Consider the following 72,089-nt stretch of genomic DNA (forward strand, 5'->3'; position numbering starts at 1 on the left):
GCGTCGATGATCAACCTTGTGCATCGGGCATGTTGCCACCTCCAGCGTCCCTCCGGCCTCCGAAGCCCTCAAGAGTTCTTCGCCGACCACAACGAATTTGGGGCGTCTTATTTCCCGCGATCGCCACCACCGATGGTTGCTTTCGGCCACAACAAGGAGTTGCTCACACAGGGAATTTGTTGTTTCTCCACCGCCGCTAGCTTTGCCGATGCCAGTCATCGACAATAACTGCCTAACTACAGGAAAGCAACCTTGACAACCTGGAGTTCCCTCACATCTACTTTTCATCATTTTCGTTAGAGTCAATTATTTATTTTCAATGTCAGATACTCAACGATATCAAGGTTTAGACCGATGTCAAATTTGTCACATCGTTGGTCATACTGGTATTCATTGTTCTAGAAGATTTGATTGGTCTTATAATCGGAGAAGATATCAAATTTGTCTCAGAGTTGGACATATTGGTATTCAATGTCCTAAAAGATTTGACTCAAATTTTGCTGGTGGTCCTGTAGCATTGGGACAACCAACTATATCACAAGGAGAGCATGCATCTTCAAATCGATCACCATATTCTTGGCATTCTACAGCTCGGTCATCTCATTCATCGACTCTTGAGAACCCAGGATGGCATTTGGATTCTAGAGCAACTCATCATGTTACATCGAAATATAATATTCTTACAGAAACTTCGCCTTATGATAGACCTGATATGGTACAAATAGGTAATGGCTCATGTTTACAAATTATTCACATTGGAAACACATCTTTTCACTCATGTGACCGAACTTTTCGTATGCACAACACTCTTCATGTTCCTTCTATCATCAAAAATTTACTTTCGCTGCGTCAATTTGCTCTTGATAATAATGCGTTCTTTGAATTTCATCCTCATCATTGTCTTGTGAAGGATCCCATAATAGGAAATATTCTACTCCAAGGAAATATTAAAGATGGTCTTTATCATCTTCAACCCACCTATACTAATACGTTTATTGGAGAACGCACTGATAAATTCTCTTGGTATGCACGTCTTGGTCATCCGTCTCTACATGTTGTTCAGAATATCATTAACCAGTATAGCTTACCAATTTCTTTAGTCTCCTCTTCTCATTTATGTGAAGCTTGCATGAAAGCAAAATCTCATAAATTACCTTTTGTGTCTTCTTCTCGCACTTCTAGTTTTCCTTTAAAAATTATTCACTCTGATGGGTGAGGTCCTGCTCCTATTCTATCTAATTAAGCTTTTCTTTATTATGTTATTTTATTGACAATTTTAGCAAGTTTACTTAGATTTTTCCTATAAAAAGAAAGTATGATCTCTTTGATATTTTTTGTTGCTTTCAAAAACAAGTTGAGCGTTATTTTGATCGTAAAATCCTCTCCCTTAATTCTAATTGGGGTGGAGAGTATCAAGCGCTTCATCGTCATCTTACTTCCTCTAGCATCATCCATCGAGTTTTTTGTCTCCACACTCCTGAACAAAATGGATCCACTGAGAGAAAACATCGTTATATGGTTGAAATTGCCTTAGTTCTTCTTAATCATACCTCGATTCCACTTAAATTTTGGGATGATGTCGTGCAAACCGTAATCTATCTTATTAATCATTTACTCACTCTACTACTTCAAAATAAGTGTTTCTTGGAAAGACTTTATAATTGTCTTCCAGATTACTCCTTCTTTCGTATCTTTGGTTGCGCATATTATCCTTGGCTACGACCTTACTTTAAACACAAGTTAAACCCTCGCTCTTTACAATGTGTTTTCCTTGGTTATAGTAATTTGCATCATGAGTACCGTTGCCTCCATATTTCAACGGGTCGAATATATATTTCTCGACATGTTACTTTTGATGAATCTCTATTTCCGTTTGCAGTTACTATCTCAGATCCTCCTTCAGATAATCAAGGCAACTATCTAATATCACCAAGCAATATACTAGAAGCCCCACATATTGATTCATCATGACATATTAAAAGTACAAGGGGGGATGATATCTTGGGTCCTGCTCCATCTCCACAAGTTCCTATAGACTCAGCGGCTAGTGGTGATCCACTCTCTAGTTCTGATTCTCATCCGTCTAACCACTCATCTCCGAGTAGCTATGATGATGATATTTCTCGGCAGATGCTTCCTCTAAGCAATATTTATGCACGATGTCAACCAGTTTCCACTCGCTATGCTCTTCCACGTGCTCTTATTGCTTCTTCAAATTTTGTTGAACCTTCTAGTTTTACACAGGCAGTCAAAGATCCAAATTGGCGTACTGCCTATAGAATTTGATGTTTTTCTTCATAATGCAACCTGGAGCTTAGTCCCTCGTACCCCATCTATGAATATTGTGGTCTCTAAATGAGTTTACCAAATTAAGTATCGTGTAGATGGTTCTATTGAATGTTACAAAGCTCACCTTGTTGCTTAAGGTTTTAATCAACAGGCAGGTATTGACTTCAATGATATTTTTAGTCTAGTCGTCAAAATTACAACTATCAGATTGCTATTATCTATAACTGTAAGCTCCAATTGGCCAATACGTCAATTAGATGTTTCCAATACTTTCCTTCATGGACACCTTGAAGAAACTGTTTATATGAAGCAACCTCCTGGATTTATCCACCCGCAACTTTCAACACATGTGTGTCAACTTCAGAAGTCTACATATGGTCTTCGACAAGCACCTCGTGCATGGTTTCATTGTCTATCTACCTGGCTTCATACTTAGGAATTTTTTGGCTCAAAAATAGACTATTCCCTATTCTACAAATGTAATAAGGAATTTTCAATATTTATTCTGATTTATGTGGATGATATATTAATAACTAGTAGTGATCAAAACGACATTATTACTTTACTACATCTTCTTCGTCAAGAGTTTTCTATTCGAGATCTTGGCAATGCTTATTTTTTCCTTGGTATAGAGTTTCTCTCACATTCTGAAGGTTGTCTTCTCTCTTAGAGCAAATACATTACTAGGCTCTTACAACGAGCTAAAATGGATGGTGCACATCCTATCTCCACACCAATCATTGAGGATGGTTTCACTACACCTTCATCCCCCTCTTCGATGTCTGACCCCAGATCTACCGTAGTATTGTTGGTGCCCTACAATATGTCACAATTACATGATCCGATATTACTTTCGCTGTGAGTCGTGCCTGTCAATTTATGCATGCTCCTACTAAACATCATTGGGAGGTGTTAAGAGAATTCTTCGATATCTCAAAGGTACTATTCTAGACGATCTTCTTTTATATCGCCAGTCTTCACGAGAGTTGAATGCCTACAGTAATGTAAATTGGGCTGGATCTCTCGAAGATAGACGTTCTACTAGTGGATATGCTATATTTCTTGGGCGAAATCTTATTTCCTGGCTTTCAAAGAAGCAACCTACCGTCTCTTGCTCGAGTACTGAAGCTGAATATAAAGTTATTGCTAACGTAACGCAGAAATTATTTGGCTACAATCTCTTCTTTTAGAATTACACTTTTTCCCAACTGCTATGCCTAAAATATAGTGTGATAATATTGGAGCAACTTGTCTTGTGACAAATCCTGTTTTTCATTCTCGTATCAAGCATGTAGAGATTGATTTTCATTTTGTTCGTGAGCGTGTGGCGACTCGACAACTTTCGATTTCTTATATCTCTACGGAAGATCAAATTGTTGATATATTTACTAAGTCATTATCTATTCAACGTTTCACCAAGTTAGCACTCAAACTCAACGTTCAGGCACTCCCGTTGAGTTTGTCGCCGGGTAATGACAATAATGGAAATAATTTTTAATTAATTTCAATCAATTGAGATTTATTATAGTGGACACACAATCAAGATTGACATGAATCAAATAGGAAAAATAATATTTCCAAGTCTATTATATTACTATGTTTATAATTATTATGATTGTATGCCTTATTTAATCTTTCCATTATTATTTTGAATAATTTGTATAAATAAGTCTATTGGCTTTAGTAATAAGATTATCAAAAAACTTTATATTATTTCTTTCCTCTATCTATTAATTTCTTCACAACCCCTCTTTACTTCTGACAGTCCTCTTCCACTCTCCTCTTTGGATTATTTTGTGTTTATTGTTGGTTGGTTAGCGTTGATTATGATGTTGAATGCTCCTATCAAATTGACCTCCCAAATTTCAAATTGCATGCGTTTGTTTCACTTTGATTTATCTTAGAATGTGTTTGATGAATTATCTCCTCCATTGAATAGATTTAGTTGATACAATTTCTTTAGTTTAATTTTTGCAATGCTTTGTTAGTAAGTTTTATGTTTTCATGATATTTATTCTTCGTTTGAATGTAATTAGATTAGGGTTTGTTAATTGTTTTAGATTTGTTTACATGCTTAGTTGTTTAATGCTTTTGCGTTGTCTTTAATTCCTTTACAATTATAGTTTAAGTTTTCATTACATGTATTACTATTTTAATTCGTAGTTTTAACACTCAAATTCACACTCCTTCATTTTCATGTCAAAAATCCAAAGCAACAATCAATCCTAAGAACTATTATACATCGTTACATTCGTTGAGAGATGATCCGAATCATCCTTATTCTACGTAGAGATGTTTAATAATTTAATTGTAATTTGATACACCCAAGTCTTCTCTATTCTACACGTGTGCTTGTATCAATAATCCAAATAAAAATATTTTTTTCTTCTATTTTTCTATAATTTTTTATTTTTATTTCAATAATTTATTATTATCATATTAGTCTTAATATTGATATAAAAAAACATATTAATTTTTAAAATAAAATTTTATTTAATTTTAAAAAATCTACTAAATCCTAAATTGTCCTAACATAACCTAAATACTTCCCAAATAAACTCAAAAACTCCTAATCTGAACTCAATATTTTTCGAATGGACTCGAATCAGATTGGCGGATCGATGTTGGAGACCCCTACCTCAAACGACCCAATATCGTTGGCTCCGCAGTAAAATATAGACAAATAAATCAAGTACACAGCAAGCCCCCAAAGGAGGGTATTTCATGGTTGTCAACCCCACAATTCGAACCCATGCCCAAGGAAACAATTTTACCTCCTGGGAACCAGCTGCACTACGCCCTAGGGGCTCCCTCTAGTACACCTAAGATCCAATAGTTGATGACTCTAATTAACTTGAATTTCTCACCCCCAATTATCATCTTCAACTCTCTTCCTCTCTTGCGAGCAAGTTTTGCCCTAGCAAACTTCCGCAAATTATTTTTGCTCTTAAATACTCTAACCATTCAATTTAATAGTGTTAACTACTAAACAAGTCCAGCTATTAGCTCTATCCGGAGCTCATTCTTGAATTAAGGTCGCATCAACTGTCTAAATACTTTGTGACCTCTCCTCAATCAGTTCTGCCCAGTTCCCTGCTCCAGCCTTTGTTGAAGCACTCGCCGATCGACTTCCCGTTCTTCACCCTTGTTCATCACATTGAAACCCTTGCCTATTGATTTGAGATTACATCTAGCAAATGCTTTCTTCCAAATGCTGGAGCAAAGATCCTGCAACAAGCTCCTTAGTACAGTTCAATAAGTGGTAATTAACCCAAGTATCAAACAACAATCAAACATATGCACATGACAAGTAGTTCCAATGCACCATATCTCTAAATGATAGAAAAACAAAATCATCTTGTTTCTAAAATTCACCGCTCAAAAAGGCAAGGCACGCAATAGGCTATTGCGACAAGTACGCGATATCACAACTTATCATGATTAGTAACACATCATAAATATTACATCTCATCAGAACTCTGAAATGGAGCATTGAGAAACAAACACAGAATTTGGTGCTAGAGCACTCTCTAGCTTGACATCATCACTGAATCACAAGACTGAAGTGCTTGGTTGGCAAAATACCTCACATCGACGTCTGGGTCCTCGCTAAGTTCAACAAGACATGGGCGGACAGTCTGCTCCACCACCTGTGATAAGTTACCAGAATTGACTGATCAAAACATATTGAGAGATAACTGATACAGAAGCTCAGCTGACATTCTATTAATGCTTACAGAGTAGTCAAATATAGGTATGAGCAACTGGAGGATCTTCGCCACATTGAATTTAACGTTTGGAACCCTGGATTCGCCAAGGAATGACACAAGTGATGATCAGTAAATTTTGAAAAATAAGAAATAAGCTACTTTATTTGTTAGTTTACCCGTCCTTTGAGGCAGTAATGATTACAGGCAAAAGCTTTTGCCAAGTTATACTAGAACCCAAGACAGGAGCTAGAAGAGAGATTGCTTGTAGGATGGTCATGCGATGCAGATAATGTTGGTTGTTTATTTTATCCAGCAACTAGTAAAAGCGACAGAATGTTAGATTCTTGAATAAATAAAATAATCAAATAAGAGCAACCAACCTTGAATTTTATATGAAAGTACTGTGTAAGATATTATTAATCATGAAATTAATTTGCATGACAAGTACCAACAACTTTTAGGGTAGAGAGAATGCCGAAGAGAAAAATCTCATCCCTTAAGAGGGCAAATTGATCAAAATGGTTAGTGTTGATACACCAAGATGAAATAGGGAAATGATACATAGGCATAGTGGTAAAATAGAATTGGGGATAGTGTTAAATTTTAGTGCTCACTAAACAAATCGCATAGGGAAATGGAAACGGTGCCAGGAGCATACTGTAGATACCAATTCTATGGTTCTTTTGCAGATTTACAGAAGACTGTAAATTCTATGGTGCCAGGAGAACTGGCAATTTTTTTGTGAGAAATAAGAGATGCCAGAAAAATAGGATGCAAATCTTGAACAAAGTTTTGTAGTTGGTTCATGGAAAAGCAAAAAGATTTAAGCAATTTAACAAGAGGGCAGAGAACTGATATGGAACAAGAAATTGGAGTAAATGATGGACACAAAGGAAGGACCAGCTGATAAACCTTTTTTCTGCCAGTACCAACATGTTGGACTAAATGCCAGGCATCGACATAGAGCAGCTTATACTAAATGCCAGGCATCGACAAACAGCAGCTTATAAGCCTTCTACTGCCACACTATTGCATGCTACCCACAGCAGGAATGATAATTAACTATGCATTTTTTTTTCCTTCCCACAGGTTCAGAAGGACTAGAGATGGTACTAAAACAAAAGATGTGATTTGACAAGGATATTTTACAATTGCATGCACAAGGCATGAAGACGGCATAAATCTGGCAGCTCACGGCATTTATACACCCATCTTAGTTGTGTTGTCCAATGGATTGCCACTAGAACAAATTGATAAACCCTTGTCATATATACCAGTGCAACAAGGCCTCTACTGAACCAGTAGGATATAGTATGTCAATGTTTAAATTGTAAAAATAAACACTTACTATGTGAACCTCTAAAAAATGCAAAAGCAGTGTACTTAACAAAATCTGTTAGGTTATATGCAGCAAATTGGTCAATGCTGCTATTTTACCATTATAGCCAAATTTGAACTGACCAACTCCTCTATGAGTCACCAAGCTTGACAATCAGGAAGAAATTTATGATTGCACAGCTATAAGAATTGAGTTTACAGATTAGTTTAGAACAGATAACAGCAGCAATCATACACTTGGATAGGCGGAAGACAACAGAAACATGGAAGGAGGAAATGTATTGTGTAATTAAATACCTGTGGCACTATGTGTTGCATCGCCCATTCTGGGCCAAATTCCTCAGCGAGTCGCTTTAAGTTATTAGCAGCTGCCTCTCGAATAGAGAAGACCTGTGAGAATTTAATGAAGTTACGAGGTGATTAAACAGAAGTCTATGAACGCATGATGGCTCATCTGATACAAAAAAGAGGCATCGATAGATGATCTTCCATAGCACTTCTGTTCATTTTATTCCACAGTTTACAGGTTAAGTGTCACAGCAATCCATTTCCTTGATTAAGTAGGCAATCAAGTGTCTTGTGAGAAAAAAAGATTGCTTATTTTTCCTGTAGTGCCTTGGTAAACAAGCATAAAGATAGTGGAACTCGAGATTGCAAGAGGTACCAAGACAAACCATACTCTGTGTAATGTTGAAAGCACACAGACTTGCAAATCAAATTCAGACGTATGCACAACACTTTAAACCCAATAAAAATAGACAGATAGATCAATTTGAAAAGTTAATTTAAATTACATGCACGCTTCAACTTTATGAACATTTTGAAATTAATAAAACAAGAACGTCAACCCTACAAGCAAAAAAGGCAGTTTAGGATTTCATATCAGCAACTTATAACCAAAATCTTTTATAGACATCAAATATGCAAAAATATCACATGCATATTATCATCAAGTCATGTTTATGCGAATAATTTGGGATGAGTCTTGTCCCTCCATTGGACTCTACAAGGCTAAATCACCATTAAGTGATCACATGCACATTTATCTATGGGATGGAATGTAGGAGCTCAGGGGCAATAGTGACAATGAAACAATGGGAAACATGGCAATTTTCAAACAAGGGTATTTAGTCAAAACAAGAATAAAATCATTCCTGCAAATAGACATGATACTGCCCATCGCCAGAAACAAAAGCAGAGAGTCAAAGGCCCAATGGAATTTGAGTCAAGCAGTGACATAAAATAGGATACCTTATCCTCAAGCCACTGCATGCAAAGAGCACCAAGTTTATCATTGAAAAAACCAATTCCCAACTGACTCGCCAACAGAGGGATATACTCAATTATGGCAAGCCGAACTCGCCAGTGTCTATCTTCTGCAAGCTCAACAATAGCTGGCAGCAAAGACTGGGAAAGCAGATCAATTCCAATTACCTGCATAACATACCTACCTAGTGGTCAGATGAAGTTTTCAGAAACAATTTTTTCAGCATTAAACAGCCAAGCAATAGATACAGCATTTTCAAGCATAACAAGAAAGTAGTAAAAACTATCTTAACAATCATTTTAGTGGTTCAAATATAATAATCGTCCCATGGACCCGTGGTTTATGTTAAATACATGGAATAATAGCCCCTTTGCCAACCAAAACTCATTGCTAGATGAACTCCAAACTAGGGGGAAAAGCCAGTCTAACAACTACAATAAAGAAAAAAGTGCACCAGATGGAATAGATTGAGTAGAGCGCTGTGCATTGAAGGAGCAACAAGTGCTGGTTAAGATCCAGCAACAACAGATGTAGGTCACAGAAGAGGACCTTATCTAAAAGATGATCCTGCAATTTGATTTGAGGAGACAAAATATCTAATAACTAATTAGGTGGAACTCAAATTTTACCCAACCCAAACAGCATCTGGACAAGTTTACATAGTATGAGTTGATAAATAATCCAAAGGTTTTGTTATCGCATAACTGCCTATGCTAGAACAGCAAATTCCACTTATTCACAAGTGTTGGACCAACTCTTTCCAAGCTTTTTTTCTTAAACACCATGAAGCAAGAAGCAATTCACACAGGATATCCACAAAAGCATGCAAACAATTCTGCAACTTGAAACAAGAAGAAACATAGAAGAAAAAATTTCCCAAAAGATTATTTTGGGTTGAAAAATCTGAAGAGATTAGCATTGCAGAAACATAGAAGAAAAAATTTCCCAAAAGATTATTTTGGGTTGAAAAATCTGAAGAGATTAGCATTGCAGAAACATAGAAGAAAAAATTTCCCAAAGATTATTTTGGGTTGAAAAATCTGAAGGAAGAGATTAGCATTGAAGCCTAGATATCCTCAACAAAAACAATAAAGCAATACAAATTAATTATCACATAGAAATTAATCAATTAATTATAAAGGGCAGCCGGTACACCAAGCTCTCATTAGTGCAGTCCCGGGGAAGGATCGGACCACATTGAATAAATTGTACACAACCTTACCTTGCATTTTGCAAGAGACTGTTTTTGTGACTCGAACCCGTGACCTCAAGGTCACATGACAACAACTTTATCGTTGTGTCAAGACTCCCCTTCAAACAATCAATTAATTATCAATTTAATTAAGTTAAAAGTCCTAAAAATTGTAACTTGATAACTTTAGTACATTATATTTACAAGTCAAAAAAATTATAATTTAATAATTCATAAATTATAATTTAATCAAATAATAATATAACTAATAAAGTCAAGATTTTCAAATCCTGTATAAAAGAAAAGCTCAATGTTGTCTAAGTCATTCAATTTTTTATAGACAATTTTATTTCTTAGAAAATCGTTGGAATTTTTTTAAAAGTTGTTTAATTTTTAGAAAAATTTAATAAGAGGTTTTATTCTGATGTTTTCTTTTATGAAGAATAAGTCTTAGTCAATCTATAAAGAGTTTAGGATTCCATATAGGAAGACAAATTTAGAATTAATAAATTCTGCTTTTGATTCTCTTGATGAGAGTTTTTCCTCTGCGTCTCTGGGTGAAATTTTATTTCTCTTCATGTTATGGGTGATTTAAGGGTTTAAATTTAGGTGGCGTTTGGTTCTCTCCTAGGAATCAGAATGAAAATGGGTATCATAGTATAGTGGAATGAGAATGGGTATGAGCTTGGGTATCATTCTTAAAAATAATGTTTGATTAGTTGAATATTTTCAATCAGAATAAATCTAAATTTCCTTTTTTACCCATAGAGGAAAATAAGAGAAAAATTAGATGGAAGAGAAAGTTGAATGTGAGAGAAATATATGATGAGAGAGAATAATGAGAGAGAAAGTGTGATGGGAAAAAATGAAGAGAGAGTGTGTGATGAGAGAAAATGAGGAGAGAGAATGTGGTAGAAGAGATTGAGAAGAGAAAAAGTATGATGAGAGAGAAAGTGTGTTGAGAGAGAAAGAGTGATAGGAAAAAATGAAGAAAGAGAAAGTGTGATGAGAGAAAATGAGAGATTGAGAGAAAGTATGATGAGAAATGTGATGAGAGAGAAAGTGTGATGGGAAAAAATGAAGAGAGGGAAAGTGTGATGAGAGAAAATGAGGAGAGAGAGTGTGATGGAAGAGAATGAAGAGAGAGAAAGTGTGATGAGAGAAAATATGGAGAGAGAGTATGGTAATAGAGATTGAGGAGAGAGAAAGTATGATGAAAAAATAAGGAGAGAATGAAGAGAGAGAAAATAATGAGAGAGTGTATGATGAGAGAGAGTACAGAGAGAAAATGGTAGAGAATCTGTGATGAGAGAAAATGAGGAGAGAGAGAGTGATGGAAGAGAAAGAAGAGAGAGAAAGTGTGATGAGAGGAAATATGGAGAGAGAGTATGGTAAGAAAGATTGAGAAGAGAGAAAATATGATGAGAGAGAAAGTATGATGAGAAAATGAGGAGAGAATGAAGAGAGAAAATACTGAGAGAGTGAGTGATGAGAGAGAATATAAAGAAAAAATAATAGAGAATGCGTGATGAGAGAGAATAAGGAGAGAGAAAGTATGATGAGAGAGAACAAGGAGAGAGAGTGAAATGAAAGAAAAATTGAACAAATATACTAAGGGTATTTTCGTCCAAACTTAATTCTTATTTCCATTCCATCAAAACTCAAGGGAGAAAACTTGTATTATTTCATAGACTCCAAGAGCAATGTAAAGCAATCTCTTTTTAGGCTTTTACAATAGGCTTTTGGGCATAATATATTGTGTACTAAGAATAGAAACAAAATAAAATTGTGTTACATACCAATGAAGAAATTTATTTTTAAAAAGGTCATTTTGTTTATGCCATCCCATTCTCCACAGGTAAACTACCTTGAGGTATAAAACAGCCTATATATTTTGTCCTAATGAAGTCTTCGTGTTAAAAATGATTTCTCTAATCTAATAAAACCTCCTCTTTGTATGAATTTGTCTTTTATATGCAGATCCACATAGTATATATGCAGATAAGAATACAAAATGGTAATGTGGAATACTATTGTTCCGATAGGAAATTCCATGCAGTAGTGAGGACTTCTTGCAAAGGGAATGCATATAAAACAGGAGGAAAGAATGTCAACCAAAATGTTCGCCCACCTGATTAACTTGCTCAAGTTTGCTAATGATATGGAGTCGAACATCTGGGAATTCGTCTTTGAGCATAGACAGAAAAATAGGAAGAAGTTGTTCAATAGTAGCATCCTACACAAATGCATCAAATGTTAGATATCTGAAACAATCATATTACAAGAACATATGACAAATGACACTAACACATAAATATCAAGTAAAAAAAGGAAACCATGAAATCATTCAACTGGCGCTATTCAAATTTTACATGATAACCATCATATGAAAGTGTATATTGGTAGATATAGAGGTATGGAAGGCACAATTGGGCAAAAATACCAACATGAAGAGAAAAAGTTGGTCAAGAAATAGTTTGACAGAAGACTTATTCTACAGATGATGACAATTGAGCTTAATGTATTTGGTTATCATCAAACAAAAAGTTTGTCAGACAAAAGACAATCTACTATAAATGAGATTAAATTGTTAATTGATATATTCGTATTAAAACATGCCAAAAGCCAGCAAGAAGAAGAAATAATAATCCCATCATTAAAACCTACATCTGGAAGGCAACAATGTGCACCATACGTGGAAAGCCTTGACCAAATTAACAATTCAATCCATTCAATTTCACAAATTTAAGCATAAGAGAAAAGACAAACATTTAAATATAGATTAACAATTCAATCCATTTGGGTTTACAAACATAGGCAGAACAGAAAGCCAAACACTTAATGATAAATCAACAACCATTTGATTACACAAACTTAAAGAGCAGAAGAAAAGCCCAACACTTAGTTATGACTATATAAATGTGGTACTGAATCATAAAAGTAACATGAAACAAATTAAGACAAAGTACCAATCATGAAATAGCAAACACATGCATTCGAAAGGCTATTTGTGGCCTTCTTCAATTTAAACAAATAGTATCAATACCTTCCCCAAGACTGGAGCCATTCCCATAATAACCGAAGCCAAAGCCGAGCGTACATGCTGGGAAGAATCAGATGATAATTCCTGCAGAAGGCACACAGAAAGCTTACAAAACATAGCCAGCCGAACAAACAATAGTTTCTAGGCAGGTAACCATGGAACCTCACATAGATCAAATGAATCCACCATGCTAGGCATACCTTCACACAAGGGAGAATATGCTGGATTGCAAGTTGAGAGTTCAAGATCCAGCAAAGTTTAGTCACATTTCCAGCAGCAGCTATACGCACTTCAGCCTCATTATCTCGAAGAAGCCGTACATAAGCAGGCACCAAATCAGAGCTTCAATAGATAAGATATAATCTCAGATGGAGCATAAAAAAAAGGTAATCTTTTGATATACAAAATTCCCTTTACCTTGTAGGTTCAGATCCAACAGCTTCACAAAGTTCATATAACTGATTAGCAACCATATAGCGCACACGCCATGATTTATCCTATTCAAAAGGTGTACTTATTACAGTATCTGGAAATGTGCTAAAAAATAGCTAAGAACTATGCAAAGAACATGCAATAAGAACAAGAACCACAAACCAAAACAGTCACCAAATTGCATAAGTTATAAAATGAAGCATATGTATAGGCATGCAACCATATGGCATATATCTTATCTATTTCGAGTTGGTTAAAAGGAATATCTACCTGGGAGAAATTAACAATGACTGGAAGAATGTGCGCAACACAATCTTGTGGTTCCAATAACTTCCCAAGGGCAGCACAGCCCTCAACAGCCAACAAGCGGACTGAATCTTGATCTGACACAAAATGTACTCAACAAGCATTATACATACATGACATACAAGAAAAAGGAAACCAACAGCACCAGGTAACATTAGTATGGTTTCCATTAAAGAAATTGGCCAATACTAAAGATAGCCACCAGAATCATGCAATTTACAAATAATCAACGAGGAGGGGTGTAAAAATCCAAGGCGCGGAGAGAAATCAACACCCAAAATCACAGGAACAGTGTCATAAATAAGCCTTCATTCTATCAAAGTTGAAGTTACTTTGTGATAAGCAAATAAGATACACTAGGTTTACATTGCAAAGCATTAGGGAATAAGAAATCAGTTAGGATTACTTAATTATGTCAGACCTTATTTAAAAGATATTGGTAAAATCAGTGGCCCTTTATATAATAAAACATCTTAAACAAGGCAGAGATATTTTAACCAACAAAATATAGGTCTAGTTAAACAAATCAAGAATATGGTCCAATACTTACCTATGTTAACACTCCCTCTAGACTCAGACTATTTAGTCATAGAAACTGATGGCTGTGAAATAGGATGGGGTGGAGCATTTTATTTAACCAATCTTCTAAGTACAACCCAAAAACTTCAGAATCTCTTTGTAGATATGCTTTTGGCAAATATAAGGAAAAGGGGCATCTTACTTCTTTACATTATGAAATTCTAGCAGTAATCTATTGTCTAGAAGTTTTTATGCTATTCATCTATAGTAAACCTGAGATTACACTTAGAACAGACTGTGAAGCTATAGTAAAATATAGCCCGCAAACTAAAGAAACTCGAAAAGGACTTGGCTCTAAAAGATGGATAAAATTTACAGATGTTATTCTCAATAAAGGGTTAAAAATTAAATGGGAACGTATAAAAGGAACTAATAATTCCTTAGCTTATACTTTATCCCGCTTGTTAACTTGATGTGTTTCATTTCAGGAATGGACAAACAAAAGAAAGTTCAAACTTATGGTTTTAAAACCATGAAATTTGGTATACATGAACTTCCTCAATACTCCAGAAAAGAAGATACTTTTCAGTTCTCCATAAGAACTCAACTTGATCCAGTACAACAATGTCTGGAACATACTAACTTCTCCAGGAATAGCTAATCAGAAAATAGCTATTAGTAATGTCCTTTCTAATTACTTCTTTACTATCTTACAAAAACCTTTGGGCAAAAAATTTTCTTGTTATGCTATTCTTTCAAGTCCTTATGCCGGACTGTATGCCAACTGGGATGAAGTTAAGGTACTTTTACCTGAAGAAAATAAGCCTTCATATAAAGGCTTCTACTCAGTCAATGAAGCCTATGACTTACTGAGAACTACTTTGGGCCTAAACTTTACCATTAGCCCATTACTGTAGACCGATGGAAAGATACAAGAAGATAAGTCTTACTTAATGGCAACAACACTTCCTACCCCTACCCGACTTGGTACTGATTTATTATCGGTTCCACAAAAACCGATAATTTATCAATCACTTAAAATACTTCAAGCCAACAAAGGAAGAAAAGATACTTTATTTTCTGTCAATACTTTGCCAGAAGATATACGTACTTACATCCAAAGTATGGGCAATACTTCTACTTTCAAACACTTCCTAGAATCGGAAGAAGCACTTAACTGGTTCCATCAAAATCCTCCTCCAGGAATCACTATTACTTACGGGAAAGAATATACTTACAAAATTACTTGTACCAAGGCTTTCCCTCAATGTTCTAAACCAGACATGACAGACTTTGGATTGTAGATGCCTTTCAGAAAAGCTAATATCCATTATGAACAATTTAAATAGAAGAATTATAGAGGAAGACTTATTACTCCCTTTACTTTAATGACCTATAAACTTCTACAACAACTTTGGGTTCACGATTTGGACTCCATACAAATTTTTCCTAAACTACTTGGGAGAATTGTTCAACATATACTTAAAGAAAAAGAAACTCTAGTTTTGTATACTTTTGATAGTTCTCCTGAATGGAGAAACTTACAAACTAAACCAGCTAGACATTTAATGAAACTTGATGAACAAGGACTTAATATTCAATTACTGCCATTTGAAAGAGAATGGACTTCTCCAAAAGCACTTAAGAACAACTTAAGCATTAGAGAGCTTCTATTCAAGGAAGTTCTTAGCTCTGGGATCCTTATCAAGATCTATTGGAGTATACTTTGGCCGGAGAAACCTTCTTGGAAAAAATTTATTGGCCTAAAAACTTCAGCACGTTGTTTTTTTCGTTTGACTACTCCACTCAACATTCAATCCTTTGCCAATTTTACCAGAAGAAAAATACGGCATGGTTCGAAAAATAAAAAACAAAAACACCATCAACTACAATTTCTACATCTACATTACCACCCTCCATGGGCTCTATTGAAGAAGTCAATCTAATCACTATGATGGAATTATGACGACATACAATAAACGTAAAATGTAAACCATGACAATCAAAAGCACTCCTAACCAGCATGAGTCAGCATCCAGAACCTTCTCATTCTCTCTATAAAAGCCCCTTTCTCCTCTCCTCCAAGCAAGCAAGAGACACATGAGAAGCAGACACACCTCCAAAGCAAACTCTCTCCTCTCGTCTATGTAAGCTTGTAATGCCCCACTAAACCTGTAAGTCTTCATAGAATTTTCTTTCTGCAATCTATACATTATGCTCGTATATTAGTATTGTATTTTCATGGCTGAGTAAAAATACTGTCTCTAAGCCTTAGGGCTTTGCTTTCTTCATCTCTAAGTCAAAAGTCCTCAGTCCTTATCGGAGTATATCTTTGTAGAAATGTAACTAGCTAAGAGAGACGACGGAATTATAGCCCTTCAGTTTTGTAAATCTTGTGCTGGCTAGGTAAGGCAATCAGCAAAGTGCTACCGTAAGACCTGAAGATAGCCAGGTAAGAAACCAAAGGACTGCTAACCATTCTAGAGGCTCTCTACTAGGTGAGGTTGACTAGTGAGATTTAGAGAGAAGAAGCAAAAAAAAACTAAGATTTAGAGCCATTACACAAAAAAAACTAAGATTTAGAGCCATTACACAGTCAAGAAAAACCCAATAGCATCCCACAAAAACCACAAAATTGAAGCCTAGCCAAAACCCAAATTGAAGCTTTAAACTTGGTACCAGAGCAACAAGAACTTGGACTGTCAATAGTAGACCAGACTTTGTATGGATACAATTTCAAGTTAGACTATCTAGATCTTGCCTTAAAATACTGGTGCATACTTTACATTTTGATAAGGCACACTTAAACTCGTTCGCTTAAACTCGTTAATTGATTTACTTTTAAGTCTAGGATTGTCTTTAGAAACTCATTGTCAACTTTTAGAACAAAAGGTGGAAAACTTGGTTGTACACCAACTTCAACAACAAAAACTTTTATCAGAAGTATTAAGAAATCTTGATTACTTAAAAGTATCTCAAAATTTAGTAACACCAATAGTACAAACGAAACTATCTCCTTTACATAAGGAAACCCAAAACTTAGATACAGACTCGAAACAACTATTACTTCAATCAAAAGATTTGATTGTAAGCAACAAAATTCAACTTTATGAAAAACTCGATACTTTACAACATTTACTAGAATAAATCAAATATAAATGAACAAATTGAAATATGAAAATTCAAATTATGATGAAGTTGTAGACTACACAAACCAATTTTCTACTATAGTGTTATTTTGTTGTATTTGTATTTGATCCCCTTTTCCAGTAAGTTCTATTTGGCAATAACTGTCTTCCTTGGTAGTAGAAAATTGTGTTGTGTAGTTTACAGCTTCATCATAATGTGAATTTTCATATTTCAATTTGTTCATTTATATTTGATTTCTTCTAGTAAATGATGTAAAGTTTCGAGTTTTTCATAAAGTTGAATTTTGTTGCTTACAATCAAATCTTTTGATTGAAGTAATAGTTGTTTTGAGTCTGTATCTATGTTTTGGGTTTTCTTATGTAAAGGAGATAGTTTCGTTTGTACCGTTTGTGTTACTAAATTTTGAGATACTTTAAAAGTAATCAAGATTTCTTAATACTTCTGATAAAAGTTTTTGTTGTTGAAGTTGGTGTACAACTAGGTTTTCCACCTTTTGTTCTAAAAGTTGACAACGAGTTTATAAAGACAGTCCTAGACTTAAAAGTAAATTAGTTAACCAGTTTAAGTGTGCCTAATCAGAATGTAAAGTATGCACCAGTATTTTAAGGCAAGATCTAGATAGTCTAACTTCCTTGAAATTGTATTCGTACAAAGTCTGGTTTACTACTGACAGTCCAAGTTCTTGTTGCTCTGATACCAAGTTTAAAGCTTCAATTTAGGTTTCGGCTAGAAAAGTTTAAGGCTTCAATTTGGGTTTCGGCTAGGTTTCAATTTTGTGGTTTTTGTGGTTTGCTATTGGATGTTTCTTGACTGTGTAATGGCTCTAAACCTTAGTTTTTTTTTTTTGGCTTCTTCTCACTAAATCTCACCAGTGAGCCTCACCTAGTAGAGAGCCTCTAGAATGGTTAGTAGTCCTTTGGTTTCTTACCACGGCTATCTTCAAGTCTTACAGTAGCACTCTGCTAATTGCCTTAGCCAACGCAGGATTTACAAAATTGAAGGGTTACAATTTCGTTTTCTCTCTTAGCTAGTTACGTTTCTATAAAGGTATACTCCGATAAGGACCGAGGGCTCTTGACTTAGAGATGAAGAAAGCAAAGCCCTAAGGCTTAGAGACAATATTTTACTCGGCCATGAAAATACAATACTGATATACAAGCATAATGTACAGATTGCGAAAAGAAAACTATATGAAGACTTACAGGTTTAGTAGGGCATTACAAGGTTAGAGAGAGTAGTGAGGAGAGGAGAGGAAAGAAGAGGAGAGAGTTTGCTTTGGAGGTGGTTCTGCTTCTCTTGTGTCTCTTGCTTGCTTGGAGGAGAGGAGAAAGGGGCTTTTATAGAGAGGATGAGAGGGTTTTGGATGCTAACTCATGCTGGTTAGGAGTGCTTTTGATCGTCATGGCTGACGTTTCCAAAGCATAAGTGCTGATTGACGTCACTGCTTACGTTTATTGTATGTCGCCATGGCTGTCGTCATAATTCCATCATATTGATTAGATTGGCTTCTTCAACAGAGCCCATGGAGGGTGGTAATGTAGATGTAGAAATTGTAGTTGATGGTGTTTTTGTTTTTTATTTTTCGAACCATGCCGTATTTTTCTTCTGGTAAAATTGGCAAAGGATTAAATGTTGAGTGGAGTAGTCAAATGAAAAAAACAACGTGCTGAAGTTTTTAGGCCAATAAATTTTTTCCGTGAAGGTTTCTCCGGCCAAAGTATACTCCAATAGATCTTGATAAGGATCCCAGAGTCAAGAACTTCCTTGAATAGAAGCTCTCCAATGCTTAAGTTGTTCTTCAAGTGCTTTTGGAGAAGTCCATTCTCTTTCAAATGGCAGTAATTGAATATTAAGTCCTTGTACATCAAGTTTCATTAAATGTCTAGCTAGCTCAGTTTGTAAGTCTCCATTCAGGCGGAGAACTATCAAAAGTGCACAAAACTAGAGCTTCTTTTTCTTCAAGTATATGTTGAACAATTCTCCCGAGTAGTTTAGGAAAAGTTTGTATGGAGTCCAAATCTTGAATCCAAAGTTGTTGTAGAAGTCCATAGTTCATTAAAGTAAAGGGAGTAATAAGTCTTCCTTTATGATTCTTCTGTTTAAATTGTTCATAATGGATATTAGCTTTTATGAAAGAGTAAAGTAACTGACATTTACAGCCCAAGTCTGTCATGTCTGGTTTAGAACATTGAGGGAAAGCCTTGGTACAAGTAATTTTGTAAGTATATTTTTCCCCATAAGTAATAGTGATTCCTGATGTAGGATTTAGTTAAGTGCTTCTTCCAGTTCTAGGAAGTGGTATCACACATACTTTGGATGTAAGTACGTATATCTTCTAGCAAAGTATTGATAGAAAATAAAGTATCTTTTCTTCCTTTGTTGGCTTGAAGTATTTAAAGTGATTGCTAAGTTATCGGTTTTTGTGGAACCGATAATAAATCAGTATTAAGTCTGACAGGAGTAGGAAGTGTTGCTGCCATTAAGTAAGACTTATCTTCTTACATCTTTCCATCGGTCTGTAGTAATGGGCTAATGATAAAGTTTGAGCCTAAAGTAGTTCTCAGTAAGTTATAGGCTTCATCTATTGAGTAGAAGCCTTTATATGAAGGTTTATTTTCTTCAGGTAAAAGTACCTTAACTTCCTCCCAGTTGGTATATAGTCCGGCATAAGGACCTGACAGAATAGCATAACAAGACAACTTTTTGCCCAAAGGTTTTTGTAAGATAGTCAAGAAGTAATTAGAAAGGGCATTAATAATAGCTATTTTCTGATTAGCTATTCCTGGAGAAGTTGGTATATTCCAGACATTGTCAATCAGACATTAATATACTGGATCAAGTTGAGCTCTTATGGAGAACTGAAAAGTATCTTCTTTTCTGGAGTATTGAGAAAGTTCATGTATACCAAATTTCATGATTTTAAAACCATAAGTTCGAACTTTCTTTTGTTTGTCCATTCCTGAAATGAAACACATCAAGTTAAGAAGTGGGATAAAGTATCAGCTAAGAAATTATTAGTTCCTTTAATATGTTCCCATTTAATTTTAACTCTTTATTGAGAATAGCATCTAAATTTTATCCATCTTTTAGAGCCAAGTCCTTTTCGAGTTTCTTTAGTTTACTGGCTATATTTTACTATAGCTTCACAGTCTGTTCTAAGTGTAATCTCAGGTTTACTACATATGAATAGTACAAAAGCTTCTAGACAATAGATTACTACTAGAATTTTATAATCTAAAGAAGTAAGATGCTCCTTTTCCTTATATTTGCCAAAAGCATATCTACAAAGAGATTTTGAAGTTTTTAGGTCGTACTTAGAAGGTTTGCTAAATAATGCTCTACTCCATCCGGTTTCACAGTCATCAGTTTCTATGACTAAATAGTCTAAGTCTAGGGGGTGTGTTAACATAAGTAAGTGTTGGACCATATTCTTGATTTGTTTAACTAGATATATATCTTGTTGGTTACAATATCTCTACCCTGTTTGAGATGTTTTATTATATAAAGGGCCACTGATTTTACCAATATCTTTTAAATAAGGTCTGGCATAATTAAGTAATCCTAAAAAGGATCTAAGTGTTTTAATGTATTCCATTTTATCTGGAAGAGTTAAGAGTTTACTAGTTATGTGAGCTTGGAGTGTTATTTTTCCTTGTCCAATAATGCTTCCTAAGAATTCAATGTGTGTGATGGCTAATTTCATTTTCTTTCTAGAAACAATTAAGACATGTTTTTCAAACAAGTTGAAAACTCTGTGTAAATGAGCATAATGTTCCTCTTTTGTTTTAGAGAAAACCAGAATATCATCTATATATACACAAGTGAAAGTCGTTACTTCCCAAAAAAATATCATCCATTTTTCTTTGAAAAACCTGGGGAGCTATTTTTAGGCCAAATGACATAACTAGTCATTTAAAGTGTCCTTCAGGAAAGGAGAATGCAGTCCAACGAATAGAGTCGGGGTGCATTTTGACTTGTCAAAATTCAGATTTCATGTCAAATTTAGAATACCATTTTCACCTCTGAATTTTATTAAGTAGTTGCTCCTTATCAGAAATTTTGTATTCGTCTTCATGACAATTGTCATTGAGACGTTTATAGTTAAACACCATTCGAGATTGTCCTCGTTTTTGTTTTGCTCCTTTGTTTACAATAAAAGCAGGACTTCTATATCTAGAATTTGATCTTTGTATAGCTTTTAGTGTTAGGAGTTGAGTAATATGCATTTTACATTCTTCAACTTCCCAATTGGTGTATTTTAAGTCTTGTGCCTTAATGATTAAGTCGAGATTGATAATATTTAATTTACAATATATTTTATCTTTTTCCCCGTATTTGATAGGATTTTCTCTTATGATTTATATTTTCTCAAGCCTAGAGATAACAGTGTCTAGATTGCCTTGTTGGCTTAGTAAAGTATATAAGTACGAAGGCTTGAAACAATCTTGATAATAAGTATCTGTGTCGGAGTCAAGATTTCTAAAGTACTGAGTAACCAAGTCATCTAGTTCTTCAGGTCTGTTATCGCCAAGTATACTTAGTTTTCCTGTAAAGAAATATTAACGGTGGGTTTCTTTTTACGATTGTTGGGTAAAAGACAAGGGCAAGAATCGGAAGATGTAAGATTGCAAGTTTCAGCAGGAGGGGTGTCACCACGCTTACTAGCGCTAACTTTTGATGGATAGGCGGATAGGATAGGTGAGAGAATAGGGGTGGACAAGTAAACAATATAGTCCTTGATCTATAAGAGGGCGCGATCGGGTGAAATAAGAAAATTAAGACCAAGAATGAGAGGAATAGATTTGTGAGGCATAGGACGAGTCCACGGTTGAGAAAGTGAAGGAGGGCTAAAAACACCACAATTTGTATAAAACTGGATGTGGACATTTTTCACAAATTTACTACAACTCAGTTGTTGTCCATCAAATTGTGTACTCAACAGGGGAGTATAAGTAGTTTTAATAAGAGAAGTAGGGATAAAAGACGTGAGCAATGTTTTATCAATAGTGGAAGTAGTTGCACCACTATCCAAGAATGCATGTAAAGTAAGTTCATGACCCTGAATATTCAAGGTGCACTGTACTCTAATATCAATAGTAAGACCAGTATTACAAATGCTCGGAATTTGAATAAAAACAAAGTCAGTGTCTGCTGGGTCTTCAGAAATAACAAGGTGTTTGCCTTTATCATGAGTAATATCTTGAGTAAAAGAGGATGGACTAGGTTGAGTAAAAGACCGGGGAGTCCCTTCCCTAAGCATAGCAAGTTCGGTTTCTAATAAGTTCAGGCAGGTTTCTAGGATAGAAACTTGAGATTCCAATAAAGTATTTTGAGTATTACGTTTAACAGTATGGGTTTGTGGAATGGTAATTTGGAAGAGTGCATCAAGACATAAATTATAACATTGGCATTTACAGAGTTTACAAATACCACGATTAATAATAGAAGAATAATAGCCACAAGTAAAACAAGGAATATTGTCCGAACCATCCTTTAAGATCCAGTCATGTGGACAAGTTCGTTGATCAGAACATAAATCTGTTAAATTTTGAGGGATAAACTGATGATACATTAAAGTCAAATGCTGAAAGTCATTTAGTGGGTCATCAAAAATAGGATCAGTCAGTGGATCTTTGTCATAAAGATCATCATAAGAAGGATCAAGAGGATTCTTGATCAAATGGAGTTGAATTGTCAAATTTCCAAGTGAATTTATAAAAAACATGTAAAAGCCATAAAGTTTCCAAGTGAATAAGATCCATATAGTCATTCCTAAAAGTGGAATTGAATTAGGCTTTGACAGCCAGTGTAAAAACCTATTAGTATAATTATTAATCATATCAAGGGATGAAACGCAAGTAGCCAACCAAAACAATTAAGACTAACTCGAGTTGATTACAATGATGATGAAGCAGTATGATTTACAAAGTTAAAGCAAACTTATCTACACCAAACACAGACATGGAAGGCATATAACTTCCTGCTGAATTAAACAACAGGGAGGGATCTGGGTTTCTCACGTCAGAAGGTATTGCATAAGCATAAAACATGGGCCAAAAATATAAGAGACTAATTTCTTGTTCAACCAGCTGGCTCAAAAGGAAACTCAAATTAAGTATCAAGTAGCTATAAATCGAACAACACAGAGATGTTTACCATCTTGAGTTAGGTCATCGAATACACACATGATATCTGTCTTCAGATTGTTTGGTTCAACCGTAGCAGCAAATTTTCCAAGATTTGATGCAGCAGATCTTCTAACCATAGGCATATCATCTTGACATAATTGCCCATATATAGACCGCAATTCTGCCTTGAGTAACTCAGTCGCACTTGGATAAGCAATGTGAAACAATCCACAAGACGAAACCCTGGCAGTGAACCACTCACCAGAAGCTAGTCTCTGGAAGAAAAAAATGGCATGATTAAGAAATCAAGAGAGAAACCTGTGTCAGATAAGGAGCTTATAAATGCTATGGAATACAAGTTATAAGCATTGAGGATCAAATTGTAAATCGAATAAGGCTAATTGTAAATGTACCAATTTGCAGGGTATAAATGTAAAAGGAACAATAATAGTAATCTATATCAAGGTGGAGGGGACCACATAGGATAAGATGAACGCTAATACATATATACACACACACACACATTACATATAGTAGCAGGTTATCATCAATTTGCTCTCTTCCCATTTGCCAAGTAATCTCATTCCATGTTCATCATCAGTGGATTCCTGGTTTGTGAGTTCTCTCTGTTTTGAGCTACCTGTGGAACCACACAAAAAAGTGCATGTGATCTTGATTGAAACCATCAAGTATGACTCCAGTGAGTAATAGTTCCACCTTTACTGGCTCCTGCAGACGATAGCCTCTGCCACTTGATAGCTGGTCTAGTGATTGAAATACCATTCCGTGCTGGGTGGCACGAACAGTTTTTACACTTCCGACATGGCAGTGAAACCAGCACCATACTCATGACAATTTCTCGTGCGTCATAACGTGTGTCACACGCACACGTCATCTCGTGCGTCACACGCGTGCGTCGCGCGACAGAAGGTGGGTCGAAGGAGTCCCAGAGTTGTTGCCGAAAGCATCCCACAACACCTCCTGCGGCGAGGCGTCACAAGATGCCTTTGGCACCGCCAACAGCATCCGACGCCGCCAAGAGCGTCGAGCGACGCGCGATGTCTCTTGTTTTGAAGAAAATTAAAACTGATTTAATTAATTCAAACAATTCTCACTTAAGTGTGATATTTCGAAGAGACTTTCATAAACTCTAATTAAATTATCCTAATAAAATATATATTTAAAAAGTTAAAAAATTTTATTAATTGATATTCTGAATTTTTTTACTATTTTAAATTTTATTTAAAAATTCTAAAAAAATTTAATAAATTAAATTCATATTCTGTTTTTTTTTATTTTTTTACTTTTTAATGTTTAATTGATATTCTGAATTTTTTTACTATTTTAAATATATATTATTTAAATGAATAAATAGTAATTTATATAATTATTATATATAAAATAACATCTTTATATTAATTTATATAATTATAATTATTTAATCTGAGCGTTGGAGAACTATGGGTTGACCTAAGAAAAATGTTAAAAGAATTAATACTTCCATTTGATTCACATCACTCCTTTTTACGTTAATAAGATAACACATTATGATGTATCAATTTTAATTTGAGTTATTGATAGATCAATTTTCTTTAAAGAAAACTATATTTAATTATTTTTTCTAACAATATTAAGTTGTTTAATAATGGAGAACTTATATAAAATCAATATACAACTTTTTCTAACAATTACTATATATAAGAAACTGTATCGGCATGACACGATACGATACTGAAACCGTATTGTTCCGATCTAGGACCGAAACTTTGGCACAGATAGAGATTTTAAACCTTGGGAAAATTATCCAATTAACAATATCAAGTATAAACACCACTTGAGTTTTCTACTCTTCTCTTCTCTTCTCTTCTCTTCTAAACATAATATAAATAATAACTAAATTAATTGGTCTATAAAATTAATAGCAGATCCAATATTTGGTTCCTCTTTATAATTCATTGATCTATCTGACTCTTCACAAAATTGTCATAGCATGCAAGATAGTAATCATAATGCTATTTTGTCCAGTTATAACCATAATAAAAAGAAAGAAAACAAGTAGCTTGGGAACCAAAAATCTAACATACCAATTTTCCATAAAATGGATGTGCATAAAACAACATAAAATACAATGTAAGACAACACAGAATCATCAATATGTAAGAAAAAGGTACGAAATAGATTTGATGAATGCATACAAGTCTGTAATGGTCAAGTAAACAACAATGATAATAATAGTTAAACAATTGGAATAAAGAAAGGACCACTTTGGTTGACCTTTACTAAGGGAATGAACCACTCCACCACATCACTTTCCTTCATCTGAGCCCCAATCCTACAAAGAGATTTAATTGCTTTGTCTCTAACACAAGCTTCCTCCACAGTGCATAATGTTTCCAGAGGAGGGAGCAAAACATGAGCATATTCTATACCACCCACATATGGAATGAACATCCCCAATTCTTCAGCCATGGCAAGAAGCACCTCATCATCATCATCATTGTTTTCACTTAGAAAGGGTATCAGTTCTTTTCTAGTTCTTTCTTCCCCAAGTGCACGTGCAATGGTAGATAACCTGCGAATGGAATTTAAGCGCAGCTGTATGTCTTCATTTTTCAACTCATCTATCAAGATGGCAATTGGATACAATGGCTCATCAATCATAGCCATTGTGATTGGATTTTGATGTGCTTAAAAGCTGCAAAACAAAAGAATTAACCGTAGCAATGGTATTGCTGGACATGAACAAAAGGAACTTAGTTCATATACTTTCTTAAGAAAATTTTCATGGCAAGATTAGCATATGATGCTTCCTGCTTGTTCTAAAATCATGTGCAAGTAAATAATATAAGATGCTTTAAAAAATATCTTTGAGTACTTATCATCTAAGAAAGAAATTTTATAGCTCAATATTCAAAGTAGAATACTCTTATCTGCAAGACATTTCTAATTTCCTTAATCACATCAGGGTTCATATAAAACAACAAAGAATTCATATGTGATAACAATGATTTTTCTTCCGAATATTTCATTCCATTACAATTCACAGGAAGCAAGCACCTGCCATTATTGTTCGAATAATTCCAATTTTACTTTATTTTACTCAAGGCATATGAAAATTTGTATTTTCAGCTTTTTGCAATAACAACTGAAGTTGATACTCATGAATAAGTTTGCATGAGTTGATGCATTGTTTGTTTGTTTATAAACGTTTTCTTAAAGCAACAAAAGGTGGATACTCAAATCCTCATATCTGAAGGCTGAAGCACCCTGTCCTCTAACACAGATCAAGCAAAGTTAGCTTTTCAGGAAAAAAAAATCAATTTGCAGCCAACACACTAACCAGTGTAAGTGTTGAACTTTCAAGGAGATTGGATGCTTTTCACAACATTAATTAGTATATAACTTCTATTTCATAAGGGGAGGAGAGGAATAAACAAAAAATAAATAAATAAATAAAGGAAGCTAAGAAAGAAAACCAACATTACAAGCTAAAATGATCTTCCTACCAATATTCTTAAAAGAACTGATCTCTTCATTCAGTGTTTCAGCTTGCTGGAATTAACAAGAATCTAATAAAACAATGAACTATCCTATAGAACCTCAATTTTTACTGCAGAACAACCAAAAAAGGAAGAAAGTAGTGAAACGATTGCCATACTTCTCCTATAATGCAATCCCCAAAATGCAACAAAAGGAGTGGGGAAAAAACAATCAGACACCTCTTTCTATGATTGGCCAACAGCTATAGCAACTCAACCGGATTTGAAATCTTATATAAACTACCTCGGATCATCCGTAGCTTCCCTCCCAAGAAAGGGAATCGGAAATCGAGGTCTCAAATCCCTCAAATCATTGGGTGGAAACAGATTCTCTATTCCACTTTGGCTTTATTTGCGAGTCATGACAAGAAATTGATCTATGTTGCAAGGTTATCTCAATGTTGGATCAGCACTACTGACATGGTATCATCTTGATTACCATTGTACAAAAGCTCAATTAAGGGTAGGACAGCCCAATGGCTCAAGTACTACAAGAAATTGAAGAAATAATAAATAATTTAAGTGATGAAAAGAAATATCTTACTATTTTATTAAAAATCTCCCCCCTTTACTAACTAACTTTAGTGAAGCCTAAAATGAATTTACGTTAATATCCTTTTTTCTATTCACACTAAAAATAATTCCAAGATTTATTAGTAATTCCACAAGCGAAACAATCAGTGATCTAGAGTTCGAGGCTCAGCTGTGACGTATTATTATAAATTTTTCTCGTCATTAATTTTCTCTGGTTGTTTTATATAAAAAAAATATAGTTCTCTTTAGTCCCACATCTTAGAATTGACAATACTATGATCAAAGAAGCTTCTATAAATATTTTAGGTCGACAATATTAAAAAATATACTTTTCTTAATATTAAATTAAATTAGTTTTTTTCATAGGGAAGTTCGTTACAGTAGTTTGTTGCTGGGATTCTCTAGCGTCACCCTTGCATTATTGCATTATTGCATGGGTCTGACGAATCTTACCCAAATAATTAATTCTTGATTCTGAACGTAAGGGTGATACTTGAAAATCCAAAGAATTCGGATTTTCAAAGACCCAAATAATTCAGATTTTCAAAAGTCAGGTACTTTACCCTAATGACTCTACTTTAGTATTTTAATGCTAAAATGTTTTAATTAATATAATTTCATTATAAAGGTCAATGTGATTTCAATGTATTATATCATACACGCGACGCGTGTGCACGATCACTAGTATATATATATATATATATATATATATATATATAGTATACTCCTATTCATTTATATTATCTTATTTATTTGAATGAAATGGAAAGGAAGCAAATACTATTAAATAATTTAAGTGGGGAAAATAATATTTCACCATCTTATTACTTTAGAATAAAATTGAAACAAAATATACTATTAAATACTATTAGTTTCCAATTATAACTACATGTGCTACACTTACCATATTGATGAGGTTGGATTTTACTTTAAGAGATCATGAGTTAAATTCTCACTGAGTTTTAAGTCTTTAATAGACTTTGAACCTTAATGGTCAACTCTAACAAAGCTCAAGAGATTTTTTCCCTATAAAAGTCACTAAAATGGACTCTATTCATAGATTTTTGAAAGAAGAGACCTTGTTTGATTTTTGTTTTTCTGAGAAAAATAAGATCTTCTTGAGACTTTTCTCAAAATTTTCTAGGGAAAAAATAAATGTATAAACTCTAATCACATTTAACAAATGTATTTAGCTTAAAAGTAAGACAAAAACATTGTAAATTTATTCTATTGACTAGATAGAAAGATGTGAAAGAGGAATGAGTTTGAAATTCGGTTTATTTTTTTATATTTTGTTTCCATTGAAATTAAAGTGGCGTTTGGTTTAGGGGTTTGGAAATAGGAGAATAGATTCATTCCCAAACCTTGTGTTTGGTTGATGAGAATGGAATTAAAATTTTGGAATGAAACCCAAAAACTTGGGTATCGATGAAACCCACCTCATCCCTTAGATTTTGATGTGAATGAGAATGAAAATTAAGTTTTGGACGAAAATACCCCTAATATATTTGTTCAATTTTTCTTTCATATTACTTTCTCTCTCCTTATTTTCTCTCATAATACTTTCTCTCTCCTCATTTTATCATCACACTTTCTCTCTCCTCAATCTCTCCCATCATACCCTCTCTCTCATTTTTTTCTCATCGCACTTTCTCTTTCTTTATTCTCTTCCATCACACTTTCTCTCTCCTCATCCTCTTTCATCATGTTTTCTCCCATCGTACTCTCTTTCTTGATTTTTTTCTCATCACACTCTATTTCTTGATTTTTTTCTCATCACACTTTCTCTCTCATCATATTTTCTCTCTCCGCAATCTCTCCCATCACACACTCGCTCTTCTCATTTTCTCTCATCACACTTTCTCTCTCCTTATCCTATCTCATTATGCTTTCTCTCCGATCACACTCTCTTTCTTTTTTTTCTCATCACACTTTCTCTCTCATCATACTTTCTCTCTCCTCAATCTCTCCCATCACACACTCAAGTCTCATTTTCTCTCATCACACTTTCTCTCTCTTCATCCTATTGCATAAATCCCCGAACTCTGTGCAACTCACCCCACCACCACTTGCCCTCTCGGTTGTCGTGATTTACCTCCCTCGTAATGGCCTGGGGTTAGGTGCAGCGGAGACGCTGGGGGTGAGCAATTTCGCCTTTTGCCACATGTTTTCTCTCCAATCATCCCCTCGGAATGGTCTAGTGACTAGTACATGAGGTGTTGCCACCATAAGGTTTAAGATTCGAATCTCGGTATAGACGAGGTAAATGTCTCCCTTATGTGCTAGTCACTATTCCCAAGGCTAGTAGTCACCCATGATTTACCTCCTCCGTATTGGCCTTGGGACGGGTTGGCGGGGGCGCTGGGGACGAGCGTATTCGCCTTTTGCCATCATATTTTCTCTACAATCACACTCTCTTTTTTTTTCTCTCATCATACTTTCTCTCTCCTCAATCTCTTTCATTCCACATTCTCTCTCCTTACTTTCTCTATCTCTTCATTCTCTCTCATCATATATTCTCTCCTCATTTTCTCTTATCACACTTTCTCTCTCTTCATTCTCTTCTGTCATATTTTCTCTCATCACATTTTCTCTCTCCTCATCCTCTCTCATCATGGTCTCTTCCATCACACTCTCTTTCCTCATTTTCTTTCATCACATTTTTTTCTCATCATACTTTCGCACTCATCATATTTTTATCTCACATTCAACTTTCTCTCAAATCTAATTTTTTCTCTTATTTTCCTCTAAGGGTAAAAAAGAAAACTTTAGTTTATTCCGATAGAAAATATTCAACTAACCAAACATTGTTTTCAAGAGTGATATCCATGCTCATACACATTCCATTCCACAATACTATATTCTCATTCTCATTCCGATTCCCAGAAAAGAACCAAACGTCACCTAAATGGAAAAGAAGTGAAAGAAAGTTTTAACATATGATACAACAACAACCAAACATTATATCACTAGGTGGGGGTCGGCTATATGGATCCTTCTACGACATTGGGCTTTATGCCCTACTATATCATCATTTATATTTAAATAAATTTTATTGTGGTTTATTGTTACTAACCAAGTCTTTTTTAGTTTTCCTCTTCCTTGTTTGATATGCACATTTATTATAGTTTCACATCGCTTAACCGAAACATTTATTGGCTATCTAAATATATGTCTGCACCATCTTAACGTGTCTCCTGAAGTTTTTCCTCAATAAGTGAAACCCTAACTTTCTCTTTAATATTTTCATTTATTATCCTATTCATCCTTGTATGTTCACACATCCACCTAGCATATAGAAAATTTTAAGTCATAAGTGATAACAATCGACACACTATGTTACACACTTCCGACCACCAAAACTTCCTTGTAGGAGGCACAATTGCAACAACATGAGCTTCATATAGTGCTACAATACAATCCTATTCATAGTGAGCAAATATATACATTTTTTCCAATAGTTTAAACTAATGCGTGAAATATATAAAAAAATATATATAGCTTACCTTAAAATATGGATAAATCTTTCTTTTCTCGGTATTTGTACAAGTGTAGATTGGTTGTATTCTCTTAACTTGCTTGTACAATTCAGAGTTGTTGCTAGAGCAATCTTAAAGCAATGATGAACAATTTTAAATGATCTATAGAATATTCCACCAATAAGTCTAATCCTCTCCTTATGACCAACTATTATTAGAAACATAAGTACTAGCTCTCTAACCAGACATGTTTACAGTTAGGCATATAAAGCCATCATTAATTAGTGTTTCACTTAATTTCTCAAAGACAATGGGTTTTCATCCAAATTTATTGAACACAATATCACTTGCTTCTATTTGAAATATTCCTAATATAATCCCTCTCACTTGATGCTTCTATTTGTGACTCTGGCTAAAAATTGCTTTTATATGTCTATCAAAGGATCCAAATAATGATGTGCATGTGTGAATAATAGTTGTTCAAGTTTTGTCATCCATCTACATTAAAATAGTTTGGTTGCCTTGCAAACTAATTGAAATCATTTATAGTTACAACAAACATAAAATCTAAGAAAAAAGAACATGCCTGTAGAGGTTTGGTGTTCTCTTTACAATTATCACAATTCCTACAAAAAGAACATTCATGATCGACATCAAATCCTACTAAAACTATAATTAAATAACACAAATAATTGTATCATGAGTCACTGTTCAGTAAAATATACATTTGGAGTCTGCAACACCAAATCTGACCATCTTTAGCTAAGAAATGTACAAGATACCATAGTACAATAAGATCAAGAGGTTTCATTCCTTGTAGCTACTTGACCACAAAGAAATTATCAACTGAGCGAGATTCACAAAATATATCAATAAAAGGAAGAGGCACAAAAGGATCCTCCATCATAATCCCATTAGAGTTAGCAACAAAGTTTTGTTGGAGCGTGTTCAATCGATGCCCGGTATAGTAGGAGGGGAATACTACTTTTCTACGATGTTAGGGTTCTAAAAATATATGCCGTAGAAATTAAAGAAGACAAATAAAAAGCAAACCATACAACATGACTCTTTAACATGGTTCGGCAGCTTCCAAACTCCTAGTCCACAGCCTATGATCCTTTAGGTGGATCACCAGAACACTATACTTTCTCTTTCATCCACAGTTTATGATCCTTTAGGTGGATTACTCCCGAGGACACCTCTATTCTTTCTCCTTCTCAATAGCACTGAAGGTGGAAAAACCTCTTACAATTCAACAATCAAAAGAGTTACAAGATTGAGAAGAAGCATTACAATAATGCTTAAAGAAAATATAAAGTTTGGGCGTTAATAACACTTGACTGTTGTTGAATTTTTATAACCCCTCAGTTCTTTTTATAGCCTTCTTCTTGGATTCTAACTGTTCCTATTCCTACCATTATGTTGAGGTGGCAAACATCAATCAACAACTAGTTAACTCTCAATCCACTAGTCTAAAGTATGTTATCTGAATTTTGTTATTGCTCCTTCCATCTTCGCTTTATTTGAATCAATCATTGAATGAATTGATCGTTGTAGCATCAGTTGATTAGGCCTAATATGAATTGAGTGATCAATCCTGAGTTGATTGCTCATTCTACTAAAAATATTATGTTATGGTGCCAAAGGATCTCAGTTATTTGTTTGCCAACCAGTCTGAGTCATTAGTCAAACATCAGTCGACTAGTTTAAACCACAATACCTAAAACAAACCAACTTAGAGTTTTGATTTCTCAATCGACTTATGGTTCATTAGTCGGCTCAACCACTAATCTACTAAATTCACACCAGTTAAATCATCAAACCACGAAACACTTGGGGCATGTTTAGTTGAAGGTTGATGACCTTGGTTATCAACCTAAGATTATATTATTTAACCCATTTTGGTTAAGTAATGAGTTCCTCCCACGTCAGTAAGTGGGGGCATATAACCTGCAATGTGATTAAGTGTGAGGTTTTACGTGATTACGAGGTTAACAAAGAAAAAAACCCAAAATTATCTTCCAATTTTTGCCCTTCCGGACAAAAACACCCTTAAATTTTATCAAATCTGGAAGCAGAGCCACGGTGGAGGAGATGTGGGAGGAGATCAGTCTCAATAGCCTCAGTCAAGACACATATGCCCCACTAATCTCCCTTATGCCCAACTCCCTCTCCCTCCACAACACCCTCATCTCCCATGCTGTCGCAGCCGCTTCAACCGCTGTGGATGTTTCTGCCGCCGGCGCTACACCCAAGGCCGCACCAGCAATGCTTTCGCCGTTGACCCCCGCAAGAAACAAATGATGAAGAATTGCGAGTCGGCGCCCAATCCAGGACTTGGAAACAGGCACCTCCTCGGCTGGATCGTGCTTTGATATTCCTCGTTCTAGAGTCCCTCGAATGCCCGTAACCATTGTTCTATAACCTCTATGGGCCTTGAGCCATCAACCACCTTGGTCACGCGAAGTTAATTTGTATATTTGGTAAATGCTACATAACTTCACACATACCAGATATAACAACTAACCTAACTTAAACGCTTTGCCCAACTCATCAAAACAACTATCTGCATAATTACGAATGTTCCACAAAGATTTACATTTCTGTGATATTCCAAATAACCAAGAATAAGCTTATATGAACATGAGGCCAAAATTTTTTATGAGAACAGATACTGATTTTTATAATTAATCTGTTTCTTGATTGAAGTATCCAAGCAAAAAGTGGTCAAAGTTCCAAAGGCAGCAGTTGATTGAAGTCACAAACTTGATTTCCAAATTTTGGCTTAAAGCTTCTCTACAGATCCAGTCAATCCAGCAAAGGGAGAAGAGATATAAAGAAACAAACCTAATAATTCCAAAGAAGTGCACAAGCATAATCACACAAATAAATCTAGGTAGACAGATTGAAATGATTCGATCGTATACACTGATAGTTATTCGGGTGACACCGACAGATTGAAGACTGGAACTGAGAGGAGCCATAGAGGGGTCGAATGCAGATAGGAGGAAAGTGTCCGAAAAAAACTAGGCAGCAGATGTTACCTAACAGGCGGATCAGACAACGAAGCAGCGGCAGAGGTCACTTAACAGGCGGATCAGGCAACGCAGCAGCGACGGCCGAAGGAGCAGGTGGCGGAGCAACAACCAAGCAGACGGCGGCGCGTTACGAAGAGAAACGGGAGAGGCGCGAGTCGGAGGGTTTGGGAGAGGAGCTCGGTCGCGTGCGTGGTCACCGGGAGAGAGAAGAGTTTCCTACAAAACGTTTCCCTCCTCGTCCTTCGTTCTGTTTTTACCAAATTAAAACTTGGAAAATTTTGGAGGATGTCTTCAATCAAAAGATGGATAATTTTCATTGACATTCTTTTAATGATAGATTTTTATGAAATTTGATTGATTTTTATTGATTTGTATAGAATTTGTGTAGTTGTGAAAATAAATTTATGGAGTTCTATAGACTTTTTTCTAATATTTATAAATTTTTTCATGAAAACTTATGGATTTATGAGAAAAAAAAATTTGTTTCGTTATTGTTAATATGATAAACATCGCTCCACATTCGATTTACTATTGTATCTCTTCAGTCATTGACATTTGCTCGTTATTGTTCTTGAATATCATATAATTGATCAAAGCAATCGACATCATGAACTTGTTCTGATAAGGATGATAAATTTTATTATCTGGTTCAACTAGAAATTCATCAGAACGACATTCCTTGCGAAGAAAATTATATAATCCGGCACAAGCTAATTTTTTTATAATAAAAATTTTATTTTAAAAAAGATCGTAAACTTTAAAAAAAATAAAAATGGTAAACTAAAAAAACATAAACTGAAAAAATGATAAACTAAAAAAATCGTAAACTTTAGAAAAATTAAAGAAAAAAACATAAACTTTAAAAAAAAAACTTACAACAACAACAATCAAGCCTTTTCCCACTAGGTGGGGTCGGCTGTATAAATCCTTTTACGTCATTGAGCTCTATCTCCTATTATATCATCATCTATATTTAAATAAATTTTATCTTATTTTATTGTTGCTAACCAAGTCTTTTTTTGTCTTCCTCTTCCTCGTTTGATATGCATGTTTATCATAATTTCACATCGCCTAACTGGAGCATTTATTGATCGTCTAAGTACATGTCCGTACCATCTTAAACGTATCTCTCAGAGTTTGTCCTCAATAGATGCAACTTCGACTTTCTCTCTAATACTCTCGTTCCTTATTTTGTCCATCTTCGTATGTCCACACATCCACCTTAACATCCTCATTTATGCAACTCTCATCTTATGCTCATGTGCTCGAGTCATACCCCAACATTTAACTCCATATAACATAGCAGGTCTAACAGCGATTTTATAAAACTTACCTTTAAATTTAAGAGATACTTTACGATCACATAAAACACCCGACGCTCCCCTCCATTTCACCCATCCTGCTTATATTCTATGTAAGACGTCTCTCTCAATCCCTCCATCATTTTGTAAAAATGATCCTAAATATTTAAATCTCTCGGTTCCAAGCAACTCCTCCTCTCCTATCTTAACAATTGTTTCATTACTTCTAATATTGCTAAACTTAAATTCCATATATTTTGTCTTTAATCTACTAAGTTTAAAACCTTTCCCTTTTAGTATTTCCCTCCAAGATTCGAGCTTAGCATTTACTCTTTCACGTGTCTCATCTACCAAAACAATATCAATTGCAAACAACATTCACCACGGTACTGTATCTTGAATGTGCGCAGCGAGTTCGTCCATAATTAGTGTAAAAAGATAAGGACTTAGGGCTGATCCTTGATGTAATCCTATCTTTATTAGAAATGCTTCAGTTACTCCGCCTGAAGTCTTTACTCTGATCGTTACATCTTCATACATATCCTTAATTAGTTCAATATATGTTACGCTAACACCTCTCTTTTCTAAAATTCTTTATATAATTTCTCTTGGGACTCTATCATAAGTTTTTTCTAAGTCAATAAATATCATGTGTAGATCTTGTTTTTGCTCCCGATATTTTTCAATTAATTGTCTAAGGAGATGTATAGCTTCTATTGTCGACCTCCCAGGCATGAAACCAAATTGATTTTCTATCACCGTAGTCTCCTTTCTTAATATTTTTTCTATTACTTTTTCCCAAAGTTTCATAGTATGACTCATTAGTTTAATACCCCTATAGTTTGCACAATTTTGTATGTCTCCCTTGTTCTTATATAAGGGACTTATCCTCCATTGATCAGACATTTTTTTCGTTTTCAATATCATGTTAAATAATTTTATAAGTCATTCAATACCTTGTTTCCCTAAGCACTTCCATACCTCTATCGGAATATCATCTGGTCCAACGACTTTTCCATTATGCATCTCATTTAAAGTTTGTTTTACTTCTGAAGTTTGAATTCTACGATAAAAATTAAAATTTTTATGCTCATTTGATCTAATTAAATTACCTAAGTTAAGTTGGTCACCTAAACTTTCATTAAAAAGCTGATGAAAATACCTCTTCCACCGCTGTTTTATTTTTCCATCATTTACTAATACCCTATTACATTCATCTTTAATACATTTTATTTGGCTAAGATCTCTTGTTTTCCTTTCTCTTACTTTACCTATTATATAAATGTCTCTTTCCTCTTCTTTTGTATCCAATTTTCGATATAACCGTTCAAAAGTTTCATTTTTTGCTTCACTCACTACTTATTTCTTTCTTTCTCTATATTATATTTTTTAAATTTTCCTCTTCTACAAATATATAATTCCTTATAAGCTATTCGTTCTTCTTTTTCTCATTCCACCACCAAGATTCTTTTTACTGGTGCACTCCCTTACCAATAGAGCTTACTATTCTTATTTCAACTTTAATATCATTTTATCCCATGTTGTATTAGAGTCATCGTATATTTAAAAAATATAAAAATTTAAAAAATTTAAAAATAAGTATATTTTTTTCTTAAATTCATCACATTAAACTAGAATTCAGTATATTTTCTATTAAATTGAGCACGACTCTCTTTCCACTTCAATTAGATGAAAAATATACTAGATTTTCTTTAAATGATACTAAATTAGATAGAAAATATACTAGATTTTTTTAAAATAGTGTTGAATTTAAGAGAAATTATATTAAGTAGAAAATATCTTGGGATCAAAATATGCTATGTATAAAATAGAATAATAATAAATAAGAAATATAATAAAATCTCGATTTTATTTTAAAGTACTAAATTTAAGAGAAATTATACTTATTTTTGGACTTTTTGTATTTAAAAAAATCTGAGGGATGATATTTCAATGAGAGAGTTGAAATAAATAAAATTTTATATACAAAGAATGAAAATAAAATTTTTTGGACATAAAAATTATATACAAAGTTAAAAATTATGATTTAAAATTTTTCTATAATTTACCGTTAAAACTTTCTCTCACGCATTAAATAAAGAAAGAAATGATAGTCTACGTGAAACAAGAATGTGAAAATTAATGTGAACGGCTGGACATCTATGCAAGCATATCTGGCTAGTCCATATGTTTCTTCTCTCTCCCATTTTTTTTTCTTTGCCTTTCTTCTTTTCTTCGCCTTCAGCTTTCTTTCTTTCTTCTTTCTCCCTTTCTCCCTTTCTCCTCCCATCCGATATACAATCTCCACCCCAGCCCTACCTCCCTTCTGATCTTTCTATCATTGATTTCAGTCTTGACCCAGCCCAATCCAAGTTCCTATCGTCGACCCAACCCCCGTCCGAGCTTGGAAGCCTCGACCCAACCCCATCCTCCATTCCTCTGTGGGGTTTTTTCTTCTTCTTGGTTCTCCATTTTATTTTTGTCCCTCGTCTCACAATAATCACAAGGTTTGTGCCCGGGTTTTCATTTTAGATCTAAAGGTTTTCATTTTTTGTCCGTTGATGGTCCTTCAAGAATGAGAGTATCTGATGTTTTTATACAAAATGTAAAGGTAAAAGTCATAGGCATCTATGCACTCAACTCACTGCTTATTTTCTAGTATAGCTATTTTCGATTGGAATGAATTACAAGTAAATTGCTGTTGGATTTGTTGAAGGTCGTCAATTGTATAAGACTCGAGAGTGTCTGTCAGAGTTGAATCATGAAAACATATGGTAAGTGCTTTCATTTCAGATCTTTTAAGAATTATGTGGTTGGATTGTTTATACATAATAGGATGATTCAAATTTTCAATTGTGTTTAGACCTAGAATTGTGTTATTGTTGTATCTATTTTTAATGAATTATATGATTTTTATGAGGTTTATATCTGAAATCAACCTGTTATATTGATTGGGTAAATTAGGAACCATTGTTGGTAAGAAAAGGACTAGGCCATTTATGTCACCAAAGTGTTTGATAAAATGACTGAATGAACTATAGTTCTTACTTGTGTTTTTTTTATGTGAATTGTACCCTTAATGATTTTGACCTAAGTGTTTGTTGCCCTAAACCCTAATGGTTTGATTGTTTCTTGAACTTGTATCAATGTCGTGGTCCAAGAACGTTCTACCTTACCTAATATTGGCATTAGATTTTGCATATAGAAGTTTTCTTAATAATGTAGTACATTAGATTTGTATGATTTTAGCTTCTAAATTATACATGTAATGAAGCAAGAAAAAAATCCTTTCATCTCCCAAAAAATAAGTAATATTGGCTTCTGGTCACAAAGTATTTGATACTATGTCATTGTTTGCTAACAAATTCCATTTCAATTAGCATGGCAGTATGAATGATTTGTGAAGTTGCAACAATTTTTAGAAGTGTTACTTCTTAATTTATAGGGCATTTTCGTCCTTGTAGTCTAAAAAGGGAAGGTCGATCGAAGGAAGAGGATTGAAAAAAAGACTATGTTAAAAATGCCCAAGTACTACACCACTAATCTACTGAAATTCAGATGTGGATTAATGGCGAAAATCATCACCTCATGGACTGATGATAACCCAGGGAGGAGATTTGCCATATGTTAGTTATTTGAGGAAGGGTAGGGTAAACATAATTTGACACTTTTTTTGTGCATAACTTTGAACAACAAATTTCATAAATAACTTGGAATTGCAGAGTTGGGGGTGTGATTTTCTGGGCTTGGGTTGATGCTGAGATGTGCAGTAGATTGACACGGGTAATACCAAGATTGCTAAGAAGAATAAACAAGTTGGAGGTTGATGCTAGAAGTGCAAAGAATACTATGAAGGAGTTGAAGATCGACATTTGCAAGCTACTCCTTGAATCGAATACTACAAAGAGAAGAATTAGACAAATGCTCATGGGGTGATTGGTTGGATAATATGAGTTGTCACGCGCGCGGCTTCCTCGCCATCAAATAAGTAGTTAAGGAATGAGCATCAAGCACTTGATAAGATGTGATGATAGTAATGTGTAGTATTTGTGTACTCCGTTTAGTAATTATACAGCAATTTAGTGTTAATTGTGTGTTAGTGGGTAATTATAGAGCTTTTTCTATGAAACGTTGTTTGTCAAGGCTATGCATGTGTGTTGGCAGGTACAATGAGTATTGATCCTGTTCGAGCGCTGAGTTGACGGACGCTGGGGACGTGACACGCTCCGCTGTCTCCGACTGTTGGTGTAGATCTCCGGTGAACCTGCAAAGAAGCCGAGCCGGGAGGGGTTTCCCGGCGGCGGCCCTCCGACGCTCAAGTCAGGCAACAAGAAATGAGAGAGGCGGAACTTAGGTTTAGATGATGGATACCTAGGGTCCTTATAATCGACTCCCTGAGACATAGGCACTTCTGCGTGCACGCTTCCCCAAACATACATTAACGAGTCCGTGTCGGAAAAGTTACCTGACACAATTCCGTAATCGTCCGAGCATATCCTGATGACGAGCTTCCGCCAGATGATCCTCTACTGGCCCTACCGCCAACTCACGCTTGTCGGCGGCAGACGCTCGAGGATGATGTTATCCCTGTCTCCTTTGTCCTCTTGCGCCTCTGTCTATTCGTGGTCGAGCGTTTGGCTTCCTCCCGAGTATATCCCTTCTGCCCCGGTTGTAGGTATCGGTCCGACCGGGAGGACTCCCGGTCGTATGCTCGGATGAGATTGCTCCTGCTTGTCTATGTTGCCTCGTGCCCGGCCGAACGGACAACCCGCTCGGCCATGAAACCTTTTTACCTTGAGCATCGGAAACCCGACCCCTCGGCCTGCTTCGTCCGGTCGGTCGGGTCTCATGGTTGAATCTTTTGGCCTTTGACCTCCACGTGCCGTTGACCTTCCGCCAACGAGGATCCCCCGTCCTTACCATCGGATCACATGCCTCCCCTTCAAGTCTAGTCGAAGGAGGCGCTAAGTCCGACTGACTGGACTGTCGGTCGGCCGGAGTGACACCGCTTTCTCAATTTCTGGAATGTTCCTCCTCACGACCGTTCGACTTCTTACTGCTGTTGGCTTTGCAATAGTGTCGACGGTCAACGCTGATGCCCTTCGGATCTCCTCGGAATTCGTGCAAATCCTCTCCATTAAGACCGAGCACGCGCATTGCGTGCCGTAATGGCGCTCATTAAATGCGCCCCTGTGGCATGGTGCCACGTGGCGCTTCCGCTGGCGTCATCGTACGGCTCTGCGACGCGTCCGAGGGGACATCGACGGTTTGAAATGAACGACCCGATATGGGCCTCGGTTCCTGTGACCTACATCCGACGGTCGAGGCCGATCGAGCCCGAACTTATAAAGCCTTCACCCTCTCCCTCCGCCGCACCCTTGCCTTCGTGTGTTCCGCATCCTTCTTCGGTGCTTCAGCGTTCCGGCGACCCCGATTTTCCCTTCTCCGACAATTCTCCGCCTTCTTCCTTCGATCCTCAACTCCTTTGTAAGGTTCTTCCTCCTCTCTTCCTCTGATTCCTGTGTTTTCTTCGCGCTCTTGGCCACATTTCGTCCTTTGGTTACTGTTTTGCTCCTTTTCTCGCTTGCTCATTTACTTTCCCTTTCGATTTCTACTCCCTCCATTGCTCTGGCGATGGCAAGCTCCTCTCAGCCTGCGGACCCGGCTCTCGACCCATGGTATACCACTATGGAGTCGCGGTTCGATCGGTGCGATGCCGAGAGTCTGTTTAACGCTTTTGATATCCCTTCCGATTTTGAACTAATTCTACCTTCACCTTCCGCTCGCCCGCACAAACCGTCGAGCGGCGCATTTTGTTTTTTCTGTGACCAATTTGTAGCCGGTCTGCGGTTTCCCCTCCACCCTTTCATTGTTGAAGTTTGTAACTTTTTTGGCATTCCGCTCGCCCAATTGGTTCCCAACACCTTTCGCCTCCTGTGCGGGGTTGTGGTCTTATTTAAGATACACAACATCCCCTTCCGCCTGGAGGTCTTCTATTATTTTTATTACCCCAAGTAGTCCGAGCCGGCCACTTATCTGTTTCAAGCTCGGCCCGGCTTAGTCTTTTTTGATAAGTTGCCCTCTTCCAACAAACACTGGAAGGAGAACTTTTTCTATCTTTGTGTTCCCGGGCGGCTCCCCTTCCGTACGAAATGGCAAGTCGGACCGCCCATTTCTCCCGAGCTGAAGAAATATAAGACCCTACCGGACTATCTTCAAGCAGCGAATCTGCTAACCGGTCTGAAGCTCGACATCAACGAGCTCCTATTTGAAGGAGTGATGTACATATTTGGTTTGAGTCCGAGCCGGACCCCCCTCCCGAGCAGCTTCGGTAAGAACTTCACTTGTACATTTGCCTTGAGTTCTAACTGATTTCCTTCTCTTTTCTTTGCAGCGAATATCGTAATGGAGTCGGTACTGTTCAGGATTTTGAAAAAGAAAGCGGTCGCGCTCGAAGCGACAGCGGTTAAGAAAATGGAGGAATTGGGCATTGCTCCGGTCGGCTCGCATGAGGATGAGAGTGAAGCGCAAGCAGGCGAGTCGGCCGCTCAGGCTTCGCCTATAGATGTCGCTGACGGTGCAACTTCCAGCAAGGAACTAGCCATTCGGGAGGAAAGCTCCGATCCGGAGGACGAACTCCCGCTCGACAGGAAAAGACGACGAGTTGAGAAGCCCCTCCGTTCGGCAACCTCCGCAGTGCAAGCGTCCGAGCGGACGAGCACTGCCTCTCAACGCGGCAAAACACCATCGATTGAGGCTCTCTCCTCCGACCGGACTCCCTCTCAATTGGAGGCGCCTGCGGCCCCCATCGAAGCGGTTCCGGTTGCCTCCCTTCCTCCTGCACCGCGCCGAGTCCTCCGCTCGGGCATTTTGTCCACGTTGTCCAGCCCGACCTCTGATCCTTTGGCGTCCGCTTAGATGACTCCGGGCCAGCGCCGCACTATTAGGGCTACCTTGCACCTCCCTACTGAGGCGTTCATAGCCGAGTCCGATCGGCCTACGACCCCCGAGGATATGATCACTATGAAGGGGCCTCTCGCTGAGATGTGGACGGACGCTCGGGCCCGTGTGGCCATGATACCACTCGACAAGCTGGCTGACAGCCACATGCAACAGTCCACAGGGGTAAGCTTTTGTTTCCTCTTCTTTATGTAGCCTTCCCGATCGGCTTTTTAACCTTTCTGTGTACACCAACGATGGGTGGAAGAGATTGCTGTCTCCAATCAGTTGGCGATGGTGAAGGAGGAGCTGAAGAGGTTGAAAAGTCAGGGCGGCCTGTCATCTTCCCGAGGCCCTTCTTATGCCGAGCTGCAGAAGGAGCTTGCCAAAACCAAAGATCTGTTAGAGGCCGAGAGAAAGAAGACGGCCGACCAGGCTTACATGTTGGACCAGCTAGACAAAAAGGTCAAATCCTATGACCGCAAGATTAAGCTGGCCACCACTCGGAAGAACACCGCCATCGTTGATCTGGAAAAAAAGAATGTAGAAGCCCGAGCTCTGGAGCAGGGTGTGAATGAGCTGGCCGATCTGCTGGAAGTGGAGTAGAAAGGCCGCTCGGAGGAGGTGACCAAACTCAAGGATAATTTGAAGGTCTTGCAGGAGGCTCTTGATGCTTCTCGCGCTGCCTTCAAAGAGTACCAAGAGGCGGAGCCGGGCCGTGTCACCGCCTTGAGGCAAAACTACATCCGCTCGACGGAGTTTGTGGAGAAGGTGTGCGACCGGCTGGTCATCGCCTTCAAGTTGGCCATCACCGCCACGGCGGATTATCTGAAGACCAAGGGTCAACTCCCCGAGTCCGTGGTCATCCCTGCGACGGAGCATGCGACGCTTCTCACTACCATCCCCAAGCATATCTTTGACTTCCTTGAATAAAGTATTTTCAGTAATTCTTCCGATCGGCGAGTCTTTAATTTTCATGTGGCGTCTGTAACTTCTAAATGCTAATTTTAAATGAATGTCCACTCTTGTTGCGTTAGCCTTTCCTTTCAAGTGTTCCTTTTGACTATGTCGACCAGTCGCTAGACCTTTTTCCCGCAGGGGCTTTCTTAACTTCGTCGATCGGTTAAACGACCTCCCACTATGCCTGGGACTTCTATGAGTTTATAGCTGGGGTGTTTTTATTTACAGCGCCGACCGGTTATACGACCTTCCACAAGGGATTTCTATGAGCTTTTCTTTAGTGTTTTCCTTTACTACGTCGATCGGTCAAACAACTCTCCCTTTTTCATGGATTCTCTGCCAATGTATCGCTGAAGTGCTTCGACGCGACGCTGCCTCATCTGGGGGATTTATAGTTGGCAGTCCGACTCTAGAGTTTAACGTCGCCGCTCGACGGTCTTCAAGCTGGGGGGTTTATAGTCGCCGGTCCGACTCTAGAGTTTAACGTCGCCGCTCGACGGTCTTCAAGCCGGGGAGTTTATAGTCGCTTGTTCGACTCTAAGATTTAATGTCGCTGCTCGACGGTCTTCCGACCGGAGGGTTTATAGTCGCCGGTTCGCCTCTAAGATTTAACGTCGCTGCTCGACGGTCTTCAGACGAGGGGTTTATAGTCGCCGGTTCGACTCTAAGATTTAACGTCGCTACTCGACGGTCTTTAGGCCGGGGGGTTTATAGTCGCCGGTTCGACTCTAAGATTTAACGTCGCTGCTCGACGGTCTTCAGGCCGGAGGGTTTATAGTCACCGGTTTGACTCTAAGATTTAACGTCCGCGCCGACGGTCTTTCGACCGGGGTTTATAGTCACGGTTCGACTTAAGATTTAACGTCGTTCCGACTGGCCTTCGTCGGGTTTATAAGTCGCCGGTTCGACTCTAGATTTAACTCGTTGCTCAACGGTTTTCAACAATGAGCTTTGAGCTCGGATAATATACGCCCCTAGAACCACACGGGTCTTCGCCATCGAGCCCTGGACTGGATAATATAGCCCCTACCGAACGCGGCTCGGACGCCCACGATCGAGCCCGAGGCTCTGATAATATACGCCCTACCGAACGACACGGGTCTTCGCCGAGCCCTGTGGCTCTGATAATACGGACCGACCGAATCCACACCGGGGTCTTCGCCATCGAGCCTAAGGCTCGATAATATCACGCCCTACCGAACCAGACGGGTCTTCGCCATCGAGCCCGTGGGCTCTGATAATATACGCCACGAACCAAGACGGGGTCTTCGCCATCGAGCCTGTGACTCGGATAATATAGCTCGGCCGAACGGCTCGGGGGCTTCGCCATCGAGCCTGAGGCTCGGATAATATACGCCCGGCCGAACGACACGGGGTCTTTGCCATCGAGCCTGTGGCTCGGATAATATACGTCCGACCGAACGACACGGGGTCTTCGCCATCGACCCTCTGGCTCGAATAATACACCTCCGGGCGAACGGCACTGGGTTTTCGCCATCAAGCCTATGGCTCGGATAATATACGCCCGGCCGAACGGCACGGGGTCTTCGCCATCGAGTCTGTGCCTCGGATAATATACGCCCGGCCGAACGGCACGGGGTCTTCGCCACGCCTTTATGCAGCTACCCGCTTGGCGCATAATGCTCATGCCTTTGCTTTGTTTTTATAACTTTCATTCCTGCAGCCAAAGGATACATTCGAACGAAATATTCATGAAATATATTGCATCGGCGCACTTTTCATCCGGCCCGATAGGGCTGGAGGTGGTTTGCGCTCCATGGTCTCTCAAGTCGCCGTCCATCCTCATCCTCCAAGTAGTAGGCTCCCGATTGGAGCTTCTCGACGACTTTGAAGGGTCCTGCCCAAGGAGCCTCCAGCTTGCCTACGTCCCCGACCGGCTTTACTTTCTTCCAGACCAAGTCACCCACCTGGAATGCTCGGGGAATCACGCGGCGGTTGTAGTTCTACTTCATTCTCTGCCTGTAGGCCATCAGCCGGACGGACGCTTTGGCTTGCTTCTCATCGATCAAGTCCAATTTTAGCTGCATCCGCTCGGAATTTGCCTTGTCGTAGTTCTGGATCCAGACGGACTCTACTCCGACTTCGACTGGGACGACCGCCTCGCCTCCATACACCAGGTGGAATGGTGTTACTCCCGTTCCCTCCTTACGGGTCGTGCGGATGGCCCATAGGACTCCCGGCAGCTCGTCCACCCAGCTTCCTCCCATGTGGTCGAGTCGAGCCCGAAGAATTCGGAGGATCTCCCAGTTGGCTACTTCGGCTTGACCGTTACTTTGGGGATACACCACAGACGTGAAGTGCTGCTCAATGCCATATCCCTTGCACCATTTCTCGAGCTGCTTTCCAACGAACTGTCGCCCGTTGTCCGACACGAGCCGAGACGGAATGCCGAACCGACAGATGATGTGTTGCCAGATGAATTTCTTGACCATCTACTCGGTTATCTTGGCCAATGGCTCAGCCTCCACCTACTTGGAGAAGTAATCAACTGCCACCAGTAGAAACTTCCGTTGTCCGGTCGCCATAAGGAAAGGTCCTATGATGTCCATGCCCCACTGATCGAACGGGCAAGACACTGTAGACGCTTTCATTTCCTCCATCGACTTATGAGAGAAACTGTGGTACTTCTGACAGGAAAGACATGCTGCGACGGTCCGAGCGGCGTCCTCGTGTAGAGTTGGCCAGAAGTATCCGGCCAGCAGGATCTTCCTAGCCAAGGATCGGCCGCCCGGATGCCCTCCGCAAGATCCTTGGTGTACCTCTTGGAGAATGTATTTTGCGTCCTCCGAGCTGATGCACTTTAGCAGCGGTCGAGAGAATGTCTTTTTGTAAAGCTGATCTCTGATGAGAGTGAACCGGCCGGCTCTCCTCCTCAGTAGCTGGGCTTCATCCCGATCGGACGACGTGACACCTGAGCGCAAAAACTCCATGATGGCTGCTCCAATCGCTCGGGAATGTGAGGTCTTCCATCCGGTCCACGTGCGCTACCAAGGATACTTGCTTGATTGGTTGCTGGATGATGACCGACGATATCGAGTTTGCGAGCTTGGCTAATTCGTCTACCGCCTGGTTCTCCGTTCGGGGTATCTTCTGGACCACCACCTCAGTGAAGCTGGTCTTGAGTTTTTTAAAGGCCTCTGCGTACAGCCTGAGTCTTGCATTGTTTATCTCAAAGGCGCCCATGAGTTGTTAAGCGACTAGCTGGGAATCCGAGTGGATCACCACCCGGCTGACTCCAACATACCGTGCGGCCTGTAGTCCGGCTATGAGGGCTTCGTATTCTGCCTCATTATTTGTCGCCCGATAGTCCAGCCGGACGGACAAATGCATCCGCTCTCCCTGAGGCGAAAGTATCAGGATTCCAATTCCGCTTCCGAGCCGAGTGGACGATCCGTCCACATATACTTTCCATGTACCTTCGGGCTCGACTTTTTGTACCTCGGTCACGAAATCTGCCAAGGACTGTGCTTTGATCGCCGAGCGGGGTTGGTATTGGATGTCAAATTCGATCAGCTCCGTCGTTCACTTGATGAGTCGTCCGGATACTTCAGGGTTCAGGAGTATCCTTCCCAGCGGACTATTCGTCTTCACAATAATGGTGTGCGCCAAAAAGTAAGGGCGCAACCTCCGAGCGGCAAGGACCAAGGTGAAGGCCAGCTTCTCGAGACCGGTGTAGCGAGACTCAGCATCCTTTAAGATATGGCTTAAAAAGTACATTGGTTGTTCTTCGCCGCTCGGCCTTACTAATGCTGAGCCCACAGCATGCTCAGTTGAAGATAAATAAATGCGGAGTGGCTCACCTATGACCGGTTTTGCCAACACGGGTAAGGAATTCAGATAAGTCTTCAGTTCCTCGAATGCTCGATCGCCCTCCTCGTCCCATTGAAACTTGGTGGCTTTACACGAATTCTTGAAAAACGACAGGCTCTGGTCGGCGGTCTTAGAGATAAACCTTGACAGCGCCGTTATCCGACCGGTGAGACGATGTACCTCTCGAAGATTTCTGGGAGGTGGCATGTCTTGCAATGCCTTTATCTTGCTGGGGTTCGCCTCTATGCCCCGCTCAGTCACAATGTAACCCAGGAAGCGCCTGCCTTTTGCTCCGAACATGCACTTCTGAGGATTAAGCTTGACTCCGTATCTTCTTAATGTTTGGAAGGTCTCCTCCATATCCGCATAGAGATCGGCCGCCCAGAAGGACTTGATAAGTATGTCATCCACGTACACTTCCAAGTTGCGTCCGATCTGCTCCCTGAATACCTTGTTCATCAGACGCTGGTAGGTGGCTCCTGTATTCTTCAGCCCGAATGACATTACATTGTAGCAGTAGGTGTCATCCACCGTGACGAAGCTGACCTTCTCCTTGTCTTCTTGGGCGAGCGACACTTGATGATAGCCTTGGTATGCATCCAGCATGCATATCAGCTCGCATCGGGCCGTGGAGTCCACCAGTTGATCGATCCGGGGCAGGGGTAGAAGTCCTTCGGGCATGCCTTGTTCAAGTCCCGGAAATCGATGCAGACTCTCCACTTGTTGCCTGACTTGGAGACCAGAACCACATTTGCGAGCCAACTCGGGAATTGCACTTCCCTTATGTGGCCGGCCTCCAGAAGCTTCTCTACCTCCGCACGGATAATTACATTTTGCTCAGCGCTGAAGTCCCTCTTTCTTTTCTTCACTGGCCGAGCGTCCGGCTGGACGTGAAGTTCATGCTGTGCTACGCTTGGTGAGACCCCTGGCAGCTCATGGGTCGACCAAGCGAAGACGTCGCAGTTTCACCGTGGGCATTTGATCAACTTTTCCTTCTGCTTCTCCTCCAGATCGGATGCTACGAAGGTGGTGGTCTCCGGTCGGGAAGAGTCAATCTGCACCTCCTCTTTTTCTTCGTAAACCAAAGAAGGTGGTTTTTCAGTTATATCATTTACCTCGACTCGCGGCACTTTTCGAGCGGACTTGACTTCGGCTCGAACCATCTCTACATAGCATCTTCGAGCTACCAGCTGGTCTCCCCGCACCTCCCCTACTTGATCTTCTACCGGGAACTTGATCTTTTGGCAGAGGGTAGAGACGACCGCTCGGAACTCGTTGAGAGTCCGTCGTCCCAAGATAACGTTGTACGCAGAAGGAGCATCAACCACGATGAAGGTGGTGGTCCTTGTCTTTCTGAGTGGCTCCTCGCCCAACGAGATAGCTAGCCGGACATGGCCGACCGGCAAGACTTCGTTCCCAGTGAACCCGTAGAGGGGGGTCGTCATTGGCAGTAGTTCAGCTTGGTCGATTTGCAGTTGGTCGAAGGCCTTCTTGAATATTATGTTGACCGAGCTGCCTGTGTCATTGAAAATGCGGTGAATAGTATAGTTAGCTATTACCGCTCGAATGATCAGAGCGTCATCGTGTGGGACTTCGACTCCTTCGAGGTCCTTAGGCCCGAAGCTGATCTCGGGCCTGCTCGCCCTCTCCTGGCTGCAGCCGATCGCGTGAATTCTCAGTTGTCTTGCGTGTGCCTTTCTGGCTCTATTGGAGCCTCCGTCGGTCGGGCCTCCGGCGATGATATTGATCTCGCCCCGAGATGCGTTGCCCCTATTTTCCTCCTCCCGAGCGGAAGGTCGAGGTCGTTCATGCGACGCCCGATGGTGGGCTCGCTGACGATGCTGCCGCTCGGGGGATCTCCTTTCTATCCTTTGAACGGGGCTCCGTTGTCGATGTTGCCGATCTGGTGAAGGTGATCGGCGGCGGTAGCTCCTTGGTGCGGGATGAGCGATGGGGGGAGGCTCCGACAGTCGCGGGTGTTGTGAGTAGCTGACTGATGAAGTGAACAAAACATCGGGGTCCATACCTTCCCTTGCTGGGCCGATCACCGCGACTTGTTGGACGAAGTGCCGGTGTGCTTGATAAGAGCGACTTGACCGCGGCTTCATGGTCCTCTAGGGGTCAGGATCGACGTGCCGCTGGCCGGAAGCTGGTTGGTCATTCAAGGCTTCTTTTTCGCCCCGGGCTTCCTCCACATTGATGTATTCGTTGACCTTACGCAAGATGTGGTCGAGTCCCGGGCGCTTCCGACGAGCGAGCGGAAGAAATCACCGCCCACGAGCCCTTGCGTGAACGCTGCTCATCATTGTTTCGAGGTGACCGCTGAATGTCCATGGCCACCGAGATGTAAGCTCTGAGCGGCCCTCGCGCTTTGCTTGATGGCGCACTTATGACCGTTTTCCGGTGACGCCCGATGCTCGCAAAATGATGGAGGAACGCTGCTCGAATTTTTGAAACTTGTGATAGATCCGTCGGGCTCTCCGAACCACCGGTGGCCGATCCCGAGAGAGTGGTGAGGAACACTCGACTTCACACCATCTGTATTGATGCGCAGTGGCGAGTCGAACTTACCGGATGGTCGGCCCTGGCCGGTTGTTCCATTGTATTCCCCGATCGCAGGGGCGATAATGCTTGGCGGTGGATCACGCAGATGACATCCGAAAACCGCTTGTTGATACCGGTGACGCGGTCTGCTCGTCGGGCACCTTTCCTTTTCGACGTCCGACGAGTGCTTCGTCCGATGAAGATCCCTTGTCTTGATTAGCTTCGCTACCTCTAAGGGCGTCTCGAAGAGCCCGATAAAGGTATCGGGGGCGGCGCCTATCCGGGTGTGTCGGTCCCTTATTTTGCCCCTCATATGAGAGCCCCCGCCCGCCTTACCGTGGCGCCCCCCGAGGTCGAATGTGTTGCCGCCACGCCTGCCCCGCTTCTTTGCCCACGATTTTTTTCGCCGCTACCGATGAGTGCTTCGAGCTCCTCAGGAGAGAGTGTTACCAAAAGTTGACGTCCAGCTTCTTCCATCTTCTTGGCTCGGATTCAGGTGTGTTCCCACAGACGGCACCGATTTGATCCTGTCCGAGCGCTGAGTCGACGGACGCTGGGGACGTGGCACGCTCCATTGTTTCCGACTGTTGGTGTAGATCTTTGACAAACCTGCAAAGAAGCCGAGCCGGGAGGGGTTTCCCAGCGGCGGTCCTTCGACGCTCAAGTCAGGCAACAAGAAATGAGAGAGACAACGTAACTGTGGCTACAGTAAGGGATCGCGCATACCTTCGTCGACGTCTGGGGGTCCTTATATAGGACCCCGGGGAGGCGCGGGCACGCTTCTCGATGCGTGCACGCTTCCCCAAACATACCTTAACGAGCCCGTGTCAGAAAAGTATCCCTGACGCCATTCCGCAATCGTCCGAGCATATCCCGGATGTGACGGTGAAAGCTTCCGCCGTATGATCCTGTGTACGGCTCGGCCGCCAACTCTGCTGCTTGTCGGCGGTAGACGTCTCGAGGATGATGTTATCCTCTGTCTCCTTTGTCCTCTTGCGCCTCCTGTCTGTTCCAGGGCCGAGCGGTTCAGCCGCTCGGCAGACATATCCCTTCTGCCGCGGTTGTAGGTATCGGTCCGACCGGGGGGACTCCCGGTCATATGCTCGGATGAGATTGCTCTTGCCTGTCTATGGTGCCTCGTGCCCGGCCGAACGGACAACCCGCTCGGCCATGAAACCTTTTTACCTTTTTACCTTGAGCATCGGAAACCCGACCCCTAGTCGGGTTGTCTTTCATTCGGCGGGGGATTCACGGTCGGCATGCTTCGTCCGATCGGTCGGCCTGCTTCGTCCGGTCGGTCGGGTCTGAGGGTTGAATCTTTTCGCCTTTGACCTCCACGCGCCGTTGACCTTCCGCCAATGAGAATCCCCCGTCCTTACCATCGGATCAAGTATGAATAGAATTGTAATGTTTTGTATTTTTTATCCCTAATTTTAGAAGCACTCTCAGTTGGTGACAAAAGTGGTATTGTTCCGGTGTGATTATTAGAGTGTGTTGAATTAGCCCCAAAATCTCAAGTTTTAAACTGCAACCCTTCCAAAGCAAGAGATACACATTAATAAAAATGTATATTAAAGGTAAAGAGAGGTTACAATCATTCCATGATGATGAAATGATAATACAAAAAATCATTCTTGCACATATCGTTGACAAACATCCATAACAATTCAGTTCTCAGGTTGCAGGTTGCAGCATTGGCTTAAAATCAGCCCTTTAGGGGCTGGTTTAGAACACTGCAACCTGAGTTCTGAGGTTGCAGCGTTGGACTAAAAATATAGAACATTGCAACAAAATGATTTGGTAGAAATAAAAAGGAAAAAAGAGAGAGAGAGAGAAAAACATATCAACTTCTTGTAGGTAGTTATTGTTTAGATTGCCTCCTATTAGTACTATGTTATTGCTTGGATGTAATGTGTAATTGTCGACATATAAACACTTTCACTCTTTGTTCTCTCCTTATCAAGTCGGCACTCTCTTAGGGAAACATAAAAAGTAAAAAAGTGAAACATGATCAACTCTTCAACTTGGATCAAATCATATCAAAGCACAAAAAGTGCACTCAAATAATGAACACTTTTCTCATTGGCAAGACTACATTAAAGTGTAAGGATGAGAAAAACATAACTAAGAATACATTCTATATACCATATTCAAAACAATAGAGTTAAATGAGAAAAATAGCTCATATAATTGTCACAAATCATTGACAAACACACATCATTGTCACAAGTTTCTTTATGTGCCTTGTCAAAATGTTGAACATACAACTAATTCAGCTACAACCTAACCATAAAAGGAAAATAAGGAGATTAGCAAAGAACATAATAACTAAAACTCCATATCCATTATATGTAGACCGTAAAACTCGTAAAACACAACTCTTAACAAAAGAGTATCAATCATGTGTCAAAATTATCAACTCTTAAATACATATTCAAATGAAATTTAAAATGATAAATTATAAATTGAAAAAATTTAATGCATCAAACTCACATTTTTGACTACACTAGTCAGTGATCATATTTGCATGCCCTAAATTTGATAATTCTTCTTGCTTTCTACCAACTCTCTCATCCTGTAGACAAAATAACTTACCTTCAATGTTAACAAATAACAAAAATTAAAATCAATTATATCCAAAACATAAAACAAAAGTATAATCAATTCAACTAAACCTTTTTTTCTACTCTCTGCCGTCATCTTTTTCACAATTTACTCAATTTTAGATTGTTTTCTTTTCGTTGGTGGATGTCCACGAGATCTTACTTTCAGTGGAGTGTGAAACTTCTTGCTCTCAATTCTTGATTCCCCGTGTATCCTGTTTCTATATTGATCACCATCCAACGAATCAATAATGATAATATCCATAAGTCTTTGTTTTGCTTCTTTCAATATCCCCATTAAAACAGAGAACCTCTCATGATTTTTGACCCAAGCTGATGCACTTCTTGTAACAAGGGTTGAAGATTATTATATCTTTGTCTTTCTTCTTCATGATAACAAAAATCATCATAAATATTGGTGATGCTTTGATACCCACATTTAATTTCTTTACGCAATTGCTCCAAAATATAATTTTTTAGAACTGTAGTGACATTCCTTTTGACAAGAATAGAAATCAAATGTCTACACAAAATTCCTCAAAACTCAAAGAGACGACATAAACACTTCATCTCACATTCTACCTTACTATATTGTACCAATAATGAAAATTTTTTTGGAGCTGCTCCTTCTTTTCCTAATACAGTTTCCACGACTTCATATAAAATAGTTGACCCTTCTTACTTCACAAACAAAATGTTACAAATCATCAAACCCCTCATTTCATCCTGAAACAACTTGAATATCTTGCTAGTGTAGACACTTTGAAACTGCTTTTCAATTGGATGACCACTAATGACAGGAATGATTGAATTGAAAGATGCAAATCAGAATTATTTTTCTTTTCAATCTTGCTTTTCAAAGCGCTGTCATACTGTTCAACAAACTGCTTCAAAGTTATTTTTGAATGAACATAAGAATCAAAAAAGGCATTCATACTCTCACTTTTTAACTTGTCGACATCCCTATTCCAAATTTATCTTTCACATACACAGGCATCCACTTATGATGACAATCTCATAAAGAACTCAATCAATCATTTTTCTCTAAATTAAAATCTTCAATCAATTTTTTCCAATTGCTATCACATTCTTCAGAAGTTAAAGAATTATAAACAATATTCTTCAAGTTTTTATTTATCAACTTATAATTGGCATGACTACCAAATTTGGTTGGATTTTTTTTTTTCATAATATGCCAAAGACATAAGCGATGATGAGAGTCTGGAAATACCTTAAGAATTACAATTTTCATGGCTTTGCATTGATCCGTAATAATACCTCATGGAGCTCGTCCTTTCATGCATGTCAACCATGATTTAAATAGCCAAATGAAGGTTTCAAAGTCTTCTCTAGATATCAAACCACAACCAAGTAACACAGATTCACCATAATGATTTAATCTAACAAACGGAGCAAACAACATATCATAATTATTGGTTAGATATGTAGTATCAAATGTAATGACGTCAGAAAAATACTCATACGAAGCCCTACATCTTACACCAGCCCAAAATATATTTCTTATGCGACAATCTTCATCTACATCAATCGTATAAAAGAAATTTGAATTTCTACTTTGCATACGGCAAAAGTAATTATTCAAGGCTTCTGCATCACCATACCCAAGTCTTAATTTACGTGCTTTAACCACATAATTTCTACACTTTCTCTCATCAATCGATAAATTTTCATAGACATCGGCTTCAATAACAAATGATTGAAAACTTTTACTCAAAGTTATTCCCGTTTGATCATTCAACTCTAATTTTCTCTTAGTTTAGGAATCTAACACTTTATTGCATCTAAAATGTCTCGACTTCCTTGGACTTAATGCATGGTTGTGTTCAAGATGAATACTAACAATGAAAAATAATCATCATTCCAAACTGTAATATTTATCCTTGCTTTGCAATCCGTTTTGCTACAAAGTCTAGGATAAAAAGAATTTTTAACTTAGGAACATTCTTACCATTTTTAGAACATCCAAACGAAAAAAAATACTTCTACTAGCCAACATCTCCTTTTTTAGAACGTATTTTTGAAATATCAAAACTAAGACCTTGGGCATAGGATTTGTAAAAATCACGAGGTTGATCCTCTTCAGATGAAAAATGCATCCCGACTTGTGAAGTATCATTTCACTGCGAGCTTGACAAATCACCCAATGCTTGCAAATCACTATCAATCAGTGGCACACATGATTCAATTATTTCTTCCTCCATGACAGTTTTAAGACCTAAATTCAAACAAAGAGAATTTTATTCATAAGGGTTATAACTTCCAATAACAACATAGTTCTGATAAATAAGTTGTCATTACACATGAAGGAAGAACACTTCTCAAATTATTCATAACTGAGAACGAAGTCCCTTACATTAACCCATGGTATACTATAAAGACAACCATTGTGTTATCAAAAGAAAGGGCATACTACATTAACCATTGGGCCACAATTGCACATGATTAGTAATTGCCAAAACTGATAAATGATCAAAAGAAAGGTCATTGGAGAAACAATCCATCACAAACAATAACTTTATTCATTGAGACATTTTATCAAACACCTTGGTGACCTGAGTGACCAAAGTTCATTCCTACCTAATTTTTATTTCAAACAACCCAATCAACAAAATAGGTTGGTTTCAAACTACACACGACACATTTAAATTTGTTTGTACCATATTTTCAAAGCACGGGTGGGGGGTGGGGGGGGGGGGGGTTTATAACCTTGAGAGAAACCATAAGTCTGATAAATAAAAACAACATCACTTACCGTGCGTGACGAATGGTGCAACAACAGAGCTGAGGGTCAAACGGTCGAACGGTGGAAGGCATGGATGGTCAGACCGAGCTAGAACTACACAGACGTTGGACGAGCACAAACACAATTGAATGTCGGACGGACAGGAGAAAGGGAGGCAGAATATAGGGCAAAAAGTAAGAATAGAGGCCACGAGAGGGGAAACTATGATTATTGGGAGGCCACAGGAGGGGAAGCTATGGTCATTGGGAAAATGGGAAAAAGGGAGAAGGGTCGTCGGGAAAAAGGGAGAAAGAAAGGAGGAAGGAGGAAGAAAGAAAGAAAGAAATCTACGGGAAGAAGTAAAGAAAGAAGGAAATCAGCCAGCCAGCTATGCTTACATGGATATCCACGTCGTTCATGTTCCCATTTCATGGAAATATTTCACGTTGCGTATCATTTCTCATATAGACATCTCGTTTCTAATTAAAATCAAATGAACATCTTATTTAAAGTGATCTGTCCAAAATACTCTTACATTATCTAATTATTAAACCATGTAGAAGCTAACAACTAAGTTTTACAATTATAGAAACTAACATTTAGCTTCTACAACGTTTAGAAGTTGATAATTATCTTCTACAATACGTTATCTAATTATTCTATCGTATAAAAGCAGCAACTAGCTTATAAAATAATCCTGTACGAATCGCTGAACCAGCGGACGCTGGGCACGTGGCGCTTTCCTAGTCGATGACGTAGATCTCCGTTTGATCGCACGAACCTCCAGCGAACCTGCACAGATGTCGGGCCGGGAAGGGGTTCCCAGCGGCGACCCTCCGACGCTTAAGTCAGGCAAAGCTCAACGAGAAAGTGGCTCCAAGAATCGTAGAATGTGTACCTCCGTTGAAGGATGAGAGCCTTTATATAGGGCTGTGGAGAAGCGGGTGCACGCATACCGAGGTGTACACGTGTCTTTAGCCCATGCCCAAGTAAAGGCTTGTCAGTGAGCTTACCTGACCCCATACTGCTACAGTCCAAGCACGTCTTCGATGGGACGGCGGAACCCCCTGTCATAAGGTTGGGAGTATGGCCTAGTCCTAGAGTATGATAGCTGTCAGAAGATGTCCCTTGTTCTTTTCTCCTTACTCCCTTCCGGGCGTCCGACCGGCCAGCATTCGCCTTACGTCCGGCCGGCCATATATAGAGGTCCACTTGGGAGATTCTTGATAACGTGTTTTGTGGAGACTGTTAGCAGTATGCTACCTCATGTCTTTGGCCGAGCGGGCCATCCGCTCGGCCCTGCGATCCTGTTCAGTGAGCGTCGGAACCCCGACTCTGTCGGGGTGCCTTTTGCCATTGGTCATTCATCGGTCGGGTGGCCGGGAGGTCGGCCCATCCTTCTCCGGTCGGCCGACCGATCCACCCTTCTTCGGTCGACCACCTGGCCCTTTGACTTCCACGTGGCGTTGACCCCTCAAAATGGGGGTCCCCTGTTCTAACCGCCGGATCACTTGCCTCCCCTTCAAATCTAGTCGAAGGAGGCAATTAGTCCGACTGACTGGACTGAAAGTTTAGCCGGGCGGCTCCGCTCGGCTTTCGCAGGGATGGGTGTAAGGTTAGTCAACAGCAACATTCCTCGGATCTTCTCGTAACTCGCGCCAATCTTCGACATTAAGGCTGAGCACGCGCTTATTAAATGCCTCGAATGACCGAATGCCACGTGGCGCACTGTCGTCATCATACGGCGGCGGCGTGGTCGAGCGACGAGATCGAGGCGGTTTGAAATAAACGGCCAGATGTGTGCTTTGGCTCCCGTGACCTGGATCCAACGGTGGAGGCCGTCCGGCCTCCGCCCTATAAAATTTTCTCGCTTTTCTTCTTTTTCCTTTTTTTAAATCTCTTTATCTTGTTCTTCCGATCCCACGATCCTCCTGCTTGTCTCCCTCGTTCTCCTCTTTGTCCTCTCCTTTTTGTTTTTCCTTTCTTTCCCGCTTTTCGCTTTTCTCAATGCCTCCGAAAGCCTTGTTTTGAAATCCTGATCGGTCATTGAACCGGTGAAATCATCGGGTCAAGGCTTTTTAGCTTCGACCGGTCGATCCGGTGGTTCATCAGTTGCCTTCCTGATCGGTCACCAGTTCGATCATGGAACCTCCTGATCGGTCTCTAGATCGATCAGGGAGCTTACAGGTCTGCACGATACTTCGTTTCAGATTGGCTGCCGCTATATCCCTTCATTATAGATATTTGTAATTTTTTTGGTGTTCCATTCGGTGATCTAGTACCCAATACCTTTCGTCTCCTCTGTGGTGTTGTTGTTTTGTTCAAGATCCACAACATCCCCCTCCGACCGGAGGTCTTTTATTATTTCTATTACCCCAAGCAGTCCGAGCCGGGCACCTTCATGTTCCAAGCTCGGCCCGGCTTAGTCTTCTTTAACAAACTACCTTCTTCCAATAAACATTGGAAGGAGTATTTTTTCTATATCCGTATGCCCGATCAGGCCAACTTCCCGACCAAGTGGCAGGTCAACCTACCCCCTACTCCCGAGCTGAAGAAATTCAAGACCCGACCGGATTACCTACACGCGGCAAATATGCTAGCCAGTCTGCGGCTTGACATCAATAAGCTTCTTCATGAAGGGGTGATGTACAACTTCGGCCTGAGTCCAATGCGGACTCCTCTTCCGAGCGGCTTCGGTAAGAATTTTACTTGGACCTTTGTTTTGATTGCTAACTGATTTCTTTCCTTTCCTTTGCAGCGAACATCGTCATGGAGTCGGTAATGGCCGGCATTTTGAAGAGAAAGGCGGCGGCGCTCGAAGTTGCGGTGGCCAAAGAAATGGAAACGCTTGGTATCCAGCCGGTCGGATCCCATGAAGGAGAAAGCGGGACTCAGGCTGAGTCGACCGCTCAAGCTTCTCAACAGAACGTGGCCAGCGGAGCCACCCCCAGCGGAGGAGCAACTGTCCCTGAGGAAGGTTCCGCTCGGGAGGAGGAGCAACCTCTATAAAAGAGACGCCAAGTGGAGACTCGCCTGCGGTCGGCTACCTCCGCGGTCCAACCATCCGAGCGGGTCACTGCGACTGCTCGGGGCAAGGCGCCAGAGGTCGAAGCCGTTTCGTCCGACCGGACGCCTTCTGAATGGGACGAGCCGGCTGTTCCAATTGAGGCTACTCCGGTCAGCACCCTTCCGCCCGCTCGTCACTCAGTCCAGCGCTCAACCATTCATTCTCAATTTTCTGCGGCGGCTTCTGATCCCCTTCCGACCGGCAGTCGGACGACCCCCGATCGTGGCCGCACCGTACGGGTTACTCTTCATCTCCTGACTGAAGAGCTACTACCAGAGGCCGACCGACCCACCGCGCCCGAGCACACCATTACTTTGAAAGGGCCTCTAGCCGAGATGTGGGCCGACGCTCGGGCGCGCATCGCGATGATCCCCCTCCGCAATTTGGCCAATAGCCACATGCAGGAGGCTACGGGGGTAAGTTCATTTTTTTCGAAGTTTCATATGCATTTTTTTCGATCGACCCTTAACAATTTCCCCTTCTGCATCAGAGATGGGTGGAGGAGATAGCAGTCTCCAACCGCCTAGCGATGGTGGATGAAGAACTAAGACAACTAAAGGCGGTCGTCGGTCTGTCCGGCTCTCAAGGCCCGTCGTATTCCGAGCTGCAGAAGGAGCTTAAGAAAGCTCAGGATTTACTGGCGGCCAAACAGAAAAAGACGGCCAATCAGGCCCATGCCTTGGCCGAGTCCGAGCGACAAGTCAAGTCGCTCGACACAAAAATAACCTTGGCCACCACTCGAAAAAACACGGTCATTTCCGACTCGGAGAAGAAGAACGTGGAAGCCCGAGGCCTTGAACAGAAGGTAAAGGAGCTGACGGAGCAGCTTGATAGAGAGAAGGCAGGCCGCTCGGCCGACGTGGACCAGCTCCAAAATCTGAAGGATTCCCTTACTGCCTCCCAAGCGGCTTTCAAAGAATACCAAGAGGCTGAGCCGAGTCGGTTCGCTGACTTAAGACAGAGCTACATCCGCTCGCCCGAATTCTCGGAGAAAGTCTGCGAGCGGATGTACACGACCTTCGACCTGGCTATGACCGCCACCACCACGTATCTGAAGTCAAAGGGGCATCTTCCCGAGTCCGCTGTCATCCCGTCTGCAGATCAAGCGGCTCTCCTCAACAACATCCCCTCGACGCTTTATGAATATTTAGAGTAGGAGTCTCCATGTATATCGGCTACGGCCAAATCCTTTTTGCCGAGGCTTTCGCCTAAAGTTTTAATTTTAATGCAATGTTTTTCTTCATCCTTTTGCTAGTGAATATGTGAATATGTGTGTCCATATATTATCACCTTATCCTCCTTATGAAGGATACTAAGTATTGGGCATTGCCTTCCGCTCGACTAAATATGTCGGCTTATTAGAGAGATCGCTCGCTAGATACCGATGGTACCTTTGGGGTAGAATTGGGCGAGGCGGAGCGTGAGGCGATCTAACGTCGATACGGCCAAGATTTTACCGACCGGTGCATCCGGATTTATTGAGCGCTTCCGCTCGGAAGATTTATCGGAACGGTCACGGTCTACTCGTAGCCGGCAAGGCGGTCGTTCGGAGGATATTATAGGCACTCGTCGGGATCAACGAGGGTCGAACTTCCGGCCGGTCGCTGCCTCGATTTAACTGTCACTGGGGGTGATCGATATGCGCGAGGTCCTTCCCTTCGCTCGGAGGTTATGCAACGCCGTCTCTCGATATTTAACGTCGGAGCTCGGCGGTCTTCCGCTTCGGACGATATTTAACGGTCTCGAGGGTTTATTCGTCTCGATATTTAACGTCCGAGCTTGACGGTCGAGGGTTTATAGCGTCGGCTCGTCTCTCGATATTTAACGTCGGCGGTCGGCGGTCTTCCGGCTCGTCTCTCGATATTTAATGTCGAGCTCGGCGGTCGATGTCTACTGGCCGAACGGCGCAGGGGTTTCGACATCGAGCCTTTGGCTTGTATAATATACCTCCGGTCCGAGCGATCCGGGGCCTTCGTTTTTGCTGACGATGCCTTATACTTGCATTTTGCCAAATTATCATTTATGTTTCCACGTGAATAACATGATACGCCACATCACCTGCTTAGGCAAAGCAGAGTGGTTGCCACCGCCTTGTCTTGTAGTTCCTCCTAATCTGAGCTTTCGATGACTTGTGGTCTTTCGACTTATCGGCTTCAGCTTGTCTTCTTGCACCACCGACCGAATGATCCGGGATAGCCACGGTTGTAGTTTTGCTTTATCCGCTGTCGCCATCGGTAGGACGGACGCCTTTGGCTCGCTCCTCGTCGACCAAATCCACTCCATGTTCCTCCACTCGGCGTTGCCCTCATCATAATTCGGGACGGACTCGACAGAATCACCGCCGCACGGATGGAAAGGTGTGGCCGTTCCTTCCTTTGGGGTTGTTCGGATGGCCCACCCTGACACTTCATCTACCCAGCTTCCTCCCAAATGGTTAGCAGAATACGAAGAATTTCCCGATTGGCTACTTGACCGTTGCTTTGAGGATAGGCCACAGACGTGAAGTGTTGCTCAATGCCATAGCTTTTACACCAATCTTGAGCAACAATTTCGCCGTTGTCGAAACAAGTCGGTGCGAACCGCAGGATGATGTGTTGCGGATGAATTTTTGACCATCGCTCGGTGATCTTGGCTACGGCTCGGCCTCCACCCACTTGGAAAAGTAATCTACAAGTAAAATTTCCTTGCCGGTCACCATAGAAGCGGACCCGATATCCATTCCGGTCGAGAGATATGATGCTTCATCTCTTCCGGTGGGTGGGAGAAGTTGTGGTATGCAAGGTCGAAACCGGTCGTAAGGTTGGCTGTGGCACAGCAGGATCTTCTTAGCTAATGATCGTCCGATGGGATGCCCTCCGCATTATCCTTGATGCACTTCTTGAAGGATGTCGCCGCGTCTTCGAACTCACACAAGGCGGGAGAAAGCCTTCTTGTAGAGTTGATCGCCGATGAGTGTGAACCGACTCTCCTCATAGCTGGGCTTCATCCCGATCGGACGATGTAGCTCCGCGGAGAAACTCCATGATGGGTGTCCTCGATCGCTCGAAGCCAGTCCATCCGGTCAGCGTCGCCACCAAAGATACTTGTTGTTGGATGGCGAGCGTTATTGAACTCGAGTTGGCTAACTCATCGGCCGCTTGATTCTGGTATCTTTTGGATAATAACCTCTCAAGTCGGCTTTGAGTTTTTCAAAGGCTTCTTGAGTCGAGCGTTGTTAATTTCAAAGGTGCAAAATGAATCGAATGGGCGTTACACGGCTCCAACATGCCGGCATGCGCCGGCTATAAGGGCTTCATACTCTGCCTCATTATTCGTGACTCTATAATCAAGCCGGACGGATAGATGCATCTTCTCTTCTTGGGGAGATAACAATAATACACCAATACCGCTCCCGAGCCGAGTGGATGATCTGTCTACAAATATCTTCCACATGGCTTCGGACTCTGGCCTTTGTACTTCGGTGACAAAATCCGCCAAGGACTGCGCTTTTATCGTCGAACGGGGCTGGTACTGAATGTCAAATTCTCTTAACTCTGTAGTCCATTTGATGAGCCGTCCGGACGCTTCTGGATTCAACAGAACTCTTCTCAGTGGACTATTCATCCGGACGATGATGGTATGAGCCAAGAAATATGGGCGAAGGCGCCGAGCGGCAAGGACCAGAGCGAAAGCCAACTTCTCGAGCCTGGTGTAGCGAGATTCAGCATCTTTTAAGATATGGCTAAGAAAATATACATGTTCTTCTCCACTCGCTATCACTAGTGCCGAGCCGACTGCTTGCTCGGTTGAAGACAAGTAGATACAAAGCGGCTCACCCGCAGCGGGCTTGGCTAGTACCGGGAGAGAGTTCAAATATGTCTTGGTTTTGAAAAATGGAAGGCTCCGGTCGGCTGTCTTGGAGATGAATCTGGACAAAGCAATTATCCGACCGGTCAAGCGCTGCACTTCCCTTAGATTTCTTGGAGGCGGCATATTTTGTAATGCTTTCACCTTGCTGGGATTTGCTTCAATACCCTGCTCAGTAACTATGTATCCCAAGAAACGTCCTCCTTTTGCTCCGAACAGACACTTCTGGGGATTTAGTTTAACGCCGTACCTACTCAGCGTTCGGAAAGTCTCCTCCATGTCTTCGAAGAGATCGGCCGCTCGGACGGACTTGATGAGAATGTTGTCCACGTATACTTCCAGGTTTCGCCCGATCTGTTCCTTGAACACTTTGTTCATCAGACGCTGATATGTGGCTCCTGCGTTCTTCAATCCGAAAGTCATCACATTATAGCAATATGTGTCGTCGGCGGTGACGAAGCTAACCTTTTCTTGGTCTTCACGGGCGAGCGTAGCATATATATATACTCGCATGCCAGTTGTGGAGTCCACCAATTGATCGATTCGAGGATAAAGTCTTTGGGCAAGCTTTGTTGAGATCGAAAATCTATGCACACTCTCCATTTGTTGCGGCTTGGATACTAATACTACCTGTACCAAATCTGTATATGGCCGACCTCGAAGCTTCTCAACCTCTTGGGATGATGACATTTTGTTGAAATCCCTTTTCTTTGCTTCAGCCGAGTGTCGGTCGGACATGTAGCTTCTTCTGCGCTATGCTCGAATTCCAGGCATTCTGCGTCGACCAGACGAAGACATCACAATTTCTGAGGCATTTGATCACTTCTGCTTTCCTCGGATCGGCACGAGCGTTGTGGCCTCCGTCGAGTTGGGTGAACTGCACTTCCTCTTTTCTTCATAAACTAAAGAGGGAGGCTTTTCGATTATAGCGTTCGATCCGGGCGTCTTCCGAGCGGAATTGGCTTGGCTCGGACCATCTCGATGTAGCATCGCCAAGCTGCTAGTTGATCTCCCTGTACTTCTCCCACTTTGTCCTCGACGGGGAACTTGATCTGGAGACGGCTGCTCGGAACTCGCCGAGGCCGGTCGTCCCAAAATGACGTTGTATGACGAGGGAGAATCGACCACTATGTCCCTCCTGACGGCTCTTCTCCCAAAGAGATAGCCAGTCGGATCTGTCCGACCTGTAGAGGGGGGCCATCATGTGCAGCAGCTCGGCTCGATCAATTTGTAGTTGGTCGAAAGCTTTTTTGAATATGATATTGACCGAGCTCCCTGTGTCAATAAAAACGCGGTGAATAATGTAATTGGCTATTACCGCTTTGATGAGGAGAGCGTCGTCATGCGGCACTTTGACTCCTTCCAAGTCTCTGGGCCCGAAGCTTATCTCGGGTCCGCTCGCCCTTTCCTGACTACAGCCGACTACATGGATTTGGAGCTGCCTGATGCTAGCCTTCCTTGCTCGGTTAGAGTCACCTCCGGTCGGACCACCAGCTATGATGTTGATTTCACCTCGGGAGGTGTTGTTTCTATTCTCTTCTTCCCGAGCGGACGGTCAGGACCGTTCTCTAGACATTCGGCGATTCTCCCGCCTCGGAGAGCGATGCCGATCGGGAGCCTGTTGTTTTCGCCTGTCAGCTTGCGTCCGGTCGGCTTCATGAGTTCTCTGTCGCCTATCGGCTGAGGGCGATCGTTGACCACCACTCCGGGGAGCGGGATGAGCAACCAAGGGAAGACTTCGACAATCCCTTGTGTTGTGCGTATCCGTCCGGTGGAAGGAGCAGAACATTGGGGTCCATTTCTTCTTTGGTTTGGGCCGAGCGGCAGCTACCTCTTGCACGTGGGACCTAGCATGGGGGGAGCGGATTGCTTTGGCCCTCGGTCCTCTGGGTGGCTGAGCCGCGTGCGGCTTCCACTCGGCAGGAGGAGCCTGCTAGGTTGGAGTTTCTTTTTTCCGGGCCGCTTGGGCTTCTTCCACGTTGATGTATTCGTTGGCCCGGTGTAGCATGTGGTCGTAGTCTCGGGGCGGCTTCCGAATGAGTGATCGGAAGAAATCCCCATCCACGAGACCTTGTGTGAAGGCATTCATCATGGTCTCCGAGGTGGCCGTTGGAATATCCATGGCCACTCTATTGAACCGCTGGATGTAGGCTCGGAGCGATTCGCGAGCTTCCTGTTTGATGGCAAACACAGACTAACCGGTTTTTGATAGCGATCGAAGTGGTGGAGGAAAGCCATTCGGAAGTCTTTGAAACTTGAGATGGATCCGTCCGGCAGTCTCCGAAACCACCGTTGAGCCGATCCAGAGAGGGTGGTGAGGAAAACCCGACACTTCACCCCATCTGTGTATTGATGAAGGGTAGCAGTGTTGTCGAATTTACCCAAATGATCATCCGGATCGGTGGTCCCATTGTATTCGCCGATCGCGGGGGGCACATAGTGCTTTGGCAGAGGATCCTTCAAGATGGCTTCTGAGAATTGATGATTGACCTGTTCGGGCGAGGCGTCTGATCGGGGGGCTTTGCCTTTTCGGCTATCCCGCATTGGCACCTCATCTGACGAAGAGCCTCTATCCCGATTAGCTGCCGCGGCTTCAGGAGGAGTGCGGAAGAGAGCTTGATGGAATGGAACGGTGGCTGGGGGTGCTTCCGCTCAGCCACCAGATGTTGATGTTGCTTGCTGCTCAGGTCGCTTGGCTGGTTTTTGTTCCACAAGCTTAGCGGCCCTCGACTCAATTAGAGCATCGAGTTCTTCCGTGGAAAGCGCCACCGTGTGCTGTCGTCCAGCTTCGTCCATTGCTTCCGATCGGATGCAGGAGCGTTCCCACAGACGGCGCCAAATTGATCCTGTCCGAATCGCTGAACCAGCGGACGCTGGGCACGTGGCGCTTTCCTAGTCGATGACGTAGATCTCCGTTTGATCGCACGAACCTCCAGCGAACCTGCACAGATGTCGGGCCGGGAAGGGGTTCCCGGCGGCGACCCTCCGACGCTTAAGTCAGGCAAAGCTCAACGAGAAAGTGGCTCCAAGAATCGTAGAATGTGTACCTCCGTTGAAGGATGAGAGCCTTTATATAGGGCTGTGGAGAAGCGGGTGCACGCATACCGAGGTGTACACGTGTCTTTAGCCCATGCCCAAGTAAAGGCTTGTCAGTGAGCTTACCTGACCCCATACTGCTACAGTCCAAGCACGTCTTCGATGGGACGGCGGAACCCCCTGTCATAAGGTTGGGAGTATGGCCTAGTCCTAGAGTATGATAGCTGTCAGAAGATGTCCCTTGTTCTTTTCTCCTTACTCCCTTCCGGGCGTCCGACCGGCCAGCATTCGCCTTACGTCCGGCCGGCCATATATAGAGGTCCACTTGGGAGATTCTTGATAACGTGTTTTGTGGAGACTGTTAGCAGTATGCTACCTCATGTCTTTGGCCGAGCGGGCCATCCGCTCGGCCCTGCGATCCTGTTCAGTGAGCGTCGGAACCCCGACTCTGTCGGGGTGCCTTTTGCCATTGGTCATTCATCGGTCGGCCGGCCGGGAGGTCGACCCATCCTTCTCCGGTCGGCCGACCGGTCCACCCTTCTCCGGTCGACCACCTGGCCCTTTGACTTCCACGTGGCGTTGACCCCCCAAAATGGGGGTCCCCTGTTCTAACCGCCGGATCATATAACAATGACTATATATCACTTTGATTTTACTTATTTGAGTGATAATCTGATTAAAACAACATTTCAATGAGTAAAATAAATACTTAGTACTACATGACATTTATTACATTTCAAACAAATATTATTTGTTCATGATCGATAGTGTAGAAGCTAGCATGTAGCTTCTACAACGTGCAAAAGCTAGTTGATAGCTTTTGCAATATATAGAAGCTAGTTACTAGTTTTTACAATGGTCACTTTATATCATTTTGATTTTATTATTTTGAATGATAACTTAATTAAAATTATATTTCAATAAGCAAACTAATCGATGAGAATTTCATAACACTCGTTACATTTTAAATGAATATAATTTAATCATTGTCTGAGTGTATAGAAGCTCTATGCTAACTTCTACAACAAAACCAAATCTAGGAGCATTTTCAGGATAAAATCATAAGAAAAACATTTGTTTGACTTTGTTTTAGGATAATATGATGTTTGTATTAAGTTGGAGCGTCATTTTAATTTTTGCCCATATAATTAAAGAAGTTATTTTTAAATTTAGATTATTTAATGTTATAGTCTCACTAAAATAATAATGAAAGAATTGAAAAATAATAAAAATGATAAGTATTATTAATTATAAAATATACAATTAGTTAATGATAATTAATTCATCTTTTTTATATTATTTTTTTCTAACTATGAGACTAATCTTAAGAATGAATAATGTAGAAATATTAGGAAGAATGACACTCTTAAAGAAACTTTTGGTGAGCTTTCGAACCTCAAATACTCATTAGGTGAATCATTTATGCAATAATATAAGTTTGGAGAAAGTTTATAGATAATAATTTTCTTTTACATAAAAAAAAGCGTATAGAGAGATATTAAAAAAATCTAACTAAAATGACATCACTTTATATTCGTAGAGTAGTTTGTAAATAAAAAGTAACTCAAATCACTTGATCAATTGATCAAAGTATGGATCTCAAAATCTTATCTACAATAATTATTTCATATCACTTAAATAACATTTAGCCGACTTTAATGTCACTAAAAAAAATAATTAACGAGATTAGGTAAAATTAAATTTAGGAAGATCGGTCTGATTTTATGGAAGTTTTTTATTTATTAGTAGGATAAATCGGGAAGCATTCATGACATGCGATTCAAAAGCCAGCATCCCTTACTTATAAGTCTCATTTTGAGGAAAAATCTCTATAAATATATCATATTTGAGAATCAAATTGTAAGTGTCTGGGTGACAAATGAGCGTCATTCCATTGCATCATAGCCCTAAGGACGACTTTAATGTCAACTAGATATGGTAGCAAAGTGGAATTCGCCACCTCAGTAACCCTGCATGGTCGGTCTCATGATCATCTGTGAGGAGATAAATCAAGACGCTATAGTTAATCAGTGTGGAGAGGACCATTTTGTTCTCAGCTTTGACGAGATTCGAACCATTATCCTATGATAACAACTCTATTCCGCACTAACCAACACAATTCAACCCAAGGGCTTTAATATCAACTAGATAGAAATTTGGCTGAGTCTTCTAATGATTATATCTTTAATCAACTCACATGCATAATATTAACTTAGTCTATTTCCAATAGGTGCATATCTTAGAAAAAAATTCTTTCTATCTTCTAATCATTTAACGGTCGGTTATAAATTGTTTCCGTAATTTATCTCTTATTTATAATATAGAGACAGCTCTAGGTATTATCAGTTGACTCATGTCTTATAACCGTGAACCTTATCATACATATACAAAATTAATAGGATTGTTTAGCCCGATCAAAGTTAAAATCATCCAATGGACGACTAAGTAATTGACTCATGCAACTTTAGTTGACTGATGTGTTATAGAAACTTTATGTTCATGAGCAGAATGCCAACAGTCAACCATGGAGTCACCTTGACTTTTCAAACAACTCAAAAATAGTCCGGTTGACTTAACTTGTTCGACTTGAGCTATTTCATTAATTTTGACCTAAAGCACATGGTCTTAGGTGAAGTGCACTAAAAAAACTTCCTCCAAAGGATTTACTCATGAAGTTCTACGATGCCGTAGTAATAAATCTATTTAAGTTTATCTTATTCGATAATATCATGAGCTAGAAAGTGACAGTTTTATTATAATAAATTAAGTGATTAATTTCCGATAGATATATGTTCTATGGAAAAAAAAATCTCTCCTATCATTTAGTCGCACAACGATCGATTATAAATTGAGTCCATGATTTACTTGTTTTTCTTTTATATATATATGTCACTCGGTTTTTTTTTGATTTTTTTTAATATTTTAAATTAAAAAATTAATTAAAAAAATTAACATTTCCTTATATAAATTTCTAATACATTAATATATCTCCTCAACATATTACAATACTCAATAAATACTTAAATTTACTTTATTTTAATTTTTTTTAAACCAAACACTATAACCTAATTAGGAAGCCTGAACCCTAGAGGTAAAATCTAAAAAAAAAAATACCTTAAAAATTATAACCCAAAGCTTGAACTCTAGAAATAAATTTTTTTAAAAATTTTTTAATTATTTTTTTAATTTAAAAAAAAATAAAACGAGTGATATCCTGCGTGCGCGCACAGTCACGCACTGTGCGGGCACGCAGGATATCAAAATATTATATATATATATATATATATATATATAGTGATGGACAAAAAATGAGCTATATATAGATCCACCCACGAGCTCGTAATCGGGTCAACAGATTAGGCTCATAACAAGGTCAACTGGTCGATTATCCATTGACCCAATTCATTGGGTCCAACTCATAATGGCCTGTCTAGATCATGGACTTGTAAACTTGGGCCTCGGATTAACCGATGAATCGATGGTTCATCTATGGGTTTGAATCGATGATTAATTAAATTTTAAAAAAAAATTATTTAGATATTTTTAATTATATTTTTTCTTTAATATATTTATAATATTTTAATAATATTAACGATTAACTTAATATTAATTAACTGATTTTACCTATTTTAACTTGAATGAGACTAGCTAGTTTACCATTATATTTAAATTAATGTTTTAACCAAATTTTTATGCAGGATTATTCTACTTTTCTATTAATATTAATTTTTACAACCTATTTACCATGAATTATTTAATGCGCAACTATTTTCTCTTTAACTTATTAAATTTATTAATCTTATTTATCTCTTAAGCTTACGTTATATATTTTACAAAAACTATCAATAACTTATGCCATATATATTATTTAACTTATAATAATTTGTATAAAAAAGGAATATAATTTATTTAGTAAGAAAATTATACATATGTTAAAAGCTATCATTCAACGTATACAATTTATATATATATATATATATATATATATATATATATATATATATATATATATATATATATATATATATTTTATTGCGACTAGTAATCGGGTCAACAGATCGATTATGGCTATTATTTTTTTTATAAATTTATAAATTTAAAATATTTTTTAAAAATTAATAATAAGCTTGAATCGTCGTGGACCATGAATCAAATCATGAACCGATGGTTCCAAATCACGAACGGTAACTGATGGTTAAAGTTAAGCGTCGATATTCTAAAAATTGTTAAATCGATAGTTTGGAACTATAGTCGGGTCTAGATATATACTCTCGTCCTGGGCTCGTAATTGGGTCCACGGGTCAGGTACTCGTTGACCTAGTTCTAGGTCAGAAATCATAACCAGCTCACCCCTTGCTAGCTAGTTACGATTCTAGCGCAAAAAAATTTACAAACCGACTATTAACTATCGGTTCAACCTGTCAGTTAATCACTGGTTCGAGATTTTTTTTTGTTTTTGTTTTTATTTTTTTACTCATTTGAACATTGGATGTATGATTTTGACCTTTGGAAGCAACAGTCAGGGATAAAATGAGAGGGTTCTTTTGGTATATATATATTTTTTCAATAGTTGAGATCAATTGATCATTTTTTGATTAACCGATTTAGTATTTGTTACTCTTCAGACTCTATAAATAGAGAGTTCATCTCATTGTTCCCACATTTATCTTCTGTACTCTCATTCTTAATTTCATAATTTCTACACGCTTTCGACTCCAATTCAGAGTTCTGGCTATAATAGAAGTGTTATATTTGAGAGATGTCTTAAGTCAATTATCTTAGAAATTGTATTATATATTTGATAAATAAATATACCATTTGAGTGTACATTCTCTCTATATATGATTTGATCTTAAACTCAATTAATGAAGTCCACAATACAATGCATAACTTGAGAGAAATTATAATTAGATCACAATTAATGAGCATGTCATCATGTGTAATTATATATGTATTAAAATTTTCCCTGGTCAATGAATTGATGAGATTGGACATCATCGATTTTGTAAGACTAGCATATATTATATTCTTTAGTTTACCCAAACAGTCGATCCTCATTGATTGGAAACATTGGGATGATGAAAGTTAACATGTGGATGCTAGTTATGGATAACTAGTTCATTAGATGTGATATGCTATGAGATTTCACGTGGTTATATATATATCAATGAAAATCTTATTATAACTTTAGTGTAAGTTTCATTAGACTTGGGGTATTCAAGTCATCTTGGTCATGAAGACTTATACTTTGACATTTAAGCAAATATCTCCTAGGAGGTATTAGTCTGGGATGATTGGGTATACGTCAATATGTCCAAAGGTGTTTAAATAGCCTACAGAGGATTCACCACTTCTTTGATAAATGAGATGTATATCTTAAGGCCTCTTGTCAGAATTATTACTCATAAACCTTCGGCCAAAGCAAAACATGTCTAGAGGATGATATTCTTAGACACATGTTTGAGTAATTTGAATCCACAAGACAAGGAAATATTACTTGGGCCAGGTGTGACGTAGTCATCCTAGTAGAGACTGACACATAAATCATGTTATGAACCAAGTGGGTATAAGATGCATGAAAAGAACAGACGCACGGATAACTGTAGCCGTTGAAGGATTCAAAATTTATTCTGCAATCAACTGTGATTTTTCAGTCAATTGGGGATCATGTTGTACTACTAGATGTCACTCATGATCAATTCATAATTACTGGTTAATTATAAATGACCAACATAATCGGGAACTTATTGAGTTACACACACTATGAGAATATCCAAAAGACATAAAACAAGTTTGAGAATTGAATTATCAAATTAAGAGAGATTAAGTTTGGTAGGACCAAACAAAGGACAAATATGGAAACTATTTATTAGTCCGGAAGCGTTAGTGAGCTATGCCTCTTGTAGGTGAGTTGGATCCGTTTTGGTTTAATTATGAATAAAAAATGGTTTAGTTTAATAATGAACCAAAATTAGTTTGGTTTGAAACCAAAACTAGTTTGGTTTTAAACCAAACTTATTGCTAATGGATTATGTTGGCTTAATGGGTATGAGTTTGATCTTGCTTATCAAACCCCGATGGAGGTGTATAGATACCCCTATATGGGAGAAAAATAGTTGAACAACCTAATTGTGATTAGGGCTCTCTTCTTCCTCTCCCTCTCTTTTGTCACTGCCAACCACAAAGAGGGGTTGCCCTTTTTATGCCGTCGTCTTCAGTCCTTCGCCGATCACCCCAGTCATCGGACCTTCCAGTTGGCCCTCCCTGCTACCTCCCATCGGTTTTCCAGCCACTAGACAATAAGAAAAGTTGTCGGATAGCATCTTGTGCCACCGGACATCAACTCTAGTTGTTGTCGCTGACCTCCTTTGTTGCTGACAACCACTCGTGTGCTGTGGGGCTTTTTGACAGTAGCCAAGGGGATGTTATGCTCTCAATTTGATGTCATCAGGTTGCCCTTGCCGTTGGGTATCAAATCGAGCAGGGGTTCTCTCTCGGATCATGTCATCTTCCTTCTTTGGCTAGTACAAAAACGAAGACGAAACTTGTGGCTTTGAAAAGTTGTCTCGAAGGTATATCAGCATGGATAAGAATAGAGACAATCCTTGTGAGGATTGCTTGTTGATGCTATTTCCATTAAACATCATCCGTCTGGTATAACCTCTAAACGAATCTTTATTCTACGATTATGTCTACACAAGTTTATTCTTGTGGATGTGTGTGATGCATGTTGTAATAATTTAAGAAATTATTATACTTTTACTATATGTTTTTTTTTTCAAAACATAATTTTATAGATCTTTGTTTTGCATGTCATAGGTTGTCATAAAATTTTAATTTGAAAATTAGGAAATTTTGGATATGAAAATTATTTCCTAATCCGATGTAAAATTTTTAATTTTAAAAATTATTTCCTAATTTTTTAGGAAAATCTAATTTAGTAAATTGTTTCCTAATTTAATAAGAAACTTTCTTATTGGAATTATCTAATACAATATGGAATTAGATTTGGAAATTATTTCCTAATCTATTAATAAATTATGATTTATGAAACTAAATTATTTAACATATTTATTTTCTAATTAATTTATGACAACAATGTCATGACTTATGCCATTATTTATGTCATGATTGATATCATGATTTATGTCATGTTATTACATGTAGATACTTTACAATTTAGTGTTCACCTTCTTTGCATGTGATTGATGAGACCTAAATTAAATAAAACCCTTATTCAAATATTCAAGTTGAC

General features: G+C 39.7%; 1 protein-coding gene and 1 long non-coding RNA gene across 3 annotated transcripts; one reads left to right on the forward strand and one right to left on the reverse strand.

Annotated features, from left to right (window-relative positions):
• Window positions 1–5,600: 5,600 nt before the first annotated feature.
• LOC122026409 (serine/threonine-protein phosphatase 2A 65 kDa regulatory subunit A beta isoform-like) lies at window positions 5,601–34,226 on the reverse strand. Its single transcript, XM_042585146.1, has 13 exons — window positions 33,971–34,226; window positions 25,649–26,069; window positions 23,403–23,649; window positions 13,542–13,654; window positions 13,257–13,336; window positions 13,040–13,181; window positions 12,843–12,923; window positions 11,928–12,032; window positions 8,589–8,771; window positions 7,635–7,727; window positions 6,176–6,315; window positions 6,027–6,093; window positions 5,601–5,939 (listed from the first exon to the last, which is right to left on the reverse strand). Exons 2-13 carry the CDS (start codon window positions 26,039–26,041, stop codon window positions 5,820–5,822), a joined length of 1,764 nt encoding a protein of 587 aa, XP_042441080.1. The 5' UTR covers window positions 26,042–26,069; window positions 33,971–34,226; the 3' UTR covers window positions 5,601–5,819.
• A 3,203-nt stretch (window positions 34,227–37,429) lies between these two features.
• LOC122028220 lies at window positions 37,430–39,354 on the forward strand. 2 transcript variants are annotated; one of them, XR_006124676.1, is made up of 4 exons: window positions 37,430–37,876; window positions 37,982–38,039; window positions 38,711–38,910; window positions 38,988–39,354. It is a non-coding gene; the product is annotated as an uncharacterized LOC122028220 (long non-coding RNA). The 2 variants fall into 2 exon arrangements; XR_006124675.1 differs by having other exon boundaries at window positions 37,436–37,876; window positions 38,730–38,910.
• Window positions 39,355–72,089: the final 32,735 nt, after the last annotated feature.

The sequence above is a fragment of the Zingiber officinale genome, chromosome 10A (genome assembly GCF_018446385.1).
Source record: "Zingiber officinale cultivar Zhangliang chromosome 10A, Zo_v1.1, whole genome shotgun sequence".
Lineage (NCBI taxonomy): Eukaryota > Viridiplantae > Streptophyta > Magnoliopsida > Zingiberales > Zingiberaceae > Zingiber > Zingiber officinale.

Bases quoted from the DNA above. Each gene is read 5' to 3' on its own strand.
- LOC122026409 (XM_042585146.1), bottom strand. From the start codon at position 26,041: ATGGCTATGATTGATGAGCCATTGTATCCAATTGCCATCTTGATAGAT. The intron at 13,182-13,256 runs GTAAAGGGAATT...TATCTATTGAAG, and splicing joins GTTGGATCTGAACCTACAAG to CTCTGATTTGGTGCCTGCTT. The intron at 12,924-13,039 runs GTATGCCTAGCA...TGCCTTCTGCAG, and splicing joins ATATTCTCCCTTGTGTGAAG to GAATTATCATCTGATTCTTC.